Source organism: Hakea prostrata, chromosome 11 (assembly GCF_041222555.1).
Source record: "Hakea prostrata isolate BN-2017 chromosome 11, UWA_Hpros_2, whole genome shotgun sequence".
In the NCBI taxonomy this organism is placed as follows: domain Eukaryota; kingdom Viridiplantae; phylum Streptophyta; class Magnoliopsida; order Proteales; family Proteaceae; genus Hakea; species Hakea prostrata.
Window position 1 is genome coordinate 15,608,800 of NC_142610.1, and position 65,277 is coordinate 15,674,076.

The 65,277-nt window shown below is 36.9% G+C and overlaps 6 protein-coding genes across 10 annotated transcripts; 5 read left to right on the forward strand and 1 right to left on the reverse strand.

Moving 5' to 3' along the window:
- The first annotated feature begins 4,769 nt into the window (after positions 1–4,769).
- On the forward strand, positions 4,770–21,742 carry LOC149000376 (DNAse I-like superfamily protein). Of its 4 annotated transcripts, none has more exons than XM_089139039.1 (14): positions 4,770–5,180; positions 5,726–5,889; positions 9,332–9,397; positions 9,503–9,555; positions 9,953–10,034; positions 11,861–11,913; positions 12,157–12,238; positions 17,147–17,239; positions 17,334–17,366; positions 17,473–17,570; positions 17,704–17,836; positions 18,019–18,104; positions 18,189–18,273; positions 20,992–21,742. In XM_089139039.1, the coding sequence occupies exons 1-14, from the start codon at positions 4,895–4,897 to the stop codon at positions 21,049–21,051; spliced, it is 1,374 nt and encodes a 457-aa protein (XP_088995165.1). In that variant the 5' UTR covers positions 4,770–4,894; the 3' UTR covers positions 21,052–21,742. The 4 variants fall into 4 exon arrangements, with proteins under 4 accessions (XP_088995165.1, XP_088995167.1, XP_088995166.1 ...); XM_089139041.1 differs by having other exon boundaries at positions 5,759–5,889; XM_089139040.1 differs by lacking the exon at positions 17,334–17,366.
- Positions 21,743–22,359: 617 nt separating this feature from the next.
- LOC149000377 (signal peptidase complex subunit 3A-like) lies at positions 22,360–30,766 on the forward strand. The gene is made up of 6 exons (XM_089139044.1): positions 22,360–22,768; positions 24,908–24,955; positions 25,993–26,055; positions 26,896–26,949; positions 27,491–27,577; positions 27,670–30,766. The coding sequence occupies exons 1-6, from the start codon at positions 22,643–22,645 to the stop codon at positions 27,793–27,795; spliced, it is 504 nt and encodes a 167-aa protein (XP_088995170.1). The 5' UTR covers positions 22,360–22,642; the 3' UTR covers positions 27,796–30,766.
- On the reverse strand, positions 28,114–30,683 carry TKPR2 (NAD(P)-binding Rossmann-fold superfamily protein). Its single transcript, XM_089139043.1, has 6 exons — positions 30,578–30,683; positions 29,856–30,028; positions 29,005–29,193; positions 28,757–28,919; positions 28,399–28,588; positions 28,114–28,255 (listed from the first exon to the last, which is right to left on the reverse strand). The coding sequence occupies exons 1-6, from the start codon at positions 30,681–30,683 to the stop codon at positions 28,114–28,116; spliced, it is 963 nt and encodes a 320-aa protein (XP_088995169.1).
- A 10,252-nt stretch (positions 30,767–41,018) lies between the features above and the next one.
- On the forward strand, positions 41,019–43,271 carry LOC149000379 (3-ketoacyl-CoA synthase 6-like). Its single transcript, XM_089140362.1, has 2 exons — positions 41,019–42,063; positions 42,191–43,271. Exons 1-2 carry the CDS (start codon positions 41,152–41,154, stop codon positions 42,767–42,769), a joined length of 1,491 nt encoding a protein of 496 aa, XP_088996488.1. The 5' UTR covers positions 41,019–41,151; the 3' UTR covers positions 42,770–43,271.
- A 5,264-nt stretch (positions 43,272–48,535) lies between these two features.
- LOC149000380 (3-ketoacyl-CoA synthase 6-like) lies at positions 48,536–58,190 on the forward strand. 2 transcript variants are annotated; one of them, XM_089139591.1, is made up of 3 exons: positions 48,536–49,538; positions 49,688–50,236; positions 58,173–58,190. In XM_089139591.1, exons 1-3 carry the CDS (start codon positions 48,624–48,626, stop codon positions 58,188–58,190), a joined length of 1,482 nt encoding a protein of 493 aa, XP_088995717.1. In that variant the 5' UTR covers positions 48,536–48,623. The 2 variants fall into 2 exon arrangements, with proteins under 2 accessions (XP_088995717.1, XP_088995716.1); XM_089139590.1 differs by lacking the exon at positions 58,173–58,190 and having other exon boundaries at positions 49,688–50,266.
- LOC149000381 (cytokinin hydroxylase-like) lies at positions 52,050–54,520 on the forward strand. Its single transcript, XM_089139589.1, has 5 exons — positions 52,050–52,393; positions 52,519–52,748; positions 52,826–53,067; positions 53,186–53,564; positions 53,669–54,520. The coding sequence occupies exons 1-5, from the start codon at positions 52,114–52,116 to the stop codon at positions 54,095–54,097; spliced, it is 1,560 nt and encodes a 519-aa protein (XP_088995715.1). The 5' UTR covers positions 52,050–52,113; the 3' UTR covers positions 54,098–54,520.
- Positions 58,191–65,277: the final 7,087 nt, after the last annotated feature.

The following is a 65,277-nucleotide window of genomic DNA, read 5'->3' on the forward strand; positions in this document are numbered from 1 at the left end:
TACCAAAATACACTTCTGAAACAAAGATCTCAATTTCATTCCACGGGATGCCAATTTGATGGCTGATTATGTGTCAAAGGTTGCCTTTTCCGTTGTTTTTAATGAAGTCTAATATCTTTATAGGTTGCATTTGGTTATAATTTTTATGGAAGGTTTTTTTTTTTCTTTCTTTTTCGTATGTAATCAATCGAACATTGATAAGGACATCAGTTTCAAAGCTTCAAAAATTCACCATCTTGATCATAGGAGGTCTTGAATGTCTCCACAAACTTTTATTTTCTTCATAAAAATCCACTTTGAGCTTTTATATGATTCAAGTAAAAAAAGGAAATGAAGGTTTTAATGAAACTTGAGGGTTGTTCATGAGTGGAATGTGGTTGAGAATTTTGAGATTTAGTTTATGCTTTAAAGAATATTCAATTGGGCTAGATGGTGCTTAACTCCAACCATATGTGCTTTTCATGATGGTTAATGGGTACCAAAAATCTATTTGGAATGTAGTGTGTGTGTAATTTTTTTTTTTTTAAAATTTTCAATTTTGTAAATCCCTTTGAACTATGTATTTTATGTTTATGTCAAAATCAACTCTGTGGATCATATGGATACTGAATAGCTCCATAGTTAAAGTTAATTGCTCTTTCATGATTTATTATAATTTTTAGGATGTGTTTGGTTCTGCAATTGGAGTCCACATTGGAATCATATTTCTATAGACTTATGACTTAGTGGAATTAGGTTATATAGGATTATATTCGTAATAAAAATAATATTTGGTTATCCTGATTCTAACAAGTGAATTTATCTGAAAAACTGTTTGGTTATCTTGATTTTGACAAGTGAATCTATTTAAAAAGTTGTTTGGTTCTCCTGATTTTGTGAGTAGATTCAACCTTATTAATTTATCATATTTCAATGAGTTATATTTTCAACAGATAATAGACATGTAATGCTAAACGTTGAGGATCAAACAAAAATTATAAACAAAATCATACGAAAGTTCTATAGAACTATGTCATTATTCACGCTTAATCATTATTAGGAGTTTGCATTCAGTCATTTAAATGTTTATGTTTGCTTTCCAATTTGCGAAAGGCAATACAATTTAGATGAGATTTTACCATTCTTAATTTATCAAGGTTCTTGAGTTTATTTAAAAAGAGAGAGGCTTAGTTCACATATGTATTCACATAGGAGAATAATGCTTTTGACTATGAGATTATGCATTATTGGAATAAGATCCAACTACTAATGTCTGGAATAACTCATGCATGTAACTTCCATGGGAGTAACTTTAAGAAACAGAAAATAGCTTAAAGTTTTTAATGATAAATTTTTTTGATAAAGGAATTATAATCCAGAACGAACCAGCTTGATCGGACCTTGTAACCGACCATATGATGAACAGTGTATTAAGAAGATTTGTGATAAACGCGTTTGTGAATTAGACTCCTAATCAAAGAAGAGTTTTATCCAAACTTAAATTGATCAAAAATAGACTCAATAGCTATAGTCTATATTGAAGTCTAAGCAAGGACCTAGTTTGAGATGAACTCAAACACTTAAAAACCCGAAGAACTTTATAAAAAGGCAAGTAGGCAAAGAGAAAAAGGTACGTTGAATTGAACAATCACTATTGAGATTCTTATTATTTGTTGCATTCTTGTCAATTCTGGTTGAAGAGAATTCTAATTAGATCGTTGAGGTTCGATACAAAAACCTCCATGAACAAGCACATTCTTGAAGGTTCTATAGAACTCGAGAGGTCACTATTCACACTGAATCGTAGCAACAATTTCAATTCAATCGATTTAACTTTGAAAAACTTCATAAAAGTTTATTTCAATTCACTACTTCAACTTCGAATCTTGATGGAATCGAACCATCATACGACCTTGAATAATTTCCAAGAACTCTTTCGTTTGAACTAAGGACTCACCCAAAAAAATACACTAGTTAGTTCTCTTCTTGATACTTTTGCTTTGAACTCTAATTCCCATACTATCCATATGGGTTAGGATAGCCATACCTGCCACTGAAAATCCAAGTTTCAGTCATTCCAAAGACCTACCTAGATCACCATGAACTTGAGTTGAAGGATATGAAGGATATGAAGGATGATATCTTTGGTGAGGTGAAGGAATATAAAAGCTCATTAGCCTGTAGAAGGTTGACATACTTTTTATTGGAAATCAGAAACTACAAACAAATAGTTCTGTTTTGCTCTTGCAATTGATCTAGCAATAGATCAGTTAAATAAAATAACAGAAACAATAGCACCTGCAAATGGAAAAGGCGAACAGTTAAAGTTTTACAATCAAAATAACAAGAATAATGAATGTCTTCTTCTTTTCCAATAGAAAAAAAAACAAAGCTTTTTACTTCACTGTAAGGTATCAGTGATCGAAGTTTTGGTGATGTAAGGGTTGCTTCCTGAGTTCAGGGAAACGAATAGAATCTAGGGTTTATATTTATTTTTTTTGTTCTGAAGCAACTCAGCTAGGGTTTTTAATGAGAGTTTGTGGCTGAAATCTGGGTTGAGTCTCTTGAGGGGGAATGTTCTTTCCAAGTTTGTGACAAAACTGATGGTTTGTTTGATCTGAGTGCCAATTTAGGGTTTTAGGAAAGTAACCCAGATGCAAATTTAGGGTTTTTATGAGAGGAATGGATTGTGATCTCCAATGAACAGGGAAGTATTCGATCTAGATTAGTTCCAAATAACAAAAAGAAGATCCATAGAACCACATGATACAATATAGAACTGCTTCTGAAGATCCTACCCAAATCTAGCTCTTTCACTTTGTAGAACTCTTGATCATATGGACATCAGAAGATTTCTTTTCCTAATCTGCAGGCGAGCAACCATATGAAGGAGCATAATGGATCTTTTGGCATGAAAAAAAAAACCTGATCAATGCAATATTGACGATTCATATTTCCATATTCGTTGAAGGTTACAACCACCTTACCTTACAATTGTGGCAATTCACGTTTCCATATTAATTTAAGATCACAAACACTTCAGCTCGTAAACTTGACAATCTATATCTTCATTATTTGCACTTTCTATATATTATGTGGAGCAGTCTACCCTTCCATACCAAGAATATCCTATTATGTGAAATCTCTTTACTTTCTTTTTTCGATAATATGTAATATTTTTATTTTCACTATAAATAAAGAATGTATACTCACTAATTCAAAGTCATAGGAATTTCATCTCTCACCTGTTCATCCTCTCTTTGATCAACAAGAAAGATGGATACAGGCTATAAGATTACCGCAATGATCGTCCTTGGAACGTTGATTTTGCTCGTGTTATTCAATTGCCTTGGCCGTTTCAGATCTTCCTCTGATGGTCACATTGAGGATAGCGAAGCCTAGCTATTATGGTTGTTGGGTAAAGATAATAGTTGTTTAATGTGTTGATATAGTTAGTTTTAGAGGTAAGAATGTTCAAAGAGATGAAAAATCACTGCTTTTAGTTAGTTTTGGCTAGTTTTGTTAAACATTTAGTGATTATTTTTGTATGAAAAACTTTAAAGTGGTTAATCATGTAATTTTTTGATATTTATTGAATCGTATTTTACTACCGGGTTAACGAATTTATGCCAAATCGAATTGGATTTTTTTGCTTCAGCGAGTCAATTTATTATGAAAAGAGGTATTTGAATTAGATTCAAATCCAGCGGTTAAAATACTTCCTGGGCAATTCGTGCTTTGGGAATCCTTGGCAGCAAAGTGGGAGCACCAATGAATGGGTTCATCTTGAAAACCGGTCGAATTGTTAAAAGAGGACCAAATGGGTTCATCTTGAAAACCGGTCGAAGTGCTAAATACCTTGACATTGGCTGGTGTTGAGGAGCTTGATGTGGTACCCACATGGGTAATTCAATACATCACTTATATGTAAGATGTGGGACTCATTGGCTTATGAATGGTTAAGATGCATCCCCACCTCCCATGTGGCTACGACCTTTGACTTGAAAACCATCGAACGGATGCTCGGTCGGTAATAATCGCACCTCTCATGGAAGAGGGAGCTTTGTCAATGTATGGTTGGTAAAGTGGTAAGATTCATACTTTTCATTGGATAAGTCATGGGTTCGACCTTTGCGAACGACAAAGCTCCCTTTGAGGATGTAATCAAGGTGCGCGTAAAGTGGCCCAGATAAACCTCAGATACAAAAAAAATAAAAAATGACTAGCACTTCTCTGAGAAGAGATCACGATATTGCTTCAAGTGGTACATATAATCGTCTCCATCCCTTAATATAAAGCTACCGATTGCAAAGAACTCTGACTGAAAGTCCATAATTTTTTCGACACGAAGTTCACCTAGATCACCTCAAGGGATAGGTAGGTGTTACATATAATTTAAATAAATATAAGTTTGTTATTTGCCTTAATCCACGATTTTTTTTTAGTACAAAGGGGCTTATTAAGTAAGGGATATGGATATTAATATGCCTCAGCAAGAGTCGAAACTACGATTTCTTCACTAAGAGGTTTTGGTTTTACTACTAGAACAGCTCTAGGGAACCCAAAAGTATTGGTCTTTACCAGTAGAATAACTCTGTACTAGTAGAAACCACGACTTCTTTACTAAGAGGTATTTTTCAGAACAACTTAATTGATTGTGCCATTGTGGAGATATCTCCTATTTTATCTAGGAATTCGTACTCTTGGGCTTTTAATTGGGGGTGTTGGTCCATATTTACCCTAATAACAGCGGCAACAAGCAGACCGATGTATTCCAATCCTACGGTTGTCAGCAGATGTTTACTTTTCTGAATTTTTTTTTCCCATCTCTTTTTCTCTGATATTCCCTGTAGTGGATTACCAAAAAAAAAGATAATCCCTGTAGTTAGTTCGGAGTTTGTAACTGGTAACGCCGATGGAGAGGTCACTGACCAGTACAGGTCGCGCCAGACGTGAACGCCCGTCACTCGTAGAACGGACCCATGATCGGAAGAAGAGAAGAATTGTCTCTGAAGATTCTGAAATCCATGTTCATGACAATACATATGAAATCTCAGGTTCTAGCAGCAGACATGGGGGATCATTTTTTGTGCGTTGCAAAGAGAGGCAGAAGAAGAAGAGGACACGGAGGAGTAAAACCGGATTATTAGACGGTTCTCGCGAATGGGTTTTTTCTTCTCATGATTACTCCCGTTACAAAGGTAATTATTTATTTCCTGTTCTTGTTTGCAGTTCCTTAATCACGTAGAAATTGTTACAACTTACAAAGATTTCCTTAGTAAGTCCAATTTTTCTTTTCTTTAAAAAAGTTGATTATTGTCAATTATTGTTGTTTATATATACGTTGAATCATCAATGGCAGTGCACTTTAAGCTTTGTCCTTTTGCAAATTGAAGTTATTTTGCCCTTGAAATTAGTGTTTCTGCTGTAAGAACCGGGTTTTGGGGAGTTCCTGTGTGAGAAAACAGTATGAGAAATTTTCTAATCGTTTATTTTATCAGGGGTATTTTGTGATTCTGTGAAAATTGTTGAGTAAATAGTTTAATGGAGATCTTCCTTTAGTTTTCAACTGATGAAAGCTTACTCATTCAAATTGAGTGTTCAAAATGGCTTGCACATGCTGATTATACCAACTAATAGATGTCAAACTACTTTATGCAGTTGGGTTTCTTTGACAGCTTAATTTATAGAGAGACTGGAGACCAAAATCTCTCAAAACTTTGTTCTGACATGAATTTTTTTACAGACAGGGTTGTCGTTGTCTCTTATAATATTTTAGGTGTTGAGAATGCTTTGAAGCATCCGTATCTATATCCTCATGTCCGACCCAAGTTTTTAAATTGGGATTGGAGGAAAAAGCTCATCTGGAGGGAGCTTATTCATTACAAACCCGGCATTTTATGTCTCCAGGCAAGTGCAAGAGGATCTACCAGGCTTTCATGTGCTTTCATTATTTAATAATGTGTTGGGTGCTTTATTGGTTCATAAGTATGTTAGGAATTAGGTAGTGGAGCATCGATGTTGGAAGACAAGTGTGGAGATATTTCAGCTGGTTCTTCACTGTGAAAACTGTTTACATTGAAATATTTGGTTTTGGATGTTGTTAGATCACACGTGCTTGTCTTTCTAACAGTCCATCCTTTTTAGTTCAGGCTTGTAACCGTGGACGTTTTGAAAATTTTCACTTGAAGGATCCAATGTAATACACTTTTGGTTCTTATTTGATATAACCTGACCATTGCACAGGATGGCTAAATATGTGAAAACTTGCAATCCTAGATGTGCTCCCAATAGAAATGTTGAAGAGCTTAGAAATTTGTGGTTTATCTTAGCTAACCAATCTGTTTAATAGATAATGAGCACATCAAATGAATGAATTGAAGCATTACGCTTTTGAATTACAATAATGAGTCATACCATAAAATTATGGGAGAGGGCTATTTAAACTAATCTGAGACAAGAAGCTGTTTACAGATTGCAAGAATGATTTTCATTATTGACCTAGAGTAAGCTTATGACAGGTCCTTGGAGAGTTAATTTGGCAAATACTAGAGAAGAGAAGTTTTTTAAATAAGTGCTTGAACATAATTAAGGATATGTTTAGTGGTGTAGTGACTAGTGTAAGAACTGTGGTGGGGTCAAGATAGTGAATTCTCAGTTACAATTGGGTTACAATGTGGACATTACTTAAAAATATATAATAGATGATTCTACCAAGAACTTTCAAAATAGGTTCCTTGGTGTGTGCTTTTTGCTAATACTATTATTTAATGGATGAGATGAAAGCAAGGAATGGTGCCCAGTTAGAGTTATGGAAGTCAACCTTACAATCGAATGTTTTAAGATAAGTGGAATGAAGAGGGATTATCTGGTGTGTAAAATTAGTTACACTCATAGTCGCCACAACATTTAGTCAAACCAAGGAGTTGGAAGGGGCTTGGCTGTAATGCTTACCAAAATCCTTGCTTAGGCAACCAAGGTGCCTGGATGCCATGGTGGTTCTTGGGAACCTTGACAACAATGGCTACACTAAAAAGGATGTTGAGGGGTTGAAAATTGATGAGATGTAGATACTGCAAAGTGATAACCTAAGTATTGGGGTTCAATTATAGATATAGAAAGGATGTTTCACGAAGAATTAAAATATGATGGATGAAGTGTACCAAATTCAAAGCCGCTTGGTCTTTCAACTTAGTTCCAACAGTGGACTTCTTGGGGCATCATCAACCGGGGGATGGGGGATGGCTAACATTATAGAAGATACATAAAAATAGATGGCATTCCAAATTCTGTCTATAGAGCGGGATTTGGAGGTCCATCTTCGAAGGTTGTGCTCCCACCAAAGGTGATGGATAAAGACACAATACACTAGCTTTCCAATCCGATCGCAAATGGAAGTACCTGAAAAGTTTCTCAAAATCCAAGACCAATCATGAGTAAAACCAAAGGAATGCCTCGAATGGGGCTAAATAGAAGCCAAGGCTTTTCCCCAGATAGATTTGGAGAAAGGGCAAGAAAAGAGAAGGTGATTAAGGTCCTCCAAACCGTTCCAACAGAGGATACAATTGGGGTTTGCGGGGATGTGATGGCCAATAAGGAAGAATTGGGTGGGGAGAGCATGGTTAAGAGCCTTCCAAAGGGTAAGGGAGTGACAAGGGATGTAACCTTTGGACCAAACTAAGGGGGGCCCGGGGGGGGTTTAGGGTTGTGATGAAAGCTGACAGGGGGTGGCTTTGGAGATACGGGTATCATAGACAGTGTGGGGGCCAAAGTGGTTAAAGAGAATACCCATCGGATGCCACGGGTCAAGCCAAAAGGATGTGGAAGAGCCGGAGGAGATGGTGGTAAAAATAATAGAGATGGCGTGAGGGCGTAGCAAGAGGATTTTCCTCCAAATCCACAAAGGGTTGGAAGGCATAGGAACAATCCAAAAGGAATTGGACTGGAGAAGGTAAGAATAGACCCATTTAACCCAAATGGAATTATGCTTTGAGGCAATTTTTCAGATAAGCATGAGAAGGCAGGCTAAGTTAACATCAGTGATCCGACGGATTCCCAGGCCTCCTTCAGAGGTAGGACGGCAGATGGACGACCAACTGACCGGATGGATGAAGCCCAAGGCTTCTTGTCCTTTCCAAAGGAACAAGCTTATTGTTGTCTCCTAGGGCCTTAGTTGTTCTTTTCGGTCTTTTGCTTAAAGACCTTGTTTTCTTGTTTCTTATTCGTTTAATATAATTTTTTATTCAACCAAAAAGACCGAAAAAGAAGGAATGATGATATTGGAGCTGATTTGGGAGTAGCCTGATACATGATATGCTACAAGAAAATGGTTGGTGGTGGGATGGTCATGTTCAATGGTGGAGACTGTTGGATGCTTCAGGATGAGGGAGTGATTTGATTCAAAGATCCTAGGGCTGATGTAAAGTAGACTTAGGAGAAATGGTGATGAAAGGCATGTATAGCTTGGACTTGTACCAAATATGGCCTCGAATAGAGCTGATTGGTGGCCAACCATCCATGTAACCAAGCTCATTTTGTTGGTATAAGGCTAAGTTGTTTTTGTATTGCACATAAGGGAAATTGAACCTATAGATTGAAGAGAACGATAAATAAAGTTCAGATATAGGGTCCCAGAATCTGAAAAGCTGTTTGGATTACTTCCCTATCAAGAAAAATCAATGCCATTGGATTCGTAATTGCTAGTGCATTGCAGTTAATATAGAAATTTAATTACAACAACTAAATCTTTTGAGCTATTTGGTATCTCTTTCTATTTACATTCAGGTTGCTTTTATCCTGTTCTTTCTAATTGGGATTCATATTTTCAGCAAGTTCCTATTGAAGTTATTTTCTTGGAACTTGGGATGTGAACCTGGATTGGCCTTGAATTTGGCTGAGAGATCCCTAACCATTCATAGTCCAATCCTCCAGACTTTGGTCTTACCCTGGCTGGATTTCTGAAAGATCTCTTTATTTGAATTAATCTTGACCTATGGCTCTAGATCACTACTAGTTTTCTAAGTCCAGCATTGGGTAACTTGATAGTCACATGATTTGCATTCTTCTCATGTTGTGTGATGTCTACTTCCCTTTCCTTCTCGGATGGCTTCACACACTGGCTCCAAGAAATCAGAGAGAGCCAAATCTTTGTAGGCACTCTTTTCTTAGCTCTTGCTATCCTTTTGATAGGTTCCCTTTCAAGCTTATCTTTCTTTATTTAGGAGAAACAAAGAACTCGGTTTTCTAATGAGATTGAGCATTATGTTCTCCAGGTTTCTTAAGATGATGCATATTTTCTGCTAAAGGTTTTGTGATGCACTTTGAGTCTCATCCTGTACTGATACGTCTGCAGGAGGTTGACCATTTTGGTGATTTAGCTGATCTTCTAAGAAAGGATGGTTTCAAAGGTGTTTATAAGGTATTTGTAGAATCTTCTGTTTCAGCATTTGAGTTAACAAAGGTATTCTAGATGAATTATTTTATGTAAAGTATAAATCAAACTTGTAAGCATCATCTTATGTAGGTTCGTACTGGAAAAGCAAATGATGGTTGTGCTGTATTCTGGAAAGAAGAACTGTAAGCTTGCTTATATCCTTATTTATGGACTCTTTTCTTTCACTTGGATTTTATCACTTGTGTTGTTTTTATGTTTGCAATGATTGAGTCCCTAACTGGGTTTCTTGATTTCATTTGAAGTGGTTTAAGATCCATAGTCATCTCAATTATTGAATATCCTGCTGGGAAAATTGACTGGTAGATGCCTTATTGAAACCACCCCCCTCCTAAAAAAAAATGCCTTAAAGATGTATATAGAATTTGGTTGATATTTGGGGTTGGTTTGAACAGCATAATAATGCGTTAAGTATGTTGGATTTATGAACATATGGAGCACATTCTAATCAGTTGAACTTTGATTCCTTATCTACTTGCTTAATTTGGAGTATGTGATCTTTAAATCATAACCTTATTTCAGATTTACACTTATGCATCAAGAGAGCATAGAATTCCAGAAGTTTGGCCTTCGTGACAATGTTGCCCAATTTTGTGTTTTAAAGGTACGTGGGATGGTTTGTTTAAGCTGGCTGTGTGATTTCTTAAGCTCATGAATACATGAAAAGAACCTGAAATTTTTTAATAATTTTGAATTCAAATTCATGAGAAATTTGATTTTGGTTATTCCTTTGGTTACCTAAATCAATAACTAAGTAGTTATAAAACAGGAGGGGAATTTATCCATCATTATAGAAAATGAATGATTAACCTGAAAAACAAGATAGGTGCATAGACCTTTTACAACCTATTTCACTCCTCAAGAGCATTTAGGATTTTCAATTTTATTGTAACTATATAAATTCCTAAGATGGATGGTGAAAAATGACTGATATACTGATCTTATTTGTATGTAATGCAACTTTTCAACCACACAAGCTTTAAACCCATTGGATGATAAGTTTTAGACCAAGCTAAACATTCTACATTGTAAAACTCCAGGTTCAATGAATGCCTTTCCATCATCTAAAACAATGTAATCATGTCTTTCTTTTTGGATACATTAACCAAAGGTCCCAAAGGGGAGAAAGAATGTACAAAGGGAAGGAAAGGGGTGTGTGTGTGTGTGTGTGTGTGTGTGTGTGTTACAACTGATTACTCAGCAATAAAGAGGAACCAAGACCCCGGTGGACAACAATTGAGTATTTATTATCTGTATCTATTATTTGTTCAAATTTACCATTTGCAAGTGTGTTTTGACCATTTTCATGCAATTATGCATCTGTTGATATGCATCTCTGATTCAATACGATACTTTTCGCCTGACTGATGGTTATAATACACAATACTTTACTATGCTACACAGACGGGGTACTTGGTTTAAGTTTTGTCTCACAGTTCTCGTTGATTTGTGAAAGGTTTTGGTGTTCCATTTAGTTGATTAATGAAATAAATCTCTTTATAGGAACGGTTCATTAGCTCATTGGAAGTTTTACTATCTTGGCACCTTAAAATCTTACTGGCGCTTAAGGAGTGCTTAATCTCTTAGCAAGGTGTTAAATTTTTTAATATATGTGCTGTGTGTCAATCAAGGTTTAAATTATCCCTCAATACTATACGATACTAGCCGATACATATCCATATTTGATCCAACTGATACGATACATCTCAATACGTCTCTCCATTAAATTACACTAAAGTACATTAGCCAAAACATTACAATACTCGATACAGGACACTACGTCTCTTAAAATCACCTAACCGATATGATACTTTAAACCTTGGTGTCAATACATATGTTATTGTTAGGGTGGTGATGTGATACGGCATTGACACATCACCACCACCACCACCACCACCACCACTAACAACAACGACAAGTCAGCCTTGTCCCAACTGAAATGGGGTTGGCTACATGATTCCTTGCCTTCTAGTCAGCTCTATTCTAAGTCATTTTGGGTATGAGGCCTCAAATAGAGCTGTTGGAAGGGAAGGATCTGTGTAGCCGAATCTGTTTAGTTGGGACAAGGCTTGTTATTGTTGACATCATTTGTCTGACTGAACAGTGTTTTGTCCTCGTTTGCTTCATGTTTTACCTACACCTTCTGTACTCATAGCCCTGGCAGAAGTCTCTTCTGTGGATTCACCTATTGGTGTTTAATACTTTTATAGCATCATGATTCTTTGATATTCTAAACTGCCAATGGGCGTCCCAGCTCTTTGATTGGATGATTGATGGGCACAAAAAGTTTCTTCAAGCTATCTTGTGACTGTCATCATCATTTCTTTATAGTTCTATGATTTTTATCTGTTGCTGGTCTCAGGACAGGATGATGACGCATTATCCCTTGTATGATGTCTCTCAACAAGTTTTTTCTTGTTTTGGCTACAGATGGTTAACAGTCATTCAGATTCAAATCAGTGTGTGAATGCTCAACATCCAGAGTGAGTTTGCTCAACTGTCTGAATAAACCAATATACATTCTTTTGAATGCAGATTATAGAGTGTCAAAAATATCTGCCGGGATTACTCTGCTTTTTAGGTGTATTGATCAAAGAAATCTGGACACATGCACGCATTTCTTTTGGACTATAATAATAAAATATTAAAATAACGAAGGCTGTTTTATGTGTTTTTAATTGTTGGAATCATTTATTCACTTCAATATACATTTGAATAAAATGCAGGGATACACTTTCTCGGAGTATACTTGTTGTAAATACACATGTACTATTCAACCCAAATCGTGGAGATATCAAGCTGGGCCAGGTACACAGTTTTCTTATCAGTTACACCTAGAAAAAGTTAAGTATTTGTGTTGTGATTTTATTTGCAGTGACATATGCCATGATCTACTATTCTACTGAATTGGTGAGATGTAAACCTGTCCTTGCACCTCTGGTTGGGAGTTAGTTCATTGTTAGTTAAGGAAAAGATATATTGATTTTTTCTATGTGGCTGAGTCAATCCAGTCTGCAACTGATTTGCCCTATATAAAATACAGACTGGGATAAACTAATCCTTGTTCCCTTGGGATAACCCATACTCAGTGTTGCTCTTAGAGTAATACTAAAATTGCATATATTTTTTCTTTTTTGGGGTAAATATTACTTGTATAGTTCTTTACACAGATTTGCAACGCATTTTAGTTTGTTAATTTCATATGGGATGGCCACATGCCTGGACCATACTGCTCCATAAAGCAACTTTGACTGGGAGAAATTGAGGGAGAGAATGGGGAAGTACGTTTGATGAAATTGTATACCCATCCAGGCACTTGAAATGGTTGTCATTGCTCTATTTCAGCAGAGTCAGCCAGCCAAAAGTCTCCCACACCTTGGTCCTTCCCTAAAAATGAAACTGAAATCACTGGAGCGGGTTTTAACCCTCTTGCTTGTTGAGGTATTCGAGGTTTAGGGTTTAAGCACAAGGTTGCTTAAAGCATTACACCCTAAGTATCTAGTTTGGAATACCAAGACCGTTGTTTCCAGCTAGTATTTATTGAACAATACTAGGTTCTACAGTTAGCTAGACTCTCCCACAAAAGCCCATTACACCGTTGGATCGTAACTAATCCAATGTCCTATATTAGAACATACGTTGGGTATAACTCAACTTTGTTATTAAAAGCATTTGTGATTACTTTTTCGTTACTTTGTCTTTTTTGTCACGATTTGATAGAATAAAAAAGATAGAAAGTAGGTAATGCAAAAAGGTGACGTTGACTATTTTGTTTCATTTATTTTATCAAGGTCATGATGAATTGTTTCTTTCTTTATACTTTTCATGTGATAAAGCATGATTACGATAAAATGATTAATTCTTTACTAAATATTTTCGGGGCAAATGCGGTAAACTGATTGTAGATTTACAATTTTGATAATTACTCTATATGGCTTGTTCCTATCTAATTTGTATCACATATGGGATAATTAATCTATAGCAGTTAGTTAAACTTGCTCAATTTATCTAATAAAGTATTAGATTAAATTATTATATGTATCTTCTTTGATTAATTGTATTTATTATATCCAATATTATAAATGATGCCGTTCCAATTGATATGGTCAAACTGCAGCTTTTAATGGGTCTGAGTTTTATGCCTGGAAAAGAAAGACACAATTTGGATTAAAGTTTCTGAATGTGTTTTATATGGTACAAACCTCCTTTGAAGAAACTGTTGAGAATGTTGATGAAATACAATGGACAAGTGATGAGGATTTCTGTAGGGATTACTTGTTGAATGTCCTGTCAGATAAACTTGCAGAAACCTATAGCAAATATAAAGTGCTAAGGAAATATAGGACAACCTAGATGCTCAAATATAGGAAGGAGAAAGAATTGTCCAAAACTCATCTAGTGTACAAATTCATGGACTTCAAATTTATTGAAGATAGAGATACTCCCTCAAGTTACAGACCTAGGAAACCTAAGATTCAAACTAGTTACAGAAAAAATACATGTTTGTGATCAGTTTCCTATTGAGGCAATTATTCATAAGTTACCATCGACCTGACACTCATTTAGGATTGAGATGTATAGAAAAAGGTACAGGTGGGGCTGGATGATCTTAAACAATTCATACAAATTGATATTGAGAATAGACTTAGAAACAACTTGGAGATGGTGAACAAACAAAAATTTGGCATGAATATGGTCACTCATCCCTAGCATAATTCTAAGAAAATCAAGCTACACAAAAGTGAACCCAATAAGTTGGAGGCCAAAAAGACTATCTTAAAGAATAAGAAGGTCAAGTGCCAAAACTGTGGGAAATGGAGGCACTTTGCAGTTGGCTGTAGACTTCTAAAAAAGAGTGATGGACACACTGAAAAGGAAGAAGTCAATATGATGATTGATAGCCTAAACACTTTGTAGCCTTGGTGTGTGCAGAGGAAGTCAAGACCAGTACTTCTTTAAATTGGTGATTGGACTTAGGAGCAACATGTCATGTTTGCTACAACAAGAACTTGTTGATTGACAGCATTGAGATTTCAAAGATTGTAACAATTGTAAATGGAGCATCAACCTTAATAATCCAGAGAGGAACTGCAAATCTGATTTTATCTTCAGTAAAGTTCTAACTTTAAAAGATGTTAAAATAGTTCCTCATTTAGAAAAGAATTTAATTTCACCTAGCATTTTATGCAATGTTGGCATGTGTATTTCCTTTTATAATGGTAGTGTGACTTTATATGTTAATTTTCACTACTTTAGTTGTGCTTATCTAATTAATGTTATATATAGATTAAGCTTAGGAAATTAGAAAATAAATCATACTAGTTGAAGTTTAATTGATCCTAAGACATTACATTGTAGATTGGGACATGTAAACTATAGGAAAATGGTCTAGTTTTCCAAAACTCATAACATACCATTAGATACTTCTAAACACTTTAACATATGTGAAGTGTGTGCCCAAACAAAAATTACTAGAAAACCTTTTCGTCAGGTTTCTAGAAGCACACATTTTAGAATTAATACGTTCTGATGTTTGTGATTTAAAAAATTTCACAATTCAAGGAGGACATAAGTATTTAATTACATTTATAGACGATTTTTCTAGATATTGTCATATTTATTTGTTAAAATCAAAAGATGAAGCATTTGAAAAATTCAAAATTTTTAAGAGTAGAGTTGAAAATTAATTAAATTTAAAAATTAAAGGACTTAGAAGTGATAGAGGAGGTGAATATTCTTTGACATAGTTCAAAATATTTTGTGCCTCTTGAGGGTATAATTTTTGAAACTATTGCACCTTACTCTCCCCAATCAAATGGCATAGCTGAACATAAGAACAGGACGTTAACATGAATGTTGAACTCCATGTTGTTGACTGCTGGCATGCCTACTTGTAATTGGGGAAAAGCAACATTAACTACGAAGCACATTCTAAATAGGTTATCACACTTAAAATTGACTGAAACTCCATATGAATTGTGGCATAAACATCCTTGTAGAATTGACCTCTTAAAGACCTGGGGTTGTATTGCTTATGTAAGGATACAAGACCTTAGAAGACCTAAGGTGGGACCTAAGACCAACATTTGTGTATATCTAGGATGTGCTGCAGACCGGTTATTGGATTTATCAACCAATGTGGTGATAAAATCTAGGGATGCAGTGGTCTTTGAAGATAAGTTTCTTTGAGATCAAGGCATGACCTTACCAGGTCCAAAATGAATGTTTACAGAATTGATTATGGAATCTGAACCAATTGATTTTGATACTAATCCCAATATGATTCGTGAACCAAAACCTAGATGCTCTTCCAAAAGAGATAGAGTTCCCAAAGATTTTGGTGAGGACTATGTAACCTACTATTTAGAGAATGATCCATCTACCTATAAGGAAGTGATGAGATCTAGGGACTCTTTGCTATGGAGAGAGGCAGCTGATGATGAAATGGATTCTCTACTACAAAATAACACATGTACTTTTAGTAGATTTACCTAAAGGTGTCAAGTGTGTGGGTTGTAAATGGGTCCTGAAGAAGAAACTAAATCTTGATGGATCTTTAGCTAGGTATAAAGCACGTTTAGTAGATAAGGGCTATACTCAAGTCGATGGAGTGGGTTATTTTGATATCTACTCACCGGTTTGTCATATAGCCACGATTAGAATTCTTCTTGCTTTTGCATCAATTAAGCACTATGTTGTGCATCAAATGGATGTAAAAACAACATTTCTTAATGGAGACCTAATTGAAGAAATATGCATCGACCAACCTGAAGGGTATGTCATGAAAGGTTTTGAACATAAAGTTTGTAAATGAAATAAATCTTTGTATGGTCTAAAAGAAGCACCTAAATTATGACATAAAAAATTTGAAAAAACAGTAAAGAGCTTTAGGTTTCAAACTAGTAACTCTGATAAATGCCTTTATTATAAGTCTGTGTCGAATAAGGTCTTAATTCTTTGCATTAATCACACACTTTTCTTGTTTTTTGTTTCTTTGACCTGGAGCTTTTAGAAATCAAAGGCGAGGAATCTGTGGTAACTTTTTCAGAATTCAATTTAGGAATAGCATGTGCTCCACTACTTGATTTGCAATCTTCTTCTGTTTGTCTGATTTCTTCTAAAATTGGAAGTTTGAAACTTCCCTTCGGAGGACTTTACTTGGCTTGGCTTCTTGCCAACTTGGAAACCATGTTCGTTGATCTGACCAGCAACATAATGTTTTCACCTAAAATAAAAATCTTTCCTACTTGCTACCTATAAATTGTATTCCTCCAAACACAATGAGTCATGCCATTTTGGAGTTCTATACAATTTGATAGATTTTATGGTTGGTGGTGTGCTGCATAATTTTATTAGTGAATGTTTTATAAATATTTAAAATGGGATTTTAAGAGGTTCTCCTTTTCACTTTGATTGCTTTTATTATCGATACAGGTGCAACTTGTTAATGGAGTATTCAAATTTGAATGTTAAAACTTCTTAAGTCATGGGTGTGGGACATCAAATCCTATTATCACTGTTCTCTACCTTGTATTTACCAAAGAATTAATAGATAACCTTTTCCCCAGACGAAGATTAAAAACCGTTCTGTTACTTGGGCAATTTATTTATTCCCCATCCTTAACCAAATCTGTTGGTTTCTTGACCAATATTTTGTTCAGGGAATCATTTACATTGTTGTGTAATAAAACAGCTTATTCCTGACAATTTTTGTAGGTGAGGTTGCTACTGGAGAGAGCACATGCCTTATCACAGGAGTGGGGTGGCATCCCTGTTGTAATAGCTGGGGATCTAAATAGTTTACCACAGGTGGGTGAAAAGATTCAGATATTGAAATTAAATATGAAATGTGTGAACTTTTTATTGCCAATTTAGTTATCTATCTTATTCTTCCATTTACCAGAGTCCGATATATCAGTTTCTGGCTTCAGCTTCGGTGAGTTCCAGTTGTGCTGTCAAACCTTTAGTCATAATCTCATTAGTGTTGCCTAGAAGGCCCTTGGAAATTCTCTCCTCATAATAAAATGTTCAATTTGTTGCAGTTGGACATCCTACTTCATGACCGCCGAAAAATTTCTGGCCAGATTGAAAATGAAATAGGATCAAGACCTTTAACAGCTCAGCTTGAGGATGCACACAGGTCTATATCATGTTTTCTTGCACTATATGGACCTTATGTTTTCTGATTAAAAGGAATCATGGAAAACAAATGCATGTCAAGAGTTGTATTTTCAAAAGTATTATGATATGATATTATTGGTATGTTGGTTCAGTTATCCAGTACCTGTCTCGAAGCAGTCGGTATATAGATGGAGTGAAGAAGAATTACAGCTTGCTGCTGGGAGGGATGGAGTTACTCGACTTCAACACCATTTAAAACTTCGCAGTTCGTATGCAGGAATTCCTGTGAGATTTCAATATATATATATATATATATATATATATATATATATTATCGCTCTTCCTCTTATTTTCCTCCGTTCACAGGCCACCAGATGGCATGCCCATTAAGTCAACACTTAACTGTTGTTGTCTTAGGTTATAGAATCTGCCCAATTACATTCTTTTTCCTTTTTCTGTCAATACAGGGAAGTCATCGCACCAGAGATAATTGTGGAGAACCTTTAGCAACTTCATATCACTCCAAATTTATGGGAACTGTGGATTATATATGGTAATCTCATGGAACCATTGAAAGCTCAACTGTGATTGTTGGCATTCAGACTTGACTTTGTCACTGACTCTATGGTCCATTCAGGCATTCTCAGGGACTTGTTCCTGTAGGAGCTGTTGAAACTTTACCAGTTAATGTTCTGAGAGAAACAAGAGGGCTTCCAAGTGAGGTACGCTAATATTTTTGAATACAGATGCTTTGTTGAGCATATTTTTCAGTGATTATGTGGTGACTTATTATGAAGGTGCACACATCCTGCTGTATATAATCTAAATTCTTCGACTTGTCTTTAAATGTCTTAGCAGCAATATAATCGATGGTTGAAAAGTTACATAAACTAGTTGCTGGAAAAGTTGAACACAATATATAGTTGAGTTGAAGTTCTATTTTATTATTTTAATTTTCATAAAACTTAAAAAGAGTTATGTAGTCCTAGATTGGAAGGAGACCCATTAGGAGCAAATATCCAGGATTGAGGATGAACTAATATGCCCAAGTAAGTTCGACTTGGTGTGGGGTTCCACTTAAGGGCTAGGGTTAGCTCAAAGGTAAGGTTTGGTGGTTTGGCTTAGCCAAGATGATGTTGGGTAGAGCATGGAATATATTTTGGAAGTTACCAACTAAATCTGGCTGTTAACTCTGGAGTTATGTAGAATTCCTAATAGAAATAGGAGTAAAACTCTAATTTCAGGCAATGTGGATGGTATGAAATTTTGGATTGTCTCTCCCTTAGGGTTATGAGAAGATTTGATCACTGTTTCATCAGGTTCTATTGGTTGGATATGGGCGATTGGAATTCTCGGGGGAAACACCTTGTATATGACCTTTTGAAGGCAACAAAACATGGTTGCAGTTGAAACTTATGGATGATTAGCAAACTTAGGATTTTTTTTTTATGGTTGGATGGAGCAGCCTAGGGAACTGAGTGTAGGAACTTATGTGGGGAGGCTGTTGGATGAATTTGAATGGTCTCTAATGGTGAAATAAAGCTGTGGAGGGTTTGTAGAAACCAAAAATTTGAGTAAGGATGAGTCAGGGCATGAAAAATTAGATGATTAGAAGAAGCATAGGGCTGGGGGTGCTGTAAACTTCCTGTTGGTGCTGAAGAACCTGGAAAAGCAGATTGAATGGTTGAAGATCCTTGAATTTGCTGAATATTCCAGTGACACTGAGTATCTTGAATGGAGAACCCGAGGTCAAACTTGGCAACTTTGGGGAGACGGAAAAATTTGATGAAGGAAATGGGGAAGCTGAATAGATCTCTAAAGGCTAAGCAATACTCACAAATATAATAACTTTAGTAATCAAATTATGGGCTTAATTGAGCAATTACACCTATATTCATGAGACCATGACCACCAGTAATCACGTGAGCAGTAACTTTAAACTTGCTACTTGAAATTATGACTTAATTAAAGGACTAATTCAAAAATTAGAACCCCCTAACTATGCCATGAGTTCTCTGCTGGGTTTGGGAGTAAATCCTACACTTGAGGCTCTTTTTAGGCAAATTGCATCAAAGAGAGATTTTAGTGGGTGAAGCCAGATGGTAATAAGAGGGTTACTGCAAATCAACATCAAAATAAAAACTTATGGCTAAAAAATCAAGTTTTCTTTCCTCAGTTGATGCCAAGCATATAGCACATGATGGAATCTCCAATGGAGGCCTGTTCATTTTGGTCCTAGACTGTTAGTCTCCTGCTTAAGGAAAGATTTTGCAACTGTAAAGGGAATTCCTAATTGAGACTAATAGCTTTAGCAATTAAACCTGATAAGTAGCTGGTGGTGAGGATGTGATGGACTAAACCCATAGTTGTCAAGGCATCACCATGGTGCCACTTAGGTGTCCGTGCTACGTGATTTAGAGGAGTTCTCTGGTTTAATTGGTACCGAACCTCCGGTTTGGGGTTAAGGAGGGATGTACACCTTAACCATCTCGACATTGCCTTGGTGGGTGAAGCACTTCGACTACCCTAAAACACCTTGGATCATCTCAGCGTCATGACAACTATGATCATTCCAGATTCTTATTTTGTTGTCAACAAACAACTATGCAGAAATTCAGCCAGTTAGTCTGCCCACTTTCAGTTATACTGATAGTTTGAAACTGGACACATGTTGAATGCCTGTCCAAATTGTTCCTTTATAATCAAGATGACCTATTGTATCACCATGTGGTGGGTCATTTTTTGGCAACCGTGATTGTAGTGTCATCCAATCATGATTCATCTCTCCACTTTTCTTTTTGAAGAACATTAGTGACGGCTTTAAATACCACTTGCATGTTTTTGAAAATTAGTCGGTGCTTCCAACAAATCACCTTCATGGCCTGGAGCAAATGGATGCTTGTCTGAGTTAGCGATTTAATAAATATTTTGCTGCTTCTTTCCTACGCCTCCATTCTGCCAGTCCATCTAAAAGAGGTTGTAGTCATTATGCAACAAAATGTTTGGGTGTCATGGCTTCAAACCAGAGAACTTTAAAGTTGTAAGTCATTTAGAAGCTCATAATCTATTCATCTGATGCATATGATTATTTTCTCTGTAAAAAGATTAAGATTATCCTTTTAGGAAAACCCCTAGAATTGTATGTACTGTTTATTAGTGCATTAACCTTTAGCTTGTCCAGATCTAGATTCATTTCAAAATATTGTGCATATGGAACTACAAAATACATGGAAGACTGGTAAAAGAAGGATCAGTAATAGTTTGAATTAACGGTGTGACAAAGTTTTGAAGAAGTCCATGACTTTTATTTCTATGACATACGTTATGGTCAGTGAAATAAAGAAGCCAATCTTCGATTGATTCACTGTTGATTTTTGGCCGAGTCTTGTTTCCCATTGAAAATTTCTTATGACATAAAGCTTTGACATTCTCCTCTGCAGAAGTGGGGCAGCGATCATCTTGCTCTGGTATGTGAACTGGCATTTGTTACAGCAGAATGACTTGACTTACAAACCCTATACAACTCACCGAACAGAAGAGGCGTAGACACATTGAGCGATATTGGGCAGCATTGGTCATGCAACATGTAGATGATCTCAAATTTCACTCGTCTCATTGTTTATGCATGTCTACACAGCAAGTCTCGGTGCCTAGAGCTCTCAATTGAAGTGTTGGAGACAAATTCACTGTCCCAGGAATTTAGCCTCATCACTCCTTGTAGACATCAGCTACGGAGCCTCAGGAGCCTGCAAGTACTTTCTGCCAAACAAATTCTTGCTAATTTTGACTTCCACATTTTTGAGAAGCCATCAAGGTCACATTCTATCACCGTATAGTGAAAAGAAGAACAAATCTGTGCCTTTTGAACTCTGTATATACAGTGGACCAGATGGGAGAATTGAAAGATAACCAGGGATTGTAATGTTAACAATTTGGTACATGCTTAGAAACTAATTATCCAATCTCCTTTGTTGTAAGCTTAATATATGAACGGATTCACTATTTCTTCTGCGGATGGTAGATTTTTCTGAACCATTTTTTGGAGTCTTTTAGCTGGTATTGTTTGTGAAAGGTGTTCTATGTTCTTTTTCTATTTTGATTGCCTCATAACCCAATGATTCATATCAACTGATTGCGATGTGATATGGATATGTTACCAAGGTGAACTCGATGCCAAAGGTTTTCGCAGGGTCTGGGGGGACGATTTTCCTTCTCAATTTGGATCACCTCCCGGCATTTTCTACGTAAATATTGATAAAATGATTTGGAGGTGAGACCTTCAGTGGGTCCCACATGGGTGTCACCACCATTTGGTGGAGAAGCATGAGGGGAGCTGTACTCCTCTGACAGGGAGGTGATCCAAACCCTATGTTTCATAGTTGTGTGATCACATTTGCATGGGTGAAGGTAACTAATCAATTTATAAAATTTAAAGCTTGTCCTTCATTCATAGCTGCCCTCTCGAGTTCGGGTTTGGATCCGGTACTTGGAGGAGCAAATTGCGTAGGTGATGGTCGAGATCACGAGCGTGACTGATCGAGGAGAAAGCGCCTTATTCCATAACGGATTTCCAATGAAGTATAGGATATTGCCACATGTAATATTCTAATTCAAAGACAAGAATTCTATAATTCATTGAACACTCACCAATCATTCTAGAAGGCCAATGGAGGAGTAGTAGGATGGTTAGGAACCTGCTTCTCAATAGAGAGGTTATGGGTTCAATTCCTACCGGCGGCATATATCCTATATATAAAAATCGCCTGCCTTTGTACCCTAAAAAATAAAAAAAAATTCTAGAAATTCAATTAGAATTTTGCACACACGTTTTACGTTGGAACCTGCAACATTGGGGAGGTCAGAGTAGGCTCCGCCGATTGTCACCCATTGTGGTTGCCGCCGGCACACGTGTACGGTGCCTAACCTTCTCTCTCTTCTACTTCTATCACCGATGCCTTTGGTGAAAATTGAAGTATAAAACCTTCGGAAAATGAATTAAGAAGAGAATGTCCAAGAAAATTGTTTGAGGTTTGGGAGAAAGGATTACATAGAAGAACATTTGAATCTGAATTGTGAAAAGGGCTAAGAAGAATGCATTCGTTCGCGCAACGTTTGAATACTCTCATCACATTGTCTGGTTTCTTACTGCTGGTGTTATTGCCTTTGGCTTCCCTCACTGATAACTTCAACGTCCCCTCCGTGCACGCCCATGCTGAGGTAAAGCAGAAAAACCTTACTGGCGATTTGTCTATTTTCTTTTATTTTCTTTTTCGTTGTTTGATCTTTGGATTCTTCTTTGGGTACTTTGGATTCAAATCGTGTCTTTTCTTTATGGTCTTGATATACTCATATACGTTGTTCGCTTCTAATTTAATTTATGAGCTAAATGGAATTTTTGGCGGCTGTATTCGTATATGGATGGTGATTAGTTCTGTGCATGAGGGTTAATTATGATATCTGCTTAATTATATTCTCATAAAGTATCTTAAATTCCTCTGGAGTGGATTTACATTGGAGGAATTCCTGTAGAATCCTATGTGCATTGTCGTCTATAATTGTCGAATATAGAGCTGTGTTTTTCACTTGCGGCACCTACTTTTTGGACTAAGAAAGACAAAGATTGTATAGACTTACAACATTCCGCTGAATCCTTTCTTTCTTTTCTTTTCTTTTCCTTTTTTTTTTTTTAAATAAAATTTGATGGAAGGGTTATTGGAATAAATTGGGAGATCAGATTTTAACATCGCCTGTTGTTGGCCTCTTCACCAAGTCATGAACAGACAATGAGAAAGGAAAAATGTGACCTTAAAGTGAGAAAAGGTAGAAAAGAAACTAGTAGAACCTGTAACATGGTCTGTGGCTCCATATTCAATAATCCAGGAAGGGGTATTGGCAGAACGACTAACTGACGGAATACTTGAGAGCACAAAGTTGGAGGCAGTAGAATGCTGATCAGAGGTACATTTGGCACCTCATCCAACAGAGCATAAACATGTCATCCCACGAGAATTGGCCTTATTGGCTGCATGAGTTGCCTCATTGTGAAGTGTGTGGGCTTGGATCAGGACTTCATTGCCACATCTACTTAGGAGGCAAGATGTCCAGGCAACTTCTAGCAGAAACTTTTTCCTTCCCACAGTCTTCACATTTCACAAGATCAGGACTTGAAACACATCAGAAAGTACTAGGGTGACTGATATAGAATACAGGGGTGTCCCTAAACTGGGATCCAGGACCAGCTTAGACAGCTGATCTCACCAGTAAGACAGGTTGAAGCATAGTTGTCTGGAGCCTCTCTTCATGGTGAACAAGAGCATATGATTGTTCCAGAGTAGGAAAAGAATCTCAACTGAGAATCTGGGCTGGAATTTGATTGTACTCAGTATTAAAGATGTGTATCTCATCTTAATTTGTTGAATTTAATGGTGTCAGTAGAACATGTAGGCTGAAATGTCTCATTGAAGTCAAGTTCCTGCCATTTGCTGTGTAATTATGAATACTACTGTGAGAGAGATCTCTTTTTGAATGTTTCTATGAATCCTCCGCAGTTTATATACCTGGGCTGTGTTTTGGACCTGAGAATAGGTCTTTTTTGCTGTTTTTCAGTTCTTTGCAGTTAATTCCAAGATAACATAGCCACAGGCAATGGTCAGCTGCCTAGAGTAGTTTTATAAATGACAAGACTATAGCATCATTGGAGATCTACTTTTCCAAAGGCAGACCAGAAGTTTAATGTTTTTCAACCATACACAAAGACACCCTGTAAGGTGACGAGCAGCAATAGAAACATACCGAGAGAGACCACAACAAATAGTTGCTCCAATCCAACCCATTGGAGCTAACAGGAAATGTGGTAAAACTCACTACGGGAGTTGTGACTCGTTGCTTCAGTAGGTATAGAGAGAGTACTATGGCCACTGGTGATGACTGCTGATCTGAAAGGTTCCTAAGGGAGCAAGAGGCAAACTTACAAGAACACCCTTAGAACAGAGCTTCATTATGGAGATACCAAAAACGCCCATTAACCCCACCAGTACACCAACTACCCTGAAACCCTTCTATTTTTGTTTAATTTTAACCTGTCTTGCATGGTCAGTGATACAGTAGTGGAATTTTTTTCATTTGGCATTCCTCATCACTAACACCCTGCATGTCAGCTGGCTGAGAGGAGTCTTCTCTTCCTTCTCTTCCTGCTTTCTCCTCTTTTGTGGGTCTTTTGTGCTATGCAGTTGTTCCTAATGATTATTCTGTTTCTCTGTCCCTTATTTATTGCACAAGAATTGATGGCAAGTCATTAACAAATTGGTATTTTAAAAGGGCTTGTACTTAAATTAATGTTTTGTTTTGTTTCTTCAGGTGCTTAAAATAAAGCGGTTCCGGAAGCAGCTGAATGGAAATGATGAGGTTAAGAAATTCTGCTCAATCTTCATCTTAAGTTTCTAGAAGCTATTCAAGGCATGCCTAGGACTTCTTTCCATTGTATATGATGATTGCATTTTGAATTGAACTACATTTATTCAATTCCCAAGGTTTAGCTTTTGACAAAGTGGTGTGAAAATTAATAGTTTAAAATATTCTAGTTAGTTAGAGCTATACTCCTGGATTGGCCAACAATGAAGGGCTCCCTATATGGCCAAGTGGTTTGCTTGGGTGGAGCCCAAATTTTGTGGAGAGGACAGGCTCTGGATGGTGAGTTTCAGCCAGAGTTGGGCACATGGCAAAACCAGGCCTGAAAAACTGGGACTACCATGCGGGTGCAGACTAATGTATGGTATCAACTATCAAGAGGTGAACGTCAATATGAAGATACAAGCCCATACATGGGATGGTAAATAATAGAATTAGGCTATGACATTTAACATGTGGCTGATCCAGATTCCAGACCATGTCCTACCTATCCAATTGCCAGAACTGCCACTCATCCTTCCATGTGGTATGATTAGTTGTGATATCTTGGGTGCTTGGATGATGCAAAGCATTTTTTCCCTTTTCATTATATTATAACCTTTTTTTAGGTACCTAGATTATGTAATTTTGACTTAAACATTATATTTCCTGGAAACAAGTAGAAGATATGCATGAAAGTTGACGCTTCATTAAGGTTTACAAGTGCTCCAAGTTTTGGACTGGGGAGATGCTTTTCTTTTGTCTTACTTATCTAACCAGGCCTCATCAAGAGTGATAGAATCCCACAAGCTAGAAGTTGCACATTCTTTGTCTTGCAGTGATGTGCAGTTGTTACACTGGCAGCTTTTATCATTTTCTCCATCTTCCTGGAAATTTAAGAAAGCTGGAAGTGAAGTTGGATCCTTTTCTCTTGAAAAGCTTTTCTGAATTTATACTGCTCACATTTCTTTTCATGATCAAATCATATACACCGTGCAATACTTATGTTATTTATGGACAGAATTTGATACTTACATTTGATTTTGTTTTCACAGGTCACCTTGACCTTGAACATGTCCATGGATTTACGATCAACATTCACTTGGAACACCAAACAGGTATAATGCAACTCTGTTTCCTGTTATTCAGTTTTTTCTATTTGATAAATATCTCATTGAAAATAATCGTTTGAATATATCATGTTTTTACTTTCCGTAATTATAATGACACTAGTAGGACCTTGAGTTGTCTCACCCTCTTTTTTGCTATGATTCTCCAGTAATGGACCCCCAAAAGTCAACCAGTCTTCTGACTACTAGAAAGAGAGACTCTTTTGTCTTCTCTTTATGCCTCTCTGTAATTTTCAGTGGGAGGAACTGTTCCCAATTATGAAAGATATGTGAAAGTGCTTCATTTTGTGAGAGATCGTGTCAACATGTCTCGAGTCAATTAAAAAATTCTGTAGGTAATTGTCTTTTAAGCTATGAAGGCACTATCTGAGCACAGGAAAATGGCTCCTCCAATTTCGGAGTCAATAATGTTGTAGACAATATCTTCTAATATTTAGGTGGACTGAATGCCTCATTTTCATTTGTATTCTCATTATTGACTTGGTTGAACTTATAATTCAATTTACATATGAAGAAAAACTGAAATGGTTGATTGATCCATTCAAAAGAAAAGATAGTAAGATACGGGTTGAGCTACTGTGGAAGTTCAGCATTACCATTTCCACTTTTGGGGCTTGTACCAATAGCATCCTTGACCATTTTGTGCCAAAAATCAGTGGAATGGCGTCCCTGAAATGTTTTGAGATTTAGCCAACTTGATACATCTCTCTTAGATGATATAAATATTTAAGGTACTGAGTTTGCATTAAAGTTCTTTTTACTATATTGTATGGCAACCTACACATAACATCATGCTTACATCTATTATACCTTGATTTTGCATTGCAGGTATTTGTATTTGTTGCAGCCGAGTATGAAACTCCAAAAAATTCTTTGAATCAGGTTTGCCTTCATCACTACTTCTCCAAAACCCATCCTGACCGTAAAGAAATTAAAATTGCAGAAGCCATCTTCACTACTATATCATAATACTTGGATAGTCATGTTGGTACATGCATGTGATGACTGATGGCAAATCTTTAGAAGTTCTCTGCTGAGCTAAGTTGAGCGGTAGGAGCTGGTTCCTGGTGTATAGTCACAAGTAGCTTATTAAATTGACGATTACAACAAGCATAGCTTGTTTTTGATCCCTCATTCTTGCTTTTGTGATTTTGTTTTATTTGCGCAATCATTTGCATACAACTGATGGTTTGGATTCATAAAAACACTTTTATGTTGCGTGATGATTGCACCGAAGCACGTTGACACAATAGAGATACTACCTAATTGCATGGTTCAATTTTGCAAGATGAAAGATGGTCATTTTGTATCACTTCTTTTATGTCTTCAGAATTTTCTTTTGGGTTGAAATAGCTGTCTGCCTAAGTATACTGCTGCAGATGCCATTTTATAGATTTCTTAAAAGTTTCTTGTTTGTCTTCAGGTCTCACTCTGGGACCGTATAATCCTCAACAGAGACCAGGCAATGTTTCAGACTCAGGTCCTTAGCAAATACCCCTTAGTTGATCAGGTAGTATTTCATGTTATTCTGTCTCTACATCCATTAGAATTTTAACCTGTCATTCTTATAGTTTAAACATGGGTTAATTGTTTTTGGTCCAGGGAAGTAACCTGCGTGGTAAGAAGATCAAACTTGTTCTCCATTGGTATGTTATGCCAAAGACAGGTAGAACCATAGCTGACATGATGGTAATGTCTGATACCCTTCTACCCCAGACATACACATAGGGTCATCTATTTCACCATGTCGGCCATCTATAGTTCTAGCAGTTGTGAGAAATGGTTTGAATGATCTGGTTTACTGGATTGTCTAGGTTTCTTCTTTTCTGGATATCTTAATCATAGTTGTATGGGATGTCATATCATGTTAGGGCCCACATATACTTCTAATTTTAATGAAATTTTCTCCAGCTACATGACTGCACTTTATATTCATTGTCTTGTTCAAAGAAATTCATCTCTTTGCTCAATAACTGCTAGAGTAACTAAGTCTCTGTGCAGATAGTCCCACACCAATTATCTGAAGAAAATTTCTGAATGTAAATCTCAGAGGAATCCTTTCTCTTGGAAGCTTTGGATGCAGTCATCAAACATGTCAGGGATGGTTTTGAATATGGGAAGACCCAACATTATAATCTTGCTTGAGTCCATACTGTGTGGGTTGTCATCTCCTTTCTGGTCACTGCACCTGCATAACATCATATAATGTTTCAGATAAAGTTCACCAAAATATGGATCATGCACCCTAGAAGTTAACAATAAATGGCTATTTAACCGTGACCAAACATAACGACATCCTCAAAGGTGAAGCATATCGCTTCATTCCCTCACTTGTCTACAAATGGGTATGATGGATATTTGGTCTTTAGCATCTCTATGATCTCTGACCAGTGAGCAACTGTGCTTGAACATATAAGCCTGCCTGATGCTTTACTCTCTTCCATAGCTATAATGTGTGTAGTCACCACATCTTCAATGTGTACGAACCCAATTGTTGTGTTCGGGTATGTTCCTGTTAAACCTAATCAAAATATTGTAAAGAAGTAAGTACGTGGCCTATCATTACAGATTTAATCTTGCTGAATGAAGCACAGTACCAGTACACCATTGCACTAGGTCAGTTGGGATTGTACTGCGAAAGGACATCCGTTTTGATCGTATAAAATAGAGAAAAGATATTGGGTTGAACCTTTTGTAATTCCCAGTATCATGAGTAATGAACTGGTTGGTTGTGGTCCAATCAGGGGACCCACCACGAAGGATGGGTTCACCACCAGAAGGTCAATCCCAGTCTCCTTTGCTAATTCCCAGGCATTTTTCTCTGCTAATGTCTTTGCATAGGCGTACCATAACTGCATTCAAGAACTTTCACAAAAACATTAGTTACATGTCAATGACTGCTTTATAAAATAATGATGTCTCAGTGTGTATTGCTACATTGTAGAATTTGCAGTACTCAGGATCACTCCAATGTGATTCATTGAGAGGGGAGTTCTGTTGGACATCTTTGTGGTATCTTATAGCAGAGCAAGAAGAGGTGAGCACAACCCGCTTGACTGTACTTGCTTTGGCACAGGATTTCATGACATTCAATGTCCCCTTTATTGCTGGATCGATCAAAGTTGCCTGCAGTATACCAAGTGCTTCATTTTAAGTCCATGGATTTTTATTGAACGATTGGAGAAGAATTGATACTTCACAGGTAATCATAATTCTGAGCAGTTTAGCTTGATACTTGGTTCCAGGTCAACAGATCTTTATAAGTTTGAGAATTGGTCCTTGATTTTACTAACCTAGCTTGGGTATTCGAGGTACATGGAATTGTACAGTTAGGTGTATGTTGACACTTCTCTAGTGGTCATCTGGGAAGCTCTCATCTTAGCAGGTGGTGGTAGGTTACATCAGTTTCTAATGGAATTAAACTTCCAAAGGTAGGATTTAGATTGTTTGAGACTAAGTTAACTGGACTTTATGCTTGTCAACTTAAGAAAATGCACACCCCTTGAACATATGTCTTTTCCAGAACATATTGTAGTTGGTCCAACTTCCTAAAGGACTAGATAATACCACATTGGTTTTCTGGCTCTCATTCTTCATGGTCATCTCCATTATTATAGATCTTATCGAGGGAAACCAAAAAATGAAATTGGAAAAGATTTCAGTACTGAGGAAGACTCAGAATTGGGCCATGGGGGAAATGTCTCTAGTTTATTCAGTCAGCTTGAGTTGTGATGTTCCTATAAAGCAAGAGGTGCAAGTGTTTCAAGCTGTTGATGTTTTTACATTACCTGAATGTTGTCGTCTTGGGGCACAATAACTGGAGATGCTGTGTGGAAGACACCATCAACACCCTCCACGGCTTCATTGAAGCTTCCTTCAACCATTATGTCAGCTTTGAAGAGTCTTAGTCTCTGCTTGGCTCCATTCATCTCCCAAAGGAAACCAGTCTTTTCTTCATTATCTAACCAACAGGAAGAAAAACAGTCACCATTGTTACTCTCACCTAAGTATCAGTAAAAGGAAGGCTTTTGTTCTTGTTAGGTAGATTTGGATTACTTTTATGATCATTAATATAATGACCTCATAAGCCCATAGTTTCCTTTCCAGCATGATCATCTTGATATAATCTATATTCTAACTTGCAAATTACCATCCAAAACCTAAACAAGAGTTTTATAAAGACAATGGTTTGGGTACTGGGTAGTTAGGAAGTATGTGAGACTTCGCATCTTCCGATAAGCTATTTCGGATACCTACAGTGAAAGAGCTTCAGGTGCCCGCAAAGTCTTTGTTTTGGATGCTTGGGGATTGCTCACAGTGAGAGTTGATCCTCAGTGAGAATCCTCATTGAGCACCATGTGCCATCCATCCACCACTTTCAAGCGGTTCAACTTCAGTGCTGCGCATTAAATGCGTAGCATTCAAGTCTCAATGATCATTAGGAGGAAGGAAGGAAGAAAAATGAAGAGCACGACAAAATTAAAGTGTGTGGAAGGAAGAAAACAAGGACCTGGATCCCGCACTGTGGTGCGGACGGTATGACCTTTCTCCAGCAACACCTTGATCAGGTATGATGCAATGTATCCGGTTCCTCCGGTTACACAGTATTCTGGCATCTCTCTCCCACCTACACACGGACACTTAAGTCTCAGACACACACAGAGGCACTCACAAATGTGGGAGAAAGAGAAGTATTGATCAGCACAATGTGAAGTAGCTCTATATTAATATAAGATTAGTGAAGTAACTTAGTTCTGGTTGTGGACTTAGTAGGTAAGAATGTGGTATTCAAAATTCTGCTTGTCATGACTGAAGTGTGATCTGCTTCTCTTCTTTCTTTTTCTATTTTTCTTTTTGTTCTTGGTGGTATTCTCTTCTTTCTTTTGAACTTTTTATATTGCTTATCATGATTAAACATTGCATTAGGTAAAAGATGAGAGATAAGTTAAGATTATTTATGTAAGTTGGCTGTTTGGTTTAGTGTTAGATGATTCATACTTGAAGCGTGCCTATCTATTCTAAGTGGCAGGAAGTTGGAAAGTAGAGACTTAAACCCAAGACTTGCTGCTAAAATGGGGTTTCTACGCTCCAAACTCCTACCAAACTACATCAGGCAATTGTTCTTGTTCTTGTTCTTGATAGTTGTATGGTTGGAAATGTTTACTCTACCTTCGAGAACAGAATATTAACATTGCCCTAGCTCTCGCTACCATTCATTCAAGGGGATACATTTGGTTCCCTAAGAATAGTTTTTTCCTTGGATTCCGATTTAGAATTTACTTATCGGTTTAGCTATAGCAATTAGTGGGTTGGAATAAAAAGGTCTCATGTGGTAGCCCAAATCTTGCATTATGCATTGGTTAGTGTTTGGCTCAATTGGCAAAGCCCCACATCTGATAGTATGACGTCGAGAATTCAAATCTTCAAGTCAAATCTTCTTGAGCTCCGGGGCTAAGAGTAAAAAAAAAAGATTTTGTTTTTAGATTAGATACTTGTCAAGGATCTAAGTACTTATCCCCCTAACCCCCCCCCCCCATAGTTGAAACCCTAGTTGTAAGTTGTAACAATCATTGAAAGACAATGAAATACTCAATTTATATTGTGTGCATGCAAAAAAGTGAAATTAACTATTATTAAATATTATAAAAAGATTCCGGTCTAAATCAGCCCTACCGGTTTGATGGACACACTCGAGAATTCCCACTTCTCACTTGATGTCCTCTTGTGTGGCACGTTTGATGTGGTGCCCACAGTTGGATGCATGCCACGTGGATTTTATTCAATCTTAGGAGCTCAAAACATGGTTTGGTTTATCTTGAAGAAAAACCAATTTTGTTTCACTTAACTTGGTTAAACGTGCAAATAATGTTCTGAGTGTCTTGGATTTAATGGAATTTATGTGATGTGCATCCAATGGAGGACACCACAAGCCCCACATGTCAAACGCACCACTGAAATACAATCTAATTGTTATACCTAAGATGACCAACTGGGTGTAGCACAATCGGATTTGCGCCAAACCATAGAAACCTAGTACAAACCCAAGAAGAGGCCGGTGCGAGGTGTTCTTGGGGGATGGCTTGGGAAAAAAAGGCAAGCTGGGAAGAATAAGGGAACTTTTTTTTTTGTTGGTACAAAGGCACTTTTATATATAGGGGATAAGAATATTACATATGCCGCCGGTAGGGGTTGAACCCACGACCTCCCACTGAAAGAATAAGAGAACTTCTGCATATGTATCACGCCTGAGCTAGGGGTGTCAAAACCTAACCCAAACCGTTAAAACCGGACCGAACCGGTCCGCTATAGCCCGAACAGGCCCAAACCGAAGCTTAATGGGCTGTGTTTGGGCCGAACAACCTCAGCCCGCAATGGTTTGGACTAGGCTGGGCCAGCCCGTGTGTGGCCCGCTAGCCCGAACCGTTTGGCCCGAAACCAGCCCGAACCCAAACCAGCCCATTAAACCTGTTATAAGAAATAAAATAAAATAAAAAATAATGTAAAAGACAAGAAAACCCCCAAGTATCCATTTGTTTTTCTTTATTGTTTTGATTTGGAATATGCAAACAACAAGCTTGTCAAAGCCTTCGCCATTTGGAAGATGGGCTTAGTAAATATTTAGCAAGTGTATTATCATTTGAAAATCTTTTTACGCTTTATTTTGATCTATTTTTACAAGTGTTAAGAAGGAGGAAGAAAATAAGCAGAGACAACCCACTAAAATTTATCATGATGCCAATTTTCTTTTGTATATTAGTTCTATAAATTTTATAAATCTTTGTAGAAAAAAATTTTGGTTTTAAAAACCCAACCCAAAAGACTTGGAGATAACTTAATCTTATATATGTTCACATATTCTTAATAAATTTCACATATTAACAAGGTACTCAAAACATACCGCTAGTAAACTCAATTCTAAACCGTTAGTTAGCCCGAACCCAAACCGCACCGGCCCGAAACCGTTATTTTCTTAATGGGTTATGTTTGGGCTGAGTGTTTTTCAGCCCGAAACCGGCCCAACCTGAACCATTGACACCCCTAGCCTGAGCAAACATGACCGAGTGGGAGTACAACTCTAGGAGAAATTGAACGGCTCATAATAAGCGGCAGCTAGTCGGTAATCAAATACTAAGGCAAGACTATATAAATATCACAAAAGGCAAAGGTAACTAGTATATTCTACTGCTATTTTGAGAGGCTCATCAGTCTTCCTATTTGTTGTACGAAGCATTGATTTTAGGGATAATTACTGTTGCCCCCCTGTACTTTGATTTTATTACTAATAAAACCCTGTTCTTTACAAAATTACTGTTGGCCCCCTTCCTTATAACGGTGTTAAGTAGCCGTTAAGTTTGAATATGTAATGTCCACTTTGTCCTTCATTAAAATTAAGAAATCAAAAGACGATACTACCCCATTTATAAAAACCAGATTAAATGTCAATTTTACCCTAACTTCATTTATTTTGAATTAAAAAAATATTGGTTTTCCACCTTCACTAAACTTATTTATTTTGAATTAAAGAAATTGGCAAAATTCAAATTCGATTTGGTTTCCCACCTCTCCTCTAGCATACGTAGGGAAGGAAACCACAAATTTTTTTAAAATTTTTTTGGAGGGACTGGTGCTTTTTAAATTGGAAACGAAACGTAACACCTCCCCATGGGAGTTTAGACTTTTAACCGCTTACTAACCCACCATTGACGAAACCACAAAACTTGCCAAGGAAGGAATTAACGAAGTAGGTGATATTCGGCCAAATTCAGTTGAATTCTATCTCCCTCCTCTTCGGTTTCTATTTTAATTTTATTCAATTATTATTTCTTTATTTTGGTGATTTTTTTTTAGAGTAAAACAGATTATGATTATTTTTTTCTCTACAATTAATTAGGTAGATTAACTTGACAAAAGGGTAAATAAGTAAGGAAATAAGTAAAAGGGTATTTTGGGATTTTTAAAAAATATGGAGATGCCACATCATCAGGAAACTAACGGAACTTAACAGTAGGGGGGCATTAGTAATTATAGACAAAGTTAAAGGTTGGATTAGTAATTTTGCAAAATACAGGGGATACATTAGTAATAAAATCAAAGTATAGGGGGGCAATAGTAATTATCCCTTGATTTTATCGTTGGAGGTGGCTCCCAATTGGGTCTCTCACATTCGTATATACGCATTGACAATTTAGTTAGCATTTAATCTTAAATAAACAGAAATGCATCATCATTACAGGAAAAAATAGAGGAATCACATCAACCTACAATGGAGAGGATTTATTATGATGTGTTGGGTAATGATCTCGAATTTTCGGAGTTAAAACAGTTCGTTCCTCTGTCTCTCTGAAATTTTTGATAAAATGATTCTGGTAGTGAAAGTCCTTCAAGATCATCTCCATGCCAATTCTTACTTGTAAATCTATTCACCTTGCTCTTTTTGTCTTGCCTTTGCTAAAAATTAGTTTTTTTTTTTTTTTTTTTTTTTTTTTTTTAAGTGGGGATATTTATAAAATGAGTTTATCAAACCCTTATTTTCAAACAAAAGAGGGGTCTTTAAATACGGATAAATATTAAAATAGTTTTTCACAAAACTAACAAAGACCCCACTAGTCCTACCAACAATGAAGGCACACTACACATTACCAATGATGCGATAAGGGCATGGGCATAATTAAAGGAGCTGCTGTGGTATTGTGCCACATATTCCCTATTTGATGACGTTTAACTTATGAATTTAAAGGTGCCAACCAGAAATGGAAATAAATAAATAAATAATGTTGACCTATGGACACTTTAGTGACCCCTGTCAAAGGCTTTCAGAAATGTCTCTTTCTCTTTTTTCTTTTTTTCTAAAAAAAGGCTTTCTATAAAAGTAGAAGAAGAAATGTCTCTTTCTCTCTTTGTCTTTTTTTGAAAGATTTTACAAGTACACTTTTCACCCTAACTTTCATTTTCTATGATATATAATCAGTGGAAAAGAATTCTATCTGCGATTTTATGACTTATCAAATTAGGGTTGCAGGTGTTAATCCCAAAAAAAAAGTTAGGGGGACAAAATGGTTAATGTGATTCAAAATGATAAATAACAAATTGAACCCAAACGCGCGGTGGTTTTTTTTTTGTTTTCATAAGAAAAAGAGGGGATGCAGTAGTGGCAGCTTTGAGCCTCCCGCTATGCAATGTTCGGACTTTCAAATTCGACCTATGCAAACATTAAACATGTGAACTACCAGCATAAACATTGGCCTTGTCAGCATAGCCTTACCAAAGTCCTAGTATAATCCACAGAAGCTGATAGTGGTATCATGGTTAGGTTAAAGAGCACATAATTGTCCAATGTGAGAAAGAAGAGCAGACGTAATTCGAACCCAAGACATGGGAGTTACCAAACTGTATGAGAGTAAGCTTGGGACTACTAGGCCATTAGTGGTATGGGTTTGTTTTTAAATTCTCAATAATTGCCACATTTGAAATTCATTTAGATGCTTATCTTTTATTTTCAAATCTTACATTTGTAATTGTGTGTCCACTTCATTTCAAAGGAGAAACAAGAAAGATCAACCAGGTCTTGACTTTAAGGCCTTTTTTTGGGTTCAGTTTCAGTTTCAGTTCGAATTGATGGTTCTTGAAGTAGAAGCTATACCATACTGAATCAAACCGCATTAAAAACTCACAGATCGAATTGAAACCAAACCAAATTTACTCTAACATGTAGTCCATATTGGTATTGTGTCCTTCAAATGGTCCTGGAGTTTAAACATTTGAAAACATTTCATGGTGTTTTGTGATCTACTGCCCAGAAGATTGGGACCATATGCAGGAAGCCATTGTTGATGGGTCTATATCTAAAAAGAATTTGAAAGACTGAAAGCAAATCCTGTGATGACCACATAGGGATGGGGGTTCTGTGAAGATGTGAAAGGTCCTCTAAATGCACCTCTTTATTAAACGAAATGTATCTTTCCATGTTGTTAGGAGTTAGTAGTTAGGAATTTGGAGAATTTAATAAGCTAAAGATTTAGGCAACACATATGTGTCTGGATCCACTGTACCTTAGCCACCCATGGAACAGTACAAACTCACTTGTTCTTCCTAGTTAATCTGAAGTTCTTCAAACCCACTAAACTCCACCTCAAATACTGTCAGGTAGAGCACTAGATAGCACCAACTGAGTAAAATTGCTTAGGTGCTGTGCAATTAATGCGCAGCACCTGCAGCAAACTTGAACTCGACCGTCTATTTTCAAAAAATGTATTATTATATTTTTGAAAAACAGGGCAGTCAAGATCGAAATCTTTGTCAATTTGTAGCACAGTGTTGGGCATTAATTGCGCAGCACTGAAGTCGACCTCCCAACTGAGAGTAGAAAATTCAATGTTTGATATGACATAGAACAGTTTCAGGCTATGAGCAAATGATAGGGTTCATGGACCATTTGGTTAGGGTATATTTCCTTTTTGGAGGTATCTACCATGTTGAGTGAACGAACTGCTAACAGGTAATGTGAATCAATTCTTGGGCAACCATTGATATGAAAGGACCTGACTTGTATATTCATTTTGTCAGGTCAGTTCTCTCACAATCAAGATAATCAGTTTGAGGTGACAATTGTGGGTAAGAATTGGTTGGGCTTGTCATGACTTGAGCTAACTACGCATGAATCAACCCTAGAGTATCAAGAGGTTGATAGAGAATTATGAGAGGTACAAAAGCTACCCAACCTGGAAAATGAAAAATAAGAGATGACTCCAAATTTGGTTGCTTCTAGGGTTTTTTCTTCTTTGCTTCTACAAGTTAATTCTAATGTTTATTGAATTCACAAGGGGATATAAAATTTCATTCAAAATCTTTATTATCTTAGGTTAGATTCCTGTGAGAAACACCATTTGCTTGCTTTGAAAAGGATGGCGGTTGAGGTAATTACGAAGAAATTAGATCATTGAAATCCTCGTAAGTTAAATTTTACTCTTCCATTTCTGCTACAAGTTTTCATTCTTATAACAGTGTTTCTAGCACGGTAGTAGTAGTTTTTTTTATAGATAAGCAATAAGATCAAAGACGTCTTTGACTTGAACGTTCGTTCCTCTACACCTTCTCACTCCCCTACACCCCCTACCTCTTTCCCATTCCTTGGGCATACTAGCCCAGTCTTTGTGACTAATGTGATGATAATGATTTAAAACAAACACTTCTTCTAATTAATTATAAATTAGTTGCAGTAAATAAATTATAATCATCCCACTAACCAACTAATAATGAAAGCTACATTGCAAGAGTAGAAACCAATCAACCCCCACCCCACCAAAAATAAATAAAAAATGAAACTGTTATTGCATGTGGTCACATAGCTACATTTCATGAACATAGGCACTCCAGCTCCTTTAGGTTCCCTTAAGTTTGAGGACTCCTTTAGATTCCCTTAAGTTTGAGGACTCTTTTAGGTTCCCTCGGAGAATTTCTATGTCAATTTTTTTTTTTTGGGACATTTGGCATTCCAAGTAAAGGTACATGTCAACAAATCATAGTAACCCTGCAAATAAAGGCAACGTTGTACCAATCACACATGCATGTCCACATCAATTCATAGAACATTAGAACCATTAAAACTTTATTTTGATTAAAAATCCTGGATTGGGAAAAACCAGTATCAAAATTAACTCAAAAAAAAATTCATATTAAGTTCATCTTTTGTTAGTAGAGTGGTTTACCTCATTAGATTGTTTCCTCCCTTTACAAGTACACTAGTGGCATTATGTTCCCCCAACCTCACTTTTGTTTTCATAGGTTTTACTTACATGAAAGTCTTCTGAAGAATGCAGAAAACTGATGACATTTAGTAGAGTGTGCATCAAAGCTTGGATTAGTCCTCCTGCCCTCACTCATTGCCCCTTGCCCCTCAAAATAAGAAGTACGATTAAAGTTTGAATTTTTTTGGGTCATCATTTTACTAGTCATGAGTAGATCTGTAAATGGAAAGTTGAAATCTGCCTATAAATTCACATTCATATTCGTTTAAGGGTGTCTATATCCATAATTTTTCTTACCAGAAAATATAATTATTCGTCTAATAAGCAACCAGATTTAGATTTGGATAATTGGTTATCGGATTGGATGATATCCAGATAATTTATTCGAATATAATAAAGTACTCAATATTTTTTTCTCTAAAAATGGATGACAATCGAATTCGGAAATCTGTAATTGGTAACATGATAACAAAAAAAGAAACTATCCGATTAGAGTAAAGTATCAAACATTCTTTTTTCTTAAGAATGACTGATAATCGGATTTGGAAACTAGTAATTGGTAATCGGAAATTGGAAATCAAAAATAAATAAACAAAATAACAATCATCAATCAATAATCGGATAGTTTAACGGATACTCGGTAAGTTCTAGATTCAAATTCGGATACCTGCTCTAAATTTTGGCTGGATTTGGATTCGAATTTGGATATTATGGTATCCATGCCAATCCGATCCGTTTATAGGTCTTATCATAAGGATTGAAGCTAGTAGGCCCAAGAGATGAGAATGAGAAAGAGGGCAAAAATGTAGACAGAGGTTGAAACCTCTTCCCCCACATAGGACACTACCACCATTGCATCATAACTCATAAGTACAAACTTCCAGTTTGATTTGATGGATTAACGAATGCATTCTCGTTCCACCTCTTCTATTGGTTCATCTACATCTTTACTAGAAGTGTCTCATTATTATTTCTTTGGTATATTATCTTGTCTAGTTTGCCATCTTAGCCTTTATGTAATGCATTTAATTTACTAGTAAAAAAGTTTCTGAAATAGAAATTGAAATTCTCTCTTGACCACAATGCAAAAAGCTTGCTGAGCCTCAAAGTTCCCAAAATTGAAATCCATTTGGCAACAAAAAGATCAGGAGGGAAATAATTTGCCACAAGGCTGGGATCTTAACTCTTTGACAGATTGTAGAAGTAAGGAATAAATTGAAATCTACATGTGACCTCTCATGTTCAAGTCATTAATAAGCATGACCAGGAGTAACCACTGAAGTCTCACCATGATATCAGATTCTTGAAAAGAAAAAAAAAACAAACTTTTATGATCAGAAAAGAGAGCTCTTAAAATAACTGGTAACCCTTGAAAGACAAACCCAGGGTCCCCCAGAAGACAATTTGACAAGAACAATGTGACCTATCAATGATCTTTAACTAACTTAATTGAGAGAGAGAGATGACCTAGAACCTGATAGCTTACAACTTGGACCTACAAGGTTTGAAGTTTCATTTCTTGTTTTTGGTCCCATAATGATAGTAATTTTTTCAGTCAAGAAAGGTTAAACTAATTAAACCATTTCAAATTGTTTTCCCAAATTTGGGAGTAGAATGGGCAATCATAGAAAGTAGATCTAAGGGCCAAATTGAGTTGATCTCTTGTGAATCTGGTCCTTAGTAGAAATGTCCATCAAACATACCTAAATTGTGAGGGATTGATGCAAAATGCAAGGATGCATGATGAAAATAACCCAATAAAAGCAGCCCATGGGAGGGTTTTCAATAATGTAATAACCAATCTAGCGGAGAAAAGACCATATTTCCAGAAAATTAAGTTGTCTGGACCTAAACACAATGAAGGTCCATTGAGTGAATCGTGATCCTCCACCACATAACACCATCCTAACGTCCCTCACCTCATGTTTAGGAGAGAGCTTTACCTTTCAACTTTGACAAGACGGACTCTCTTGAATGGATGGTGGTTGAGCATCAAAGTTCTGTTATCCTCTTGCCTCTACGGACCCCCATTGAGTTGCTCAGTCACACGTCCCGCTCAAAAGATATCTTTACATTAATGCCTGTAAACTTATTTTAGTAGGTTTTGGTATTGGTTTCATAAAGTCCTCTCTTTGGCCAATAAACCGGATAAACTAAGGAACTTAGATAGTAGAGATTCTAACTTTGTGATGACAATCCAAAGAAGCTCAAGTAAACCTTATCTATGTATATAATCTCCCAAAAGCATAGATATTAAAGTTGAAGTCTTTTTGGATAATGATAAAAATATTGCCTTCTAACCCTTCCAATCTCACACTGTCAAAAAAATATGATAATATAACAACCTTACTATATATCATAGGCACCCCAAAATATTTAGTGGGTTTGCCTAGCATATACAAACCTAGTCAACTCAAGCAGATGAATCAGACTTTTGAGACACCACCATGAATCAATTGAATCTAAAGAGCAAGAGCTTGATGATTTGCAACTTTCATCTCTTTCTGCGATTACTAGAGAAATATATATCACAAGGAGTGACAATTTCCAACTCAATGAAGTTAACTAAAATAGAAATCTTGTAATTCCTATAATATTTAACAAACAAATACCTCATAGTTAAAGTGTTAAAAGACCTTAAGAAGATAAGGATATCAATTGATACATTTTTTGTTTTTTAACCCAAAAAGAAAATTTTGATACAATTTTTGGAAGAGAATGAAAGGCAAAACCAAATCCATGTTATATCCATCATTCTTTGTTTGGTGGAACATATCCATATTCCAATACTAACCATTTTAATATGTACTGAATCCTTTCGATTGAGATCGATAAGATCTTAAATGATTGACTTTAACTTGAATTTCAAATTGGTACCCTTACAAAGACATCACTCTGTGACTATATAGTCAATGTTTGTTATTATATAAGGTGGAACCAAAACCCTATCTTTTTCCTTCCTTGTCTTTTCATGGTAAGAGACAATTAAGACTGTAAGAAATTTTCGTTGCAGGTATATGAAATGAATGAAAGACAGGGATGTTAAACTGATGATAATATTGCAGTGAAAGGGTTTTGAAAACACCACTTTCCAGCTAAGGATGGGAGTGGTTGACGCGTGAGAGCTTCATTTAATCTCTTCATCTGCCTCCATTCATTGCTTTGCACGGCTGCCTTTATATTCTCAACCTCCAGCCTTCTTTCTTCTCCAACCATAATAAGCCATCTCACACAGAATGACAGAAACCCTCCTCTCCTGAGCCTGCTCAGCTCTCACTTCTCTTCTTCTTCTTCTTCTTCTTCTTCTGTAGAGAAGGAACAGTTCAGGTTTGAAGCAAAGATGCCGCCAGTATTGCCAAGCTTCTCCAATTCAGTGAAGCTCAAGTACGTAAAAAGAGGCTATCAATACCTAGTCAACCACATCTTGACCCTTCTGCTCCTCCCTCTCATGGTCGGAATCCTCCTTGAAGTCATCCGTGTAGGCCCAGATGAAGCTATGAAACTCTGGTCATCTTTCAGGTTCGATTTCATCCAAGTTCTCTGTGCAGTGTTCCTCATTGTCGTCATCGGCACCATCTACTTCATGTCTAAACCTAGACCCGTTTACCTTGTTGACTACTCTTGCTTCAAACCACCTTTCAGTTGCAGAGTTCCCTTTGCCACCTTCATGGAACACTCAAAACTCATTCTCAAAGAAAACCCTAAAAGTATCGAATTCCAAATGAGGATTCTAGAAAGGTCTGGAGTTGGAGAGGAAACATGTCTCCCACCTGCTATCCATTACATCCCTCCAACACCAACCATGGAAGATGCAAGAGGTGAAGCTGAGTTAGTTATCTTTTCTGCCATTGATAATCTCTTCAATAAGACCGGAATCAAGGCGAAAGACATCGATATACTCGTCGTGAATTGCAGTTTGTTCTCTCCTACTCCTTCCTTGTCAGCCATGGTGGTGAACAAGTACAAGATGAGGAGTAACATTAGGAGTTTCAACTTATCTGGAATGGGTTGCAGTGCTGGGCTTTTGTCTGTTGATCTTGCTCGTGATCTACTTCAGGTTCACCCAAATTCATATGCTTTGGTGGTAAGCACGGAGATCATAACCCCTAATTATTACAGGGGGAACAACAGAGCTATGCTTCTACCCAATTGTCTGTTTCGTATGGGGAGCGCAGCAATCCTTTTGTCGAATCGAAGGAAGGACTCGTGGCGTGCTAAGTACCGCCTTGTCCACTTAGTCCGAACCCACAAGGTAAATCATTTCATTCAGTCTTGTGTCTTTAAGTTGAACTATCAACTATTAGGTATATGATCATTTTCGTGCGATCCTGTGTTTTTTTATTTATTATCCATGCCTCAAACGCTTCATTGTGTGATAGGGAGCGGACGATAAGGCTTACCGGTGTGTATTCGAAGAAGAGGATCCACAAGGGAAGGTAGGGATCTCTCTATCGAAAGATCTCATGGCGATCGCTGGAGAAGCACTGAAGTCAAACATCACAACACTGGGGCCATTGGTGTTGCCAGCATCAGAGCAGCTGATATTCCTCTTCACACTCATAGGAAGGAAGCTAATCAACCCAAAGTGGAAGCCTTACATTCCTGATTTCAAGCAAGCATTTGACCACTTCTGCATCCATGCCGGAGGGAGAGCTGTGATTGATGAGTTGCAGAAGAACTTGCAGCTGTCGGCAGAACATGTTGAGGCATCAAGAATGACTTTGCACCGATTTGGGAACACATCATCTTCATCTCTTTGGTATGAATTGGGTTACATTGAAGCTAAAGGGAGAATGAAGAGAGGTGATAGGGTTTGGCAGATAGCATTTGGAAGTGGATTTAAGTGCAACAGTGCTGTCTGGAAGTGCAATCGCACCATTAAAGTGTCTAGTGATAGTCCCTGGGCAGATTGCATTGACAGGTATCCTGTGCACATCCCTGAAATCGTCAAGCTATGATGTTGGATTCACTGTTCTGCAAAATTTCACCACAACACTATTAGCTTCTTTATTAATCTCTTCTTTTTCATCATAATACCGATCATGCAAACCTAAGGTAAATATGATGTATCAGAATATCCTCTTCTTCTTCTTCTTCTCCTTCTTCTTCCCCAATTTACAGATAGGGCTTAAGGGCCTTTGATGTATTTCGTTGTGTATGAAAATATAGGTGGGTAGGGGTTTGTTTCTGCTCACTGATTCTAGACCAGTTGCTGCTATTGTTACTGTGAACCAATTCAAGATTCTGAGAAATGAAATAAATATTAAATGTTCAAAGATGAGTGGCTCTGTGGGTTTGTTTGTTGGATTCAGATGGTTCTTCAGGAAGGAAGCAGGTTATTTTGTTTATATTTATATGGACAGATCTGCCAAATGGGTCAGCTCTGAATCTTTACTGCTGGGATTTTTGTAGAATATTCACTCTTTGGAACCACATGTTCATGTTGACATGCCGGGTTTCAACTCATCAATTTGAGCTGACAATGTCAAAAATAAAACCTTTTTCATAATAATTTTTTTTTGGTAAACTTTTCATAATAATTTTATAGTATATAATATCATACACATACAAATCCAAGCACTTGGCCCAGCCAGTTCTAATCTGGCCTAAAAATCTCAACCCAAAACAAGCTTGGCTCTATTGGGCTTGGGTTAGGCTTTGCCTTATGATACAATCATGCACCACATCATATTTGGTTGTCATTTATTAGGGAAGATGGTAGGTTTGGCCAAAAAAAAGAAAAAGGGAAGAAAGAGGGAGATAAATATAATTGTACTTCAATTCCACACTCAAAATTATCAAAACCATTTTACCCCGACAAAGATATGATAATCTCAGATAATCTCCTATGCATTTCAGTTTCAAATAATATTTCACTGTATTCCCCATTGTATCCTGAAGAAATAAATTAAAAAAAAAATACTCTTTTTCAAATGAAAGGGACTAAAACACATGGTATTGATGGGCTTTCTGTAAGAATCTTTCATAAACATTTGGAGATCATTAAATTATCTAATCTTGTTCAGGGGGTTTATCACTTCTTCATTGGGGAAAACATACTTAAAAACCTCAACAAAACAAGCATCTCTCTCATCCCTAAGAAACCCCATCCCCAGGAAGTCTCTTATTTTAGACCTATTAGTCTATGCACCATTTCATATAAAGTAATACATAAATGTCTAGCTAACAGATTAAAACCCATTTTGAAGTCTATTATTAGCTAGGCTCAAAGTGCCGTTGTCTTAAGTCTAGGCCATAACTTATAACATTTATATTTCTTATGAGTATACATTTCATTAAAAATCAAAGTCTACATCCAGGTATATGGCTTTAAAATTGGACCTTTGCAAGGCCTATGACAAATTAGAATGGTCTTATATTGAACAGATTTTCAAACACATGAAATTTATTGATTGATGTGTTCATTGGGTAATGCAATGTATCATGTCAATAGAGTATGAGATAAATATCAATGGGGCCCTTTTTGGAAAGATTGTTTTCCAAAGAGGTATCGGGCAAGGTTGTCCTCTTAATCCCTACATATTCATTATTTGTCAAGAGGCTTTGTCAAAGGCTTTTCTCCAACTTAGGTATCCCTGGGCTCCCAGGTATCAAGATAGCCCACAATGGTTCTAAGATAAATCATTTGTTTTTGTGAATTACTCATGCTTTTCTCCCCTGCTTCAATCTCAAATGCTTCTTAGATTAATGTCCTTGTTTAGGATTATGAGTTGGTATTTAGCTTACATATAAATCCAGCCAAATCAGTTGCCCTCTTCAGCCCTAGAACCCCTCAACATCTTAGGAATGATATTACATCCACCCTTGATATTAAAGAGGTTTAGTCTCATGGAATTTATCTTGGTCTTCCTTCTTCATTTGGAAGATCGAGGTTTCAAACATTTTCAATTGTGCTGGATAAATTGGCACTTAAACTATTAGGTTGGAAAGGAAAGTTATTATTCCAAGCGAGGAAAGAAATTAACCTAAAAGCAGTTGCTTTTGCACTACCTGATTATGTCATGTCATGTTTCCTTATTCCCAAAGAACTTTGTCATCAAATGAATTAAAAGATTAGGCAATTTTGGTGAAAAAATGACCAAGGAAAATGGATTTTTTGGGTAAAATGGAAAGCCTTATGTCATGGAAAAAGGGAACTGAGGCCTTGGCTTTAGAGATGTAAATTGTTTTAATAAAACCCTATTAACAAAAAAAGTTGGAGGTTACTGACTGATCCTCATTATTTATGGACATAAGTTATGCATGCTATGTACACAAAGACATCCCTTTTTTGAATTGTATTGCACCTTCTTAAAGTTCTTGGGGTTGGAAAAGTATTCTTGTCAGGAAGGGATGTTCTAAAACAACGCCTTGTTAAACTTGTTGGTGGTGCAAATATACACATATATAAAGACCTTTGGATTCCATTCTTACCTTTCGAGTGTATAGGTAGCCCCCCTCAAAGTCATAGCCCCACTTGAGTTCATGATTTGATCAATTGGTAGGAATCAAAATGGAATTTTCCTCTTCTTCAGTCCCTCTTTTCCTTATCCGAGATTGAAGCCATTCTTACCATCCCAATCCTTGCTATTGATACTCTTGATTCTTAGATTTGGTATAAGACCAAAAATGAAAATATCACGGTTCGATCGGCATATTTTCAATACCTCTCTAGGGAAGATGCACAACTTACCATTGCTTCATCATCTTCTACTTGTGTTTTTTGGAATAAAATATGGCACATCCTTAAATTACCAAAAATTAAACATTTTTATAGAGATCCTTGGATGAGGTGGCAATAGGTAGTACTCTCTTTACAAGAAGAGTGTCTTGACCCCCTGGCTTTGCTTGGTCTATGGGAATGGAATTGAAGATGTGAAACATGCCTTGTTTTTTTGTCCTCATGCTCGTGAATGTTGAAAACTTTCTCCTTCGTGTCTTGGTGTCTCGGATTTTTATGGTGTCCATATCCACAATTGGATGGAGTTTATTCAAATTAAATTCAAAGGGTATGATGATAAAGATAAGGTAGATCAGTTATGGAGTGCTCTTGTTTGGTGCATTTGGAAGACAAGATATGCCGCATTAATATACCGTGGTCTTGATGCTTGTGTTCAATTTACCATGACTAACTATTATTTCTTATGTACAGATATTCTTAACTATGTGACTAATTCAGAGCATAGGAGAGATGTTATACTATCATCTTCCACTACCCATATTGAAGATTTGGATCTTTTTTAGGTTTTTGTGGATGGGGCATGGGGCGACAATTCCAACAAGGGTGGACAAGGTTGCATTGATTGGGATGCTAGTGGCTCCTTTATTGCAGCTCAATGTCATCTTGGATTAACATCACACTCTTCTATCACTCTTCTATCATAGAACTTGAGGCTATTAGAGATGCTTTCCTTCTTTGCAAATCTCTTGGGGTTTCTTGTTTGCAGATCAAGTATGATTGCTTTCCAGTAGTGCAAGCTTTATTGGGCTATCCCTCTTCTTTGGGGTAAATGAGTCTTAGTTTAGTTTATGAGATTATTAGGTTATCTTCAGATTTTTGTTATATTTCCTTTCACTTTATTCCTAGATGTCAAAATTTTGGGTAGATTTCCTTGCTAGGGATGCTTGTAGACACTCACTCTCTAGATCATGATGGTATACTCCACCTCTATTTCTCATTAACAGATCTTTATGTTCATCTTCTTGGGATTAACTGTTTCACTTAATGAAAGTTTTTAGATTTTGACCTGGAAAGAGTGCGGCATGCTACTTGCTAGCATTTCTCCTGCTCTCTTTTCATTTTTTTTTCTTTTGACTTTCAAAGACCCAAAATAAGGAAGAGGAAGATTTTTTTTTTAGAAAAAATAAACATGTTCATTTCAACGGCTTGGATTGAATCTTGAAGGAAGAATTCCTACCACTGAATACAGATCTTCCCCAAATGAATATCATTTTTTTTTTTGGTGAAACAAGTTTCATTCCAAAGGACAAGAAGAAAACAAAGAGTCAGACTTACACAAATCCAACAACCAAGAGGTAAAAAGTGGTCAGTTAGTCCTTCCTGCCAAGGTAAAGTTGCCTTCCTAGCTAGAGAGTAAGCAACAGAGTTACATTCCCTAGGGATAAAAGAGAAATTACAAGACAAAAAATACGAGAAAATGTGATTAACATCATCCACAATATGAATATCATTATGTGTTTAGGAAAAGGCATCTCAATATGTTTGCCATTTAAATGAACCCAAGCCCATTTGACGATTGTCACATACAAAGGCCCAAGTCCAAGGGTTGTTCAATGTAAAAGTAGGCCCAACTAAAGAAATTAACATGACTTTTGGGCTTCGGAGTCTCGGATCAACTAACTACTCACATGGTTATAATATTATTCTGATTCTTTGCCACCATGGCTACCTTGTTAATGTTTAGAGGTGGGCTCCACGACAAATACTGGTAGATTTAATCTTGAGAGACATATTTGTTGACCGGGTCAGATCGGTTTAGCTTTAAAATGGTTGGGCTTGGACTTCACAATAACCCCAGCTAGGCCAGTATGCCCCCAACTTGCTTGTGCCCCCTGCTCCCACATTCACATGAGGTGTGGGACCCACAAACACATGTCAGTTCGTTTGAAGTCTAGCAGTGTGGTTTCTATACCTCACGTGAGACTGGGAGAGCATTGAGGCACAGGCAGGTTGGGTGGAGAGGATCTATTTCCCAACTAGGCTCTTCAATTGCAAGTAATTTGCACCATTGAGATGATCTATAGGTATGTGTTTGGTAACGTTTCTATTATGAGAGATCAGTTCTTATGTAAGATTATTTTTTAAAATATTTTTGTGCTAGAAGACCGTTCTTTCCTTGGAAATTAGCGTTTTATAACTCCCTTCTAAAAATATTTCCATAATGCTATTTGGTGTTTGATAAACTCATTCTAAGGTTTCAATCAAAACCAATTTTATCACTTTTGTTTTTATTTTTTGGTAAAAACATTTCTTTGATGTTTTGCAAAAGGCATTCTTCATACCACTTTTATGACCGGTCCGTTCTTGAAGAACGAACGAACTGTTTTAACAAACACCCATAACCTATATTCTTCCGTTCAAAGAACAGAAGAATGCCAAAAAGGTTTTCTAAAAACGTTACCAAATGCGCCCGATGACTCCCATAACCTTCCTAACCACCACTGACTACGTATTAAAACTCAACAAGATTATAGTAATAACTTTAGGTACATAAACTCTGATTAATTAGCAGCAAACAAATTCCTTCCCATGCACACCCCATGCGTGAATGAATCTGCTGGTATGAAACAGAAAGTGAGATGGTCATGTAGCTTTAGCACCAACATGAAACCATCTCAACCGTTAGCCCTTCTATTCACAAAAAATAATGTGTGTTCTCACTAATGAGCTCCATTTATTCACAACCAAACATCCATTCTCATCTTCCAGAAATTAAAGATGCAATGAAGCCAAGTACCTGATGGTTGGCCTTTATCAACTGTTTCCAAGTAATGCCTCTTTTAAAATGACTGTATATCATCATTGTGAATAACCATTGTCCAACTAGGAATAGTTGGGTTACTTAAGAGCTTCATTTGATCCCTTCATCTGCCTCTATTCAATGGCCCTTGGCTGCCAGGCGCCTTTAAATTCATTCCCATGTAGCCTTCTCCCTTGTATAACCCAAAAATCACTTATCTGTTCTAGGGTTGCTGATCATCTCTTTTGATCAGAGAGAGGGATAGAGAGAGCTTAATCTTCCACAGAAGAAGACACAAAGCCAGATCTAGAAGGTGAAGAAGCTAGCAAACATGCCACCAACATTGCCTAACTTCTCCAACTCAGTGAAGCTCAAGTATGTTAAAAGAGGCTACCAGTGCCTTGTCGACCACTTTCTCAGCTTCCTGTTAATTCCTGTCATGGTTGGAATCCTCATTGAAGTCCTCCGAATGGGCCCAGATGAGATCTTCAAACTCTTCTCATCTCTCCAATTCAACCAAATCAATGCTCTCTTGTTTTCACTCTGCTTCATCTTCTTCATCATCTTCATCTACTTCATGTCAAGGCCTCGTCCCATTTACCTGGTAGACTACTCGTGTTTCAAACCACCAAGCTTCCTCCGTGTACCCTTTGCCACATTCATGGAACATTCAAAGCTGGTTCTCAAAGACAAACCCAAGATTGTAGAATTCCAAATGCGGATCCTCACACGATCTGGGCTCGGAGAAGAAACTTGTCTTCCAGACACTATCCATTACCTCCCTCCAATGCCAACCATGGAAGCTGCAAGAGCTGAAGCGGAGTTAGTTATCTTCTCTGCCATTGATGATCTCTTCAAGAAGACCGAAATTCAGGCTAGAAACATCGATATACTTGTCGTGAACTGTAGTTTGTTCTCTCCTACTCCCTCCTTGTCGGCCATGGTGGTGAATAAGTACAAGATGAGAAGCAACATTAAGAGCTTCAATTTGTCTGGAATGGGTTGCAGTGCTGGACTTTTGTCTATTGATCTTGCTCGTGATCTTCTTCAAGTTCACCCAAATTCTTATGCTTTGGTGGTGAGCACTGAGATCATAACTCCTAGCTCTTACAGAGGGAACGATAGAGCTATGCTTCTCCCTAATTGTTTGTTTCGTATGGGATGTGCTGCGGTCCTTCTCTCGAACAGTTGGAAGGAATCATCGCGTTCCAAATACCGGCTGGTCCACCTGGTCCGAACCCACAAGGTAACAAACTATAAACCCTAGTGTTATCTATAAATATTAGCCAGAAGTAGTGATCTGTGTATTCCAAACTAGATACTGAAGGGTGTAATGCTTTAAATAACTGTGCGTTTGAACCTCAAACCCTAACATCTCACGTGATTGCAAAATAGGGAGAAGATGACAAGGCTTACGGGTGTGTGTTCCAAAAGGAGGATCATCAAGGTATTGTTGGGATCTCGCTATCTAAGGATCTCATGGCAATTGCCGGAGATACGCTGAATTCGAACATTAGGACACTGGGGCCACTGGTGTTGCCAGCATCGGAGCAGCTGCTCTTCCTCTTTAAACTCATCGGAAGGAAGTTCTTCAACCCAAAATGGAAGCCCTATATACCTGATTTCAAGCTAGCATTTGGGCACTTCTGCATCCATGCTGGAGGAAGATCAGTGATTGATGAGTTACAGAAGAACCTGCAACTCTCAGCTGAGCATGTTGAGCCTTCTAGAATGACATTGCACCGGTTTGGAAACACTTCGTCTTCATCAATTTGGTATGAGTTGGCTTATATTGAAGCTAAGGGAAGAATGAAGAGGGGTGATAGGGTTTGGCACATAGCATTTGGAAGTGGATTTAAGTGTAACAGTGCTGTTTGGAAGTGTAATCGCACCATTAAAGCATCTACTGATGGTCCATGGGCTGATTGCATAAACAGGTATCCTGTGAACATTCCTGAAATTGTCAAGATATAGTGTTGGGACAAAACTCCTCTCTAGTCTTCTTTGTTAGTTTCTCTTCTTTTTCATCAGAAACCCATCAACCTAAGCTCTTAGGTTTCAGAACTTCCTCTTCGTCTACTTGTTCCTTGTGTTGAGTGTGTGGTGTTGTTTCTTCCTTTATTAGTGAAACCAAGAGTAGCTAGTACCATTGTTATTGCAAACCCATTGAAGAACTGAAAATTGACATTTATCTTACAATGGAGTAGCTCCAAGGGTTTTGTTTGTTGGATTGATCAGAATGGTGAATGTAGTATTAATGGTTATTTATGAAGGAAGAAGTCTTTTGATCTATGGATCTTTATATCCTCCCAAGTCTCATCGACCCTCTACTGTATGTGGTACATGAAAATAGTGTATGTGTACAATTGATGTTTGGTAAAAACTTAAATACAAGAAGTACACCAGACTTGAGATGATATAGAGAATTATTTATAATCTCTAAGGGTTGGTCGTTCCGTTGGTAAAAGAGCAACACCAGCTCATAGTATGAAGTTAGGGCTCGAATCTTTTTGGGGCTAAGGCAAAGCCTTACCACATGTTTAAGTTATATATAAAAGCTACATTGAGGATGGAGTCAAGATGCGTGTCAGCTCACCCGAATAAACCTCAGATCATTAAAAAAAATTATTTATAAAATAAAGATTTAACATATCAATTTGGGTTGAGGTCTAAATGATGATACGTGATTATTTTACATATATATTTATATCCTCAAATTACAATTTTTTATATTTTTTGAATTTTCCATGTTTTTGATATCCATAAATAGCACAAATAATTGTCTCTTTTACATCATCACATCAAACTATGTTAAAAAATACCTACCTTTATCTTTTATAATCCATTTCTCCCTATCTACCAAACATAAAATGGTAAATCTTACATGTAAAGGGTATCAATTAATATATACTAGAGCAACAATATTATTATCATTATTAAATTATTTATCAATATGTTTGCATTATCATGTAAGTCATGTTCTTTTGTCATTTGGCAAACTTCAAATGGACACGAATGTAGAATATTCATTCTGACATGGACTTCCTACTATTATTACTGTCAACAATTATGATCAAATCACATAAGCAATAGAGCACGTCTAACGGTTATATATATAGATGCATTATTGCTTATATGGCACAATTTCAACGATCAACAACAATAGCAATACGATACCCAAAGTAGCAAAGAGTTAAAATCGAAAATATGTCAGTATGACGGAGGATTTTCATTCGTCTCAATGGATAAGGTTCAACCTAAAACAAATAGCCTAAGTAATAAGAAGTGACTTCAAACATAATAATCTATCTCATGTACTCACTAAGTTTTGGTTAGTAAGTGATTCTAAAATTTTCACACATTTTGTATTAGGGTTTTATAGTTTCTTAATCTGAATTGAGTAATGGGCTTTTCTACTCAAATCATAGAAATACTAGGCCCAACTCCGGCCCATGTAACTATATATGGTGATCAGCCAACAGGTCTTCACCTTTATGTAACCCTAGCCAGTACTAGAGGTTCTGTTTGTACGGTATAAGTACTAAATTCTTTTCTTCTTGACCCACAGAAGATGAAAAAAATAAATAAAACAAAACCAATTTAATAAATCTCCTAAAAAAAACGAAATTCTGTTCCTTCTTGTCCCCCACACCCAAAAGAAACACAGTTTAATAAAAAAAATTAGGTGCATTTCTTATATTTGAGTTCTATATAAATGGATATTTAGAACGAGAAGAATCAAACCCAGAAGCAGAAACACTCCTCTCTCTCTCTCTCTCTCTCTCTCTCTCTCTCTCTCTCTCTCTGTGTGTGTAATCTCCATGGCAACAATTTTGATGCTAGCAGGGTTGGCTACCTTGGTTAGTTTCTTCTTAAGAGTGGCTTACACAACCATCTCATGTTACTGGTTAACCCCAAAGAGTATCCAGAAAATCATGGAAAAGCAGGGAGTTTATGGCCCCAAGCCTCAGTTTCTAGTAGGAAACATTCTGGACATGGCAGCACTGATCAGAAGCTCCACTTCCAAAGACATGGATAGTATCAACCACAACATCGTCGGCCGTCTCTTGCCGCATTATATCTCCTGGTCTAAACAGTATGGTATGGTACATCATCACCCTGGATTGAACTTTTATTAGTTTTAAGATTATATTGCTGCTCTGTTCATGGCTTCCTTCATTGTTTATAAAACTCATATATACAATGGTGGGTCATGGCTGTTACAGGAAAAAGATTCATTTATTGGGTAGGAAGTGAACCTCGGATGTGCTTAACAGAGATTGACATGATCAAAGAGCTTTTATCCTCGAAATATTGCCAGGTCTCTGGAAAATCTTGGATACAGCAACAGGGAGCCAAACACTTCATTGGGAAAGGCTTGTTGATGGCTAATGGCAATGACTGGTATCACCAGAGACATATAGTTGCTCCAGCTTTTATGGCTGACAAGCTTAAGGTTCATACATCACTGAGCTTGCAAATCTGAAAATTTTCATCTCCTTACTGTTTCTAATTCTATATTTTGATTTCCAGAAGAATATGGGTTACATGGTAGAATGCACAAAAAAGATGCTTGAATCACTGGAATCTGTAGTTAAATCAGGACAGATGGAGGTTGAAATCAGTGAATACATGTCTCACCTCACTGCAGATATCATATCTAGAACTGAATTTGATAGTAGCTATGAGAAAGGGAAGCAAATTTTCCATCTCCTTACTTCTCTGCAACACCTCTGTGCTCAATCGAATCGTTATGTATGCCTCCCTGGTAGCAGGTGAGCTTTCACTCTGTGTCTTGGCAGAGAAGATTATATCTTTCTCTTGAATCATATTCCAATTAACTAGCCAAAGTCTCAAATTGATTGTATCTTTTCTTGTATTTGGGTTTTTCAGGTTCTTTCCAAGCAAATTTAACAAAGAGATCAAAGCTTTAAAGATGGAGGTGGAAAACTTATTAATGGAGATCATAGACAAGAGGAAAGATTGTGTGGAGATTGGTCGTAGTTCATCCTATGGAAATGATTTGCTGGGGATGCTTCTTGCAGAGACTCAGAAGAAAAGGGCAGGTGGGTTCAGCTTCACTCTTCAGATGCTCATGGATGAATGCAAGACTTTCTTCTTTACAGGACATGAAACCACTGCTCTGCTTCTCACTTGGACTGTCATGCTTCTTGCCACAAACACATCATGGCAAGACAAAGTCCGGGAAGAGGTGTTCCATGTCTGCAGTGGTGAAGCTCCCTCAACTGATCAACTCTCAAAGCTCAGTGTGGTAAGCAAGAGATTATGGCATTGAAATCTTTCAGTCTAATCTTTCATCAAGAGTCAATAAAAAGCTCTCAATTGCTAACATATGCATTTGCTTTCTCTCTGTAGTTGAATATGGTGATCAATGAATCCCTTCGGTTATATCCACCGGCTTCGCTTCTCCCTCGAATCGCATTCGAAGATATAAAATTGGGTGACCTTCACATCCCAAAGGGACTGTCAATTTGGATCCCAGTACTTGCAATTCACCATAGTGAAGAACTATGGGGAAAAGATGTACATGAATTCAACCCAGAGAGGTTTGCAGCAAAGTCATCTGTACCCGGAGGACGACGGCCTTTCCTGCCCTTTGCAATGGGGCCTAGGAATTGTGTTGGGCAGGCCTTTGCACTGATGGAAGCTAAGGTTATACTGTCAATGCTGATTACGCGATTCAGCTTCACAATCTCTAAAAACTATCATCACGCGCCGATAAGTGTCCTCACTCTTAGGCCTAAACATGGAGTTCAAATCTACTTGAAGCCTTTAAGTATATGATTGATCACTTTGTATTGATCAGGTTGAGTTTTGATAGCCATGTTTGGTTTTGTAAGGATCTTTTGAGGAAACTACTTACAGATGAGAAGATATCTCTAAAGAATCAATAGCAAGAATACCTTTGAGTGACCACTTTGGCTGTAATTACAGGACTTGGAACAGATGAGCATTAAAAGAAGGCAATTTTGCAAACTAAAGAAAAGGCTTCTTCCCCTGTTTTTCATGCTCTGTACAATTACAATGATGGTTTGGTTCCAATCCAAATCCAATTGAATCAATTGAAAAATTAATCAAGTTGGATTAATGTTAAGCACAAGTGTTACTGTAATGTTGTGACCTGAATTCATGTAACCTACTTTGAAAACGAACCCACACTGACATATTTGGTGGGTGACCAAATGACCTGATTCGTGAGATTTGTAATGGGACCATAGGACTTGGGCCGACCAGTCTATTGGAATAGAATCTATAAATATGTACCATATTTTCTCCTATTAGGTCATTGTGAAATTTGAGATTTTCATCCTAGGGTTTCTTCTGATAGCTGGTGATTTGGGTTGAGATCTCCATTATGATCTTTTTCATTCATGCTTAAAGTTCTTCTCCACGTTGGTGGTTGAACTATACTAAATCTTTGTGTTCCTTCAATTAGTTCCTGTTTTTGTTCGTGATTTTCTAGTGTTCAATCTAATAGTTAGCAAAACGGAGCAACACACGTGCAAGATGAGGTTTACGTGGCTTACTCAAAAGCTACATCCATGACTGAGCAGAGATGGATTTCACTATGAAGAAGAACATAATACAACCTAACTATTATGTATCCTTCTCAACCCTTTTGAGAGATTATAAGAATAAAAACAAACAAAAGCATTACTTCAGGAAAAAGAACAAAATGCCTCTATATAAAAGACTCTCAAAACAGTAAGGCAAAGACCTCCAAATGGTTTGGAGCCATTTCAAAGAACTCAAAATTTTGAAGAAGATTCATTGCTAATAATCATTGCTAACCCAGATTCTTTTTCCTTTCTATCTTAAGCCAACCCATAATCTACTAACAGCACTCTGAACAAAAACTGCCCTTTCCACCACCCAACTCTTTTTAAATTTATTTTTTTACTTGAATTTTTTATTTTTTATTTTTTATTTTGTTTTTTAATTTATGGATTCTCTCCTCTCAACTTTATGTTTGTGGAGTATGGGTTGCCACTGAATTGATCAGATCAACAGACAAAGAGTTAGAACCACTTAGATAAAAAAAATTACATAGTTGCAAGATATGTTGGGTGTACTAAAACTAAATATTTTTTTATCTTTAGGAAAAGAAAGTAGGATTGTTGCATTAATCAAATCTTAAAGGTGGTTCACCAGTTTGAATTGTCTGGTAGGATTGTTAAAAGGTTTCAAAAAGATTCCAAAACTAGCTTTTTGCATTCAGTGTAGGAATACATAATTGTTTTATCAAGTGGAAAACCAATCTTAGTTACTTGGCTTTGATACTAATTTTTAAGATATAAGTAAGAAATTATCCTTAGAAGTTAATATTAAAAACACATGATATATGAATCCTTCAAAACTGTTACGTCAATATCTGGGATGATCTATGGGTTGGCACCACTTGGAACTATAAAGTGCAGCATCAAGAGGCTAAAGACCTCTCTAATGTTTCGACGTAAGTGAGTTAATAGATCAAGAGCTAAGACAGTGGAAGACTCAGCGGATTCAGCAAACCTTTACCTAGATGATGCGAAAGAGATTTTGAATATTAAGTTGGGTTTATTTCAGTTAAATGACCATCAAGTTTGGGGTCTCATTAAGAATGGGGTGTACACTACAAAGTTAGCTTACCATCATATCACCAATTTGAGAGACCATGAGAAAGAAATTTATGCAGCAAGTCAAGTGATCCCAAGTTCTTAGCACAGGTTTGAACTTGAAGATAAGAGATATTCTAGGGCAAATAGTCAATTTTAAAAGAACTTATTGTCAACCTCTTTCAGATATGAATATATCTGATTCAAAAGGGAAGAACTTGCATTAGTATCCCAATTTCAATTCAAACATGGGTTTGATTCACACTCTATGTTCTGAATGTTCAGGATTGGAACCGGCTGTTTTGGTTTTCTTGCAAGGCGTGGGAGCTAAAACTAGGTTGTGCGTGCCTAGGAGCGCGTTAGATAGAATATCTATAAAGAAGCAATAGTGGTCCTTAACAGATTCAAGGCAGCTTTACTGCACCACTGAGTATTCAATAATGTTAGCCATTTGATTCATTTAATGCAACTTGCCAAAGACATGGAAATGCCAAAGATTTTGAAAACCACCTCTTTATGGATTGCGAGTTTGCAAGATCAGCCTAGTTCGAATCAACATTCTCTTATATCCCCTCAGTGAGTATTCCTAACTTTAATTTGTTCGTGGCGAATTGGTTTAAATTGGATTGCACAGGTGAGAAGAAGGGTCATCTTACTGGATTGGCTGCCTTAATGTGTTGGAATATGTGGCTTTCTCACAATGAGTTGATATTTCGAGGTATTAACTCTTCTCCTCAATAAGTGTTTGAGAATGCTATGCAACAATTTAATGAGTTATCTAAATTCAAGTTTTTAGCTCTCGGCCTCCAAAGAGTAAAGGTAGTAAGGTGAATTATGGGATAAGGAATTGGTTGCCTCCAATTGAACCATTTGTGAAATTGAATACAGATGCTTCTAAGTCTAATGCAGGTTGTGGATTGGGTTTGATCATTAGAAACAACAGGGGATAACCTTTAGCAGTGACTTCGATCCCAACTAAGTTCTCAGATGCTATTGAGGGAGTGGCTCTCGCATTAAGGGAGGGTTTACTTCTTTGCCTAAGTGAAGATCTTGATTTGGTAGAGTATGTAATCAATTGTTAATCACTGGTGAAGGCCATCCATGGAAGCTTAGATTAGTAGTGTGGGACATTAAGCATCTAACTACTAAGCTTTTGGGTTGTAATGTTTCCTTTCTTCGTAGGGAGTTTACCAATTGTGCTGACTCCCTCGCCTAGAAGGCAGTTTCTTTGTCGAGTAGGACTGGTTGGCCTATTTCCACCATTTGGTTATTCAAGCTTTGTAACTCAGACTTATCTTGCTCTCTTCTTTTTTATTTGTCTTAAAAAGTGAAATTAATGTCAAAAAGTTTCCGTACAAGCAAAGTTCGAGAGGCAATTTTCTTATATCGTCTTATCCCAACAATTTTTACGGAAAAACTAATTGAATACCTTCATTTCAAGCGACATATGTTGTCCTCAAAGCCTACTCTAAAACCTACTGGTATCAAACCTACTGGTATAATCTTTTAAAATATATTCAAAGGTTATAACGTACTAATTTAAAATGATGGTTCAAACACTCACAATTTTTGAATAGGAAAATGACAATGGCTTATAAAATTGTTATTTCTTTCAGTACCAAATGAGTACCAACCGTTGACCTCTTTTGAGTTTGATTGAAAAAAAAAAGAAATGAAAGGATTGATGAAGATGATGATTAGATGAAAGCTAGCTTTTCAATTTTGCATATCATATTGCACGAGTGGGTTTGTAGTGATAAACTGCTTTCATTAAACTATAACAAACAGTGTTGAATTAATTATGTTATCAAATCATAAGCCACCATGATGAACACTCACCATCATTGCTACCACCTTCTTTCTTCTCTTGATCTTCATCATCATCATCTTCTTCTTCTTCCACTTCGCACGAGCATATGAAAGTATATGGACAACCTTGAGATTAAATTAAAAAAAGATCTACTTGATTCAAGAGATAACTTAAATATCTATTTAATTTGCTTTAATCATTTTGCATTCTAAAAAAGTAATAATCTCCTGGGACAAAAATGGTTAAAGGGGCTTTTCTTCTATTGTTCTTTGTTTCTGTTAAAATGTAGTTAAGAAATTGTGTGATTTGATTGTCGAGATAATATTATATTTAGAATTGGATCTAGGATATTGTTATCCTGACACTTTTTTTGCCATACATTCATGAAAGCAATTCAATTTTAAACACTATCAAGATGAAAATCTCGTTAAATATATAGTGGTCTAAAGAGTAGGTCAAGACAGTAAACTAGACTCTCTATCTGGTGGAATAAAAATTTGAGAAAGTAACCATCTTATTTCTTTATTTGCAATAAAAAAACAAAATCTCTTGCTAATTCAATCGGTAAAGACCAACACCTCATAAATAACGGGTTTAAGAATTCAAACTTCTTGAGGTCATCTCTCTCTGCTAAGGATTAGTAAAGTTGACTACCTAGTAATCTTTATTTGAGAAGATGACTACCGCCTACTACTAACCTTCGTTGTGAAGTGCTTGATATATAGAGTTGGTGTAGGTGTTATTTCAATTACACTAGGATTGATCATTGATATATTGGATATTACTTTTGATTTTAAGTCCCATTATAAATTGGAATCTATCTTTGTGATTTCTCTATTAATATAAATAAAGGTCTTGGATGAGATTTCTTAATATCAACCACTTTGGAGGAGGTTTACATATACCATCGTGTATGTACATGGTCATACTCTCAATCATTAGATGGACATGACCATGTAATATACAACTTCTAATCCTTGTCAGTGCCCAAAGATAGCCCCCTTCTAAATGTGTATTAAAAAAGTATCGAGTGTGAGATAGTGCAATACTCTTTTAAATTACTCTACAATCTCCTCTCCTTCATAGAAAGATTTTTGAGGGGGAGGAGATTGTAGAGTAAGTTCTTGAATATAATTTTCTTTTATTTTTCCTTTTTCAAAGATGATCTTCGCGCATGGTTTGGTTGTTGTATCATGCTTTAAATGTAGAGGAAAAGGCTACGAGAGAGCATAAGGTCAGGGACAAAAGACTTCGCAAAATAAGTCAAGGAAAATGAAGAGAGCAACACACGTCCCAAAACCTCTATCGTGGTCCAAGTTTCTTCTTCCCTTTCTTTCTATTAAAGAATCACCCAATTCATAAAAGGTTCCTTCAATTGTGGGTTTCAATTAAGCTAGTTTCACTGGTGAATTAGAGTTTGAACATAATTAGTTATATCTTTTGAGTGCAAGTTTGAATAGTCATCTGCTCCCATCAATTTGTGCTTTTATAATAGTGTGTGTGTGTGAAAAAGAGAGAGAAATTGATTGCAGGCTGGAATTGAGGAAGTTTGGTGTTGAATGCATAAACCTAGTTGATGTAACTGTTGCCACCCATTCGATGATGTTACAGTTCAAGATTTGTCAAAGTCTCACCAGTATTTGTTGTTTTCCTTCAAGAGTTGAAATCTGAAGGCTTCCCTGATTCCATACCCACCTGCAACTTTCATGCATCAAATAACCACTTGAACTTTGAGTCCCTTCTTCTGATCAATCACTAAAACAAATCCCATGTTGAGAAAAGAAGTGGAAGAAGCACTTATCCTTGTCAACAGCCACTGCTCTCTCTCTCTCTCTCTCTCTCTCTCTCTCGATCTTTTCTTCACTTGAGAAGATTCTACGTGATCAGAAAAAACTATAAGTTTCAATCAATCGTGGCAGATCATATGATTATTTATCGATTTTAGCTCGAGCAGATTGAGGAGATTGAGCAGTTGCACGTACACAAGTTGCAAAAAGACAAATGCTTGCGTGTGAACAATATCTTCCTCTCATAACAAAGAAAAAGAATATGGTTCAAGCATTTCAACGAACACTTGGTAGGTCATGAGTAAAAGCAGCAGTTACTCGTGAAGATGAGTTAAAGTTAGGCTCCATTAGATTAAGATAAGCTAATCGCCACTTATTTTAAACAAAAATCTCCATGCCATGTTTTCATTTTGTGGCACACATACCAAGATAAGATCCGACCAAATAAGAGAGAATAGTTTTTTTTTTTTTTTTTTAAATCCATATCTAATGATGTAACAGAGTTTCCATATGGTGACCACTTCATCATTTATAGCAACTTGCAGGAAAGATTTCAAATTATTTCTTGAGTACCTCCTATGGTCTGTTCTATTCCCATTGGATTTTCTAATGATCTCAACGGATTTTTAGTATCCCAATATAAATCTGCACTTCAGTAGTACTTGATACACATGAAGGTGATGGTGATGGTGTGTAATCACAGTTTTTAAAATAGGACATCAGTTACTGCTATCTAGTACTATTGTTGATAGTTCCACAATTCATGTGTTGGGGGAAAAGTTCTTGAATTTGGGGAACTTTGAATCTACAAGGGTGCCCACTTTACCTAAAGTCAACTCTAATTAGGGTTTAGGGTTTAGGGTTAAGGTCAAGTTCTACTTCATTAGGGTTTAAACTATATGCACGGGTGGAGTCAGGTTTCAATGTCCAAAAGGGAAATTATGACCCTAAGCTATGCTAAGTACATTTGTTATGTGTGACCCGATTTAAAAAATGGACGTGTAACGACGAGTGAAGATCCTCTCTACCCAATCTGAATGTCATGTCGAGTCATCATCCTATATTCATATGAGTGTGGGTTCTACGCTGTCTTATTTGATACTAGCAAAACCTATGAGTGTGGGTCTCACTCATGGTACCGTGTATCGGTGATTTATCGTGGTGACGTTGGGGGCGACACGAAACCGATCAGCGACATTATATTTACAACATATCGGCCATATATCGCCAACGGTCGACTTTTCAGCCCTGAACAAGAGAGAGAATCACACTTCTTCACTCTGCGCGCGCGCGTGGAGAGAGAGAGAGAGAGAGAGAGAGAGAGAGAGAGAGAGAGAGAGAGAGAGAGAGGCGATTTGAGAATTTCAATGGAGATTGAAACCCCATCTATGAAGAGCTTTGATTTGCATCAAATCACTAGTTTTCTTTTTCTTCCACTGCTTGCTCTCAAGCATGCAACGACTCTGAAATGGCTCGACTTTCGAATCCTGCCACCAACTCCACTACGACGATGGTCGTCGATTCTACTGAGAGCAAGAGCTCCGAAGCTTTGTTCATTGTTAGTTCTCTTTCAAAGTCAAACTCAGAACACTCTTAGGAAACCTATATGTTGTCGAGCTTGAACCCGGAGCTGGAGCCTTTCCAAGTAACCTCCGAGGGCAGCGGCGAGGTTAAATTTGTTATCTCAAAAAGTCGGGCAACATGTTGCTTGTGTCGCCAGGCACCGACATGGCAACACCAAGCAACATTTCGGACAATGGTCTCACTATCTCATGTAAGTATGGGAGAATAGTCTAACGAGCCTATTGGGTGGAGAGGATCTAGATTCTACACCAACATATTGTGGTGGGTGATCCAAATGACCCATTTTGTGAAGATCCATCGAGGAAGCAGAGAGGTTAGGAGCTCTATATATGTGTCTCGTGTTCTTTTTTACGGAGTCATCATGAGACTTGGGAATTTTCACCTTTGGGTTGTAACTTGTAAGTGAGCGTTTTTGTAACGTTATTTTGGTGATTGGTTGATAGAACTCTATTGTAATCTTCTTCGTATATGGTAAAAGCCATTCTTCTTCATTTGTCGACAAAGCACATCAAATTGCTCTCGTAAACCACAATAACTCAATGTTCTTTCGACTTATTTCTGTTTTTGTTTGTAATTTCTTGATGTTCATTCATGTTTGGATAGACTAAAGAATTATAAACCCAACCCAACTCAAACCATGGTAATGATGGATGGATGAGTATGGAGGTGGGGTTACTCAAAAAAAATTCAAAGTGAAAGGTCAAGGTTGACCTAGGTAGTGGATTTGGCTTAGTGGTAGGGTTTTGATCTGAATGGAGTTCCAAGTAAAAATGGATTTGGTTTTATGGTTCAATCTGAATAGACTTCCAATTTGAAATTATCTTCAAATTTTCAGTCAAAGTGCTTGGTAGGCTTTGCTTATATGGAGTACGGATGAGCAAAACCTACCAAAAAGTTGCATGGTGTGAGGTAGGCTTGCTTTGCTTTGCCCAAAAAAAGCAAAATGGTAGGCCTTGTTTTGACCTTTGCCATTGTCATTAATGGTAGGGGTGGTAAGGTGCTGTTTGGAATCACTTCTACGTCATATGATCTTTATCATATTAGTATCATCTCACTCGAAAAAGCTTGGATCCTGCGCATTTAATGTGCAAGATCATCAAGCCGAAATTTCGGCCGTAGGATCATTCAACGGTCGAGATCGAAATTTCGACCAAAATTCCAATCCCACCGCCCAAAGTGAATGGCTTGATGGTCCTGCGCATTTATTGCGCAGGACCCAAGCAAGGTCCCATTTCACTTCTAGTTCTAACTACCAAAAAGAAAATAATGTCATTTTACTTTTCTCCTCCTATTGATATATCTTGTTTAAAGGACTGAGCATATGGGCTTTACATGGGCTTAATATGAGACTTCCATGAAATTATAACCCAATGCATATGATTAAATGGGTTTGGGCTTTTCATGACCCATCATGTCACTGACCATCTACTTGGAGATTATATCAATTTTCATTATCATTTTTTGATAAATTTTTACTTTTGTGTGTTTGGTATCAATTTTTATTATCATTTTTAATTCGGCCTGGAGTTAGGGAGACTAATAGGTGTACTGATTTACTTGCAGGGCTTCTTAATTTTGAGCAAATAATTGCTTTTGACCCTGGCATACTTCCTGACCGCGTTGTCCTCTTTGTTCATGAAATTAAAATTATTTTTTTAATAATTTATTTTAATTAAAAAATGGAAATGAAAAAAAAAATTGGTAAAAGAGAATGGAAATTAGTACTGAAAAGAGCCTTGATGTCTATCCCCCTCTTGCATGAGTAAATAGAAAACCAAAACAAACTAAAAGGGAAGGAAAATCACTCTCTTGATATTTTCACCCTCAGTTATTTAATTTTTCTTTGAAGCCTTTACAATTAAAATGAAAAATAATAAATTTTTAAGCACCTATAAAAACAGGAATTCTCAGATGGTAATTCCTTTTACACCAGAAGCTCAAGATTGGGTTGGGCAATCAAGTGCCCATGCCCAACTAAAGCCCACAATAGCTGTTATCCAATGATGCTTTTGAATTGCTGCAATTCTTCCTGTAATAAAGTAGTGTACTCTGGGCCTAACCCAAGGTCCATGAGAGTAAGCCTTGCAAAGCCCAAGAAGACTTGGTTGGGCCCAAACCCAATTTTCACTCAAATTTGATTTACCAGCCCAAACCCATTACAAGCAGAAATTGCAAGCCTAGACCCCCTCTTTTTTACTTTATTTACATGATAGAACAAAATATATTAAAACCAAACATAGCCAGTACAATTGTCCGTTTCTTGATTAGTGGATTGCATGCTACAGCGAAATACATGATTTTCCGGCGAATATTTTCAAAACTTCAGCGAAATACACGATTTTCCAACAGTCTCACAGGTTCGACAGCCAAAAAACAAGAGAAAAACCTTTTGATTCTCTGCAACTATCTCTGATTTTGATTCTGCGTTTCGACCATCTCGCTCCACCACCGTGGGAAATATCTCGAACTCCCGACAAGTCGAAGAAATTTGCCAGTTCCGCCAGGTTCTCCAAGAGGTGAACCGGCAAACTTCACCGAGATATTGCACCTTGATAACAATGGCAAATTTTGTAAATTTTATTACAATGTTCAAATTTTCTACTTTCAAATGAAAGTTTTATCAAACTCCTAAAAAAATGTTTCTACTTCTAGAAACACTCAAAACTATTTTTGGTGTTTCCCAAAGCAGAAACACTTGGTGAGTTATTAAACGGGTCCTTAATTTCAGCCACGTTACACTTGGTGAACATGGTGGCACATTTGGGTTTCCATGTGAATATTGTTGGACAAAATGGGATAAATAGATTGAATGTCCTATTTTTGGGGAGAAAAAAATTCCTAGCAAACAAAGTACATACTATTGTTGCTTCCAAGCGAACGTGATTTGAAACAATCGACGATCACATCGTTAGATTGGAATTATGGTTAAAATGATTACAACTAGACTTGACAACTTGAACTCGATTGGTAATATCATCATGTGTGCATCAATACATGGTCCAACTTAGCCTTGATTGGTAATATCATCCTGTGTACATCAATACTTGGCGCCGCTTGTGGCTGAAGCCAACGGGCAAGATTTCATCTTGTATTTAGAAATATATCGGACAAAGTCAGTTAAAATAGTGGGGGGGGTTCATTGTAAGTACATTTTTCTCGGTTTACATTGAAGGATTTTATATTTTGAAAATTTATAAAACGAAACCCCTAACTCTATTGACTCCTATCCCTCATTTCATGAGCCTATTAAGATATGTCTACTAATAGGTTCCAATCGATAAGCAACTCTTCATGCATCCAATGTAAGCATAGCACTTATCGATATGGAATTCTTTTGGGGGTTGATGCATCAATCTTTAGAGGATGTTTTTTGGGGGGGGGGGTATGCTATCCACGATTAGTTGTGGAGTTTCACTTTGAAAGGCTGTAAACTAAAGAACAACTTAGGGCCTGTTTGGTTAAATGAATCCAGAGATTTGAAATCTCTGGATTCATGAATCTGAGAATTATACCCGTTTGGTTGTAAAAATCTCTAGATTCATGAAATCTAGAGATTCACCTTTTTACACTAAAAATGTGAATCTGTAGATTTATGGGTAAGGGGTGAAATCCAGAGATTTCAAAAAAGCTATACATTTGCGTATTCATAAAAATCACGTCGATCAAATAGTTTTTTAGGATGAATCCACAGATTTCATTCCACAACCAAACATTTAATTTTATAAATTATGACTCCATAGATTTGAAATCTATAGATTTGAAATATCTAGATATTTGAAATCTTCAAACTCATGTAACCAAACAGGCCCTTAGTGAATCTGATGATACTTGAAGAATATGAGTTGCCAAGGTCTAATCTCCAACAATATAAATGGGAGAATCGTTGATTTTTGAAGACTCGAATATTATAAGTGCTAATTTAGGGCTTTTGAAATGAGGGATAGAAGTTGGGCGGAGTTGTGTTTCTAAAATATAAAATCCTTGAATGTAAAACAAGAAAAATATTTACAAACCCCGCCATTTTAATTGACACCGTCGGATTTTTTTTTGAACACGTGGCGAAATTTGACCTCAGAGAATGCAACAAATAAAAATCCGCCCACCTATGTTAATAAGCTCAGGAGAAAATATAAAAAAAAAAAGGAAATATGGGCAATCTTGTAATTCTGCAAATCCTGGCACAGGCAA

Coding starts and splice junctions, on each gene's coding strand:
- LOC149000376 (XM_089139039.1), top strand. CDS start 4,895: ATGGAGAGGTCACTGACCAGTACAGGTCGCGCCAGACGTGAACGCCCG. Junction 17,837..18,018: donor GTTCGTATGCAGGAATTCCT/GTGAGATTTCAA, acceptor CTGTCAATACAG/GGAAGTCATCGCACCAGAGA. Junction 18,105..18,188: donor GGAACTGTGGATTATATATG/GTAATCTCATGG, acceptor TGGTCCATTCAG/GCATTCTCAGGGACTTGTTC.
- LOC149000377 (XM_089139044.1), top strand. CDS start 22,643: ATGCATTCGTTCGCGCAACGTTTGAATACTCTCATCACATTGTCTGGT. Junction 26,056..26,895: donor TCACTTGGAACACCAAACAG/GTATAATGCAAC, acceptor TTTGCATTGCAG/GTATTTGTATTTGTTGCAGC. Junction 27,578..27,669: donor AATACCCCTTAGTTGATCAG/GTAGTATTTCAT, acceptor TTTTTGGTCCAG/GGAAGTAACCTGCGTGGTAA.
- TKPR2 (XM_089139043.1), bottom strand. CDS start 30,683: ATGCCAGAATACTGTGTAACCGGAGGAACCGGATACATTGCATCATAC. Junction 28,920..29,004: donor AGTACTGCAAATTCTACAAT/GTAGCAATACAC, acceptor TCTTGAATGCAG/TTATGGTACGCCTATGCAAA. Junction 28,589..28,756: donor GATACTGGGAATTACAAAAG/GTTCAACCCAAT, acceptor TATTTTGATTAG/GTTTAACAGGAACATACCCG.
- LOC149000379 (XM_089140362.1), top strand. CDS start 41,152: ATGCCGCCAGTATTGCCAAGCTTCTCCAATTCAGTGAAGCTCAAGTAC. Junction 42,064..42,190: donor ACTTAGTCCGAACCCACAAG/GTAAATCATTTC, acceptor ATTGTGTGATAG/GGAGCGGACGATAAGGCTTA.
- LOC149000380 (XM_089139590.1), top strand. CDS start 48,624: ATGCCACCAACATTGCCTAACTTCTCCAACTCAGTGAAGCTCAAGTAT. Junction 49,539..49,687: donor ACCTGGTCCGAACCCACAAG/GTAACAAACTAT, acceptor ATTGCAAAATAG/GGAGAAGATGACAAGGCTTA.
- LOC149000381 (XM_089139589.1), top strand. CDS start 52,114: ATGGCAACAATTTTGATGCTAGCAGGGTTGGCTACCTTGGTTAGTTTC. Junction 52,394..52,518: donor CTCCTGGTCTAAACAGTATG/GTATGGTACATC, acceptor TGGCTGTTACAG/GAAAAAGATTCATTTATTGG. Junction 53,068..53,185: donor GTATGCCTCCCTGGTAGCAG/GTGAGCTTTCAC, acceptor TGGGTTTTTCAG/GTTCTTTCCAAGCAAATTTA.